Here is a 72089-nt window from a genome sequence, read left to right as displayed (position 1 = left end):
CTTCTCTATCTCCCTATCTCAGCCACTAAATATACACACACTCTCTCTATATCTATCTATCTCTCTCTCACTCCCTCACTTTCTCCTCCCCTTCTCTCTCTCTCTAACATTTTTCTCTCCATATATATATCTCTTCTTCCCTCCTTGTATTTGCCTCTATCTTCTTCCCTATCCCCCCCATCTATATCTTTATCTCCCTTGTCTCTCCTTCTCACCCCCAAAACACGCACACACTCTCTTACATGTAAGCACATAAAAAATATTCAACCATAAATACAATACTTGAATTTTCATCCTAAATAAAATGTTTCCTTACCCCAAAATGTTTGCTTCTTGAAACAATAAACTATTTATAATTGGGTACATTCTTATTATTCCCATTTTCCATCATTCAACATTATTAATTACTTTCTATTTATAATTGGCTACATTCTTATTATTTCCATTTTCCATCATTCAACATTGTTAATTACTTTGCATTCAAATGCAGTAATAGAAAATAACTACCATTGAAAATTATTTGGGGTTTTAACACTACATAAGTCACAATGATTGACTTTGGAGAAAAATACTATTAATATTGGAGAGCAATAGAGACAAGGTATGTTGTTTACTACAGTGGCTCGAGTTAAATATTTGAATGGTCTATGATTCCAACTACTCTCTATTTTAAGTTTCAAGTTGTTTTAATTAGGGGGAGTTTGCCTCATTCTCTATACTATTACATTCCTTAAACTTAATTATTTAACTTATTAAACTTTTATTATATATATATATATATATATATATATATATATATATAATTCCATATCATATCAATGATTTAAGTTTTTATTTATATGGTTTTAATAGTAAATAGGTCTATTAATAGGTTAGTGATCTTGGTAGTTAATACTTACATTGCTCTTTACAATAATAAATATAACAAGAAACTAATTTACATACTAACTAACTAACTAACTATATATATATATATATATATATATATATATATATATATATGATTTAAGTTTTTAATTTTTGCCCTAAGAGATGCTCTAAAACCCAATATATGAGGGAGATGTTGTCAGTTAATGTTACATTAAAAATATTAAAAAGGATATATATGTGTCGGCTAATATATATTGTATATGTTGAAGATATGTGTAACCTTACTTTAAAAACATTAACTAAATAAGAAAATATGTGGCTAATATTAACAAACCCAATTTTGAAAATGATATACATACAATTTAAAAAGAGATTGATTAGCTTATTCATCGAATAACAAAGAAAATAACAAAGAAAATTAGGTAAAGGAAGCACATGATCCAATTGGGCATATCCTGTAATAATAACTAGGTAAATTTCATGGGTTAGGTTTTATGTTGTGTGATTTTTGTAATAATAATAACTTGGTAAATTTCAAGTTTTCTATTGTAGGAAGGTAAACTCAATATAATGGAAGATGCTCAATAAAATTAGGAGTGAGGGGAAAAATTGAGTCGAATGTAATATTTAGGGTGGGGTGTGACCTGAAATATTAGTATAAATATTGGGTAACATATAATATGGTAATATTATATTTTATGTAATCAATATATTGGTAACAATTAATATAGATGTGTCCATCTATAAATTTAATTAATAAGTGGATAAAAACTTAATATTTACAATATGACAAGAGTATTAATCATGAATATTTACCATGGATATTATTAACTTCTATGTAGGTTTCTTTACAATACCATGGGCCCATACCCACAAGAGAAAGCTAGAGAGGGAGAGGAGGGAAGAAAATTATAATACCATGGGGTACTACCATGGTTTATGGATCTATGCTTTTAATTGTTACAATACATGGGTCAATACCATGTCTTATCAATACCACATCCCCAAAAACAATAAATTATTTAAAAATAAAAATATTTTATTTTAATTTAATTTTATAGCATTTTTTAATTAAATCTAAGAGAAAAAAGATTATAATTATTTTTTAGGTATATCTAAACCCTCCATCATCACGACTACTAACAATATTTTCATAGGGATTAAATGGAGGTTTTAATAAATTAAAAAGTGAGAAGACTTTTATATATGCATATGTGAAATTTATATAATATAAATAATATTACAATGAACTAGGATAGATGCATGTTAACCAAGGATCAAAGCCAAGTGAGAAAGCAAAGTGATTAACTATGTTAGAGGAAAGACACTGGGTGATTCTTTTAATTTTTTTATTGTTGGATTTTCTTTAACATGATTGATCCAAAATATAGGTTTAATATTTTACAACCAATTATGTTTTTTTATTAATTTAGATACTTTCTTAAATACAATACAATGGGATCATATTTAAGAAAGAGAGTGAGATGGAAGGGGGAATAGCATGTGGGAGAGAGACACAGTGAGAGAGAGAAAGGAAGAGAGAGAGGAGGGGGAGAGAGGTAGGGGGAGAGAGGAAAGAAGAGAAAGATAGAGAAGGCTAGGGAGAGGAAGATAGAGAAGGAGAGGGGGAGGTAGATAGACACAGAATGGAAGGTAGAGAGAGAGGGAAGAAGAAAGAGTCTCATAGAAACAAATATAGACATACAAGTTAGATCTAGAAAGTCATGAATATTTTAGATTTTCACTAAAATAGATGTGTTGATTTCTAATTCTATTTGATCACATGCACTATATGCATTGATTTCAATGTAGATGTCAATTTATAATTCTATTTAATACTTTACACTAGATGCATTGATTTCAATGTCAATGTTGATTTCTACTCCTATTTGATTGCTTACACATGATGCATTGGTTTTAGTGTAGATATTGATTTCTAACCCTATTTGATTGCTTGCACTAGATGCTTTTATTTCAGTGTAGATGTCGATTTCTAATCATATTTAATACCTTACACTACATGCATTGATTTCAGCGTAGATGTTGATTTCTACTCATATTTGATTGCTTGCATTAGATGCATTGGTTTCAATGTAGATATTGATTTCTACTCCTATTTGATTTCTTGCACATGATGCATTGGTTTCAGTGTAGATATTGATTTCTAATCCTATTTAATCGCTTGCACTAAATGCATTGATTTTAGTGTAGATGTTGATTTATATTCATATTTAATACCTTACATTAGATGCATTAATTTCAATGTAGATGTTGATTTCTACTCATATTTGATTGCTTGCATTAGATGCATTGATTTCAATATAGCTGTTGATATTTGATTGTTTGCACTAGATGGATTGATTTTAGTGTAGATGTTGATTTCTAATTTGATGCAACAAGATGTATGATGTAAATTAATTTCAAAGTAATTAGAATAATAGTGTGCATTGATTTCAGTGTAAGCACATCTCTACCTCCTCCATCTATATCTCTATCTCCCATTGTCTCTTCTTCTCTATCTCTCTATCTTAGCCCCTAAACATACACACTCTCTGTATATATCTATCTATCTCTGCCTCCCTGCCTCTCTTTCCCTTCCCTCTCTCTTCTTCCCTCTCCCCCCCCTTATATATCTCTATCTCCCCTTGTCTCTCCTTTTCACCCCAAAAACACACACACTCTCTCTGAATGTAACCACATAAAAATAATTCAACCATAAATACAATACTTGAATTTTAATCCTAAATAAAATGTTTTCTTACCCAAATGTTTGCTTCTTGAAACTATAAACTATTTATAATTGGGTACATTCTTATTATTCCCATTTTCCATCATTCAACATTGTTAATTACTTTGCATTCAAATGAAGTAATAGAAAATAACTACCATTGAAAATTATTTGGGGTTTAACACTCCATAAGTCACAATGATTGATTTTGGAGAAAACTACTATTAATATTGGAATGAAACAGAGACAATATGTTGTTTACTACAGTAGCTCGAGTTAAATATTTAATGGTCTATGATTCCATATGATCGATATGAGAAAATGGAAAAACTAATAAGAGTGACAATAAGAATAGTAGAAGAAAATAGTTTTAGATTGATTGTAATGAAGATTGTTTGTAATTGGAAAATAGTTTCAGATTGATTGCAATGAATATTTGTTTGTAATTGACTATATTCTTAGTATTCACATTTTCTATCTATCAAAATTGTTACATTGACACTTTGCACTCAAAATTTGCATTTCATCATTTTTCATCATTCGAGTTTTTAAGAGTCTCTCTCATCTCATCTCAACAAACTGAAGTAACTAAGAAAATTTTAAATTAAATTGACCAAATCAATGTTAGACATATTTAGCATATTTAAAATGATCAAAATAATTAGATGTTCAGCAAATTTTGTATGACCGCACATGAGTGAAACCAACCTAGATCCATTTTAACACCGAATCTATTAAGCGCTGAGAGGGATCAAATCTCTCGAGGTGCAAACCTTTCCTCAAGTTTTGCACTCAAAAAATAGGTTTTCACCTCGAGAGATTTGATCCTCGGTGCTTAATACATCCGGTGTTAAGATGGATCTAGGTTGGTATATATATATATATATATATATATATATATATATATATATATATATATATATATATAATTCCATATTATGATTTAAGTTTTTATTTAGATGGTTTTAATTATCAAATATTTTTTATATAGTTTTTATATTTAATTCATATTAGATTAATGATTAATTTTTTTATTTAGTGATCTTGGTAGTTATTTCAAACAATTATTTTTTGGTAATAAATTTAACAAAAACTAACTTACATAATAATTAACTAACCATTTATTTATATAATCATAATTAGAGAAAATGCCTATTAATAGCTAATTGATTCATACTCTTGATTATTAAATACAATCTTTACCTATATTTAAATTTTGGTAATAAATATAACAAAAATAACTTTTCCTGTCCCTTTCCCTCAGTCCAGTCAGGTTGGCCAGTCAAATTTAATCAATTCTCAGTCAAATATAATCGTTGGTCCAGCCTAATTGCCCAATGTAATATAGTCGTTTCATAGTCAAATATAGCCGATCCAGTGTAGTTGCACAGTCTAATATAGTCGTTTCATAGTCAAATATAGTCGTTGGAAGATTTGCTCTCCCTATTTAACATGCAACCATGATCTGATTTTTCAACTTGTCCTGATGATGAACCACACTCGTTGGTTCGAAACGCGTTGACAAAAGTATTATAATGTGATTTCTGCCGAAAAATCTTCTCAAAAACTACTCTTTTCATATGATCAATATGAGAAAATGGAAAAACTAATATGTGTGACAATAAGAATAGTAGAAGAAAATAGTTTCAGATTAATTGCAATGAAGATTGTTTGTAATTGACTATATTCTTAGTATTCACATTTTCTATCTATCAAAATTATTACATTTACACTTTGCAGTGAAGATTGTTTGTAATTGACTATATTCTTATTATTCACATTTTCTATTTATCAAAATTGTTACATTGACACTTTGCACTCAAAATTTGTATTTCATCATTTTTCATCAATCGATTACTAATAGTCTCTCTCATCTCAACAATCTAAAATAACTAAGCAAATTTTAAATTAAATTGACCAAATTAATCTTAGACATATTTAGCATATTTAAAATGATCAAAATAATTAGATGTTCAACAAATTTTGTATGACCGCACATGACTGAAACCAGTCTAGATCCATAGATCCATTTTAACAGTGAATCTATCACGCGTTGAGAGGGATCAAATATCTTGAGGTGCATACCTTTCCTCAAGTTTTGCACTCAAAAAATAAGTTTACACCATGAGAGATTTGATCCCTCTCGACGCTTGATAGATCCAGTGTTAAGATAGATCTAAACTGGTAACTATTACAAAACTTCAAATTAATAATTATTAATAATAAAATTTAAATTTAAAAAATATTTTCAAAATTAAAATAATATAGCCATTAATAATTAAATTAAAACTTCATGATGGGAACTATGTCTCGCGGTAATCGATTAATGGAATGATATCGAGCTTTTCATAGTTTTCATATATCTTTTTATACCACGGCATTTACCTCGGGCCTATGCCTATGCAGCTTAGACTTTATGGGTTTAGCATTACATAGACTTTATGGGTTTAGCATTAAATTTGAGTGGCAGGCTTTAAAAAACTTATTTAAAAATAAAAATACTTAACAACCATAATATATAATTATGGAAATTCCATTTGATTCACAGCCAAATCTACAAAACATACCTACTTTATCTCTCTACTTTTGAACCTTTGACCATTAAACTCACTTAAACTATATACACTAAGAAAATTGTAAACACATCTCTATACATAACTATTAGAAAAAAAAGTTGACGAGATGAAATTGTAAACACATCTCTATACATAACTATTAAAAGAAAGTTGACGAAAGGAAAAAGTTGATGACAGAAGAACCTGACGTACTCTTCTTAAGCTGTTAACGACAAATGTACAAAACATTTTGCCAGTACCATTTATTTTATTGTTTTATTAGTACACACTTTAACTAGATATTTCATTATTTATCAGGCCGGGCTAGCATTGCATTTGAAAAACCCACGAACAACTTACAATGTTCATAAAGCAATGGTAAGGGTGATTAAGGCTGTTAAAGCCCAGTATGGCCTTGTATAAGGAAAATGGAATAATTTTGACCTGCATCTACCTAGGATCTTTAACTCCAGACAGTCGCCATCTAGAACATTGGTGGAGTTGGTGTGCCATAAAAGTCCAGACCACCATCATTGCATGCAATTTTCCAAGGGAGCACTCCATTGCTTTGCTCCACCTTTTTCTTCTACCTTCCTACGGCCTTCAACTTATTCTTTGATGATTTGTCGTCGCCAGGCCTTGGACTGGAGGACGTCTTCTTAAAGCATTGGAGGATAACTGTAACCTCATACTGGACATTGATTTTTGTACATACGAGTGGCCTCCACCAGGGCTCGGCCCTCCCGGAAGATTATGAAATATTGAAATGTATAGTTGTGGGGATCCAAAGGGCAAGTCTCGCAGCAGTTGAGTCTTAGTTCTTAGTGAATGAATACACATAATTCATTTAATGTCTGCAGTGACCGCAACATTTGACCTAGAAGGGTTAAAATGGCCGTCGTAGTTGAGTCTTAGTTTTCAGTCAACAAACAACCGCACTGGTTGAGTCTTAGTTGTCAGTCAAATAACGGATGTAATTCATTTAATGTTTGTAGTCACCGCAACATTGGAGCGGGAAGGGAAAAATAATGGATGTAATTCATTTAATGTCTATGGTGACCGCAACATTGGAGCGGGAAGGGTTAATGGCATTACATAAAAACTCATTTTAAATCACAAAATTCTAGATTTTTTTGGTTCTGAAAATTATGAAAATTCTAACAAAATTATTTTGGTAAGGATTTTTGTAAATCTAGGTTACAATTTTCAAACTTCAAGATTTTGAGTGTTTGGAAGTTTTTGACGGTCTTGAACGCATTTCTACTATCACAAATATGATTCAAATAGGGTTTTGAAGGTCCTGAACACGTTTCCACTATCAAAAACATGATTTAAACGTTGGTACTGAAAATTTTCTTTTTTTTTTACCCAAATTCCAACCATTTTGACCATCTAAACAATTCATCTATGTCAATTAAAAACCTCAATTTTATCACAGAAACCAAAAAAATAAACACAGTGGTTAAAATAGTGAAATAATCATTCGAATTTGAGATAAACAACGCTATTAAAATATGGAAATAATCATTTGATTTGATTTGAATTTTTTATTTTTAACTGAATGCAACAACTATCAGCTGAAAAGTTGCATGGTATCAGTGGTAATATTTAATTTTGTAAAGTCTACTCTGGCGGCTTTATACTTTTTTTCAAATGGATATATAAACTGCATTACAGGCGTTGACCCCTCGTCTTACCACCAATCTCTAATGTGCCAAATTGTCCTAAATAGAAGCCGAATGTTTGTAGTTGAGTGTTTTTGATTTATTAAGATTAAATATATATATATATATATATATATATATATATATATATATATATATATTGGTTCGATCAAATTGTGAAGGGCCAAAACGCTAAATATACTCAAAAGAATATTTTGAAATAAAATAGAAAGGTCACGTTATAGTGAGGCTTTCTATTATACATATATAAATAAAGTCACACTATATTATATATTTCTTTTCAATCTCATAGAAACAACTAGCTTGAACTCAATTTGATTGGGAGGAAGGAGTTCTGAAGATGGCAATTGCGTCAGTGCTGATGAAAGCCATTGCTCTTTGTTGACTAGATGTTGCAAGCTGTGTAGGTGATTGTCAAGTGTTCCTGTTGAACGAAACCCTCATTCAATTGCCCTCTATATCATATAGAATATCGATGATCATGCTGCAAAGGAGCCAAGGGTCTGAGAAGATTGGTATACTTCTTTCCTATTTTGCCTTGCATTCTAAAACTACGCAGCTGTGTTATCCCAGGGCCTCATCCCAGTAGCAATCACTGCCCCCTGAAACTGCACAGATGTGTCTCTTAGTGATCACAAGAAGGATGATATGCTATAGGACTCTCAAGGAGCTGAGGAAGAATATAAGCAAACTGAAGAACCCAAGGCATGATAGAAGATCGAGAATGCATGAAGACTCCATCTGATGCACAACCCTTTGGAGGGCTGGTATGGCAAATGAAGCACATATTTTGAAATACCCCTCTTAGTATATCTTGAAGGACTGATTATCATTATCATATCATTCTGTCTTCAATGACATGCATGGTTGTAAGCACTAAAATTCATTCCATGTGTTTCCTCTATGTGTCTTTCCCCCTTTCACCTATTGGATCAATTGTCGTCTTTTGACATGTTAGGTTGTTATGTCATTCTTGCGAACCATTCTGGTGACCATGAAGGTTGGTATTTGTGTATACAAGTCGTCCTAACCATGTGAACACCTATTACACTCATACACAAATTTCTAAGGACTGTTACATAAGTGTCATCAAGGTCATCTAAAGGTTTATCCCAAGTGTCGCACATATTGCTGTCAGCACTAGATGGTCCCACAGAGGGTCATTCTTTGCTATTTTGTCCCGATGGTCAGTGTTGTCATGTTGCCGAAGTATGCTAAGTATATGATCACAATGTTGAGTCCTCACAATTACACTTGCTCCCGCACTTAGCCATTTTCCTGAAAATCCTTCCAATAGGACACCCCCCTTTTCACTAGACCATGACTGAGCTGCACTCTGCATTCTCATCCCTCAGTGGTGTTTCTCTTCTTTCTGGAACTGTACAGTGCTAGAGGTTGTCCTTTGGGTCAGTTGCACTATGCAATCCCAGAGGTGAGTAGTTTGTCTTCCTATCCAGAACTACACAGAAACTACCTCAAAGCCCGACCTGAACTATGCACTTCGTAAGATCAGTTATCAAGCCTCCTTCCTTCCTGTTGGAACCTTGCATCCCGCAAATACCTGAGCTTGCACTGCTCCTAGAAAATGCGTAGAGGAGTCCTCCTAGTGACCTCCCTCAGGCAGGACTCGTTGCTTTTAAAGACTACACAGAACTGTCCTCTGGTCCCTCTATTATTCGACCTTGTCTTCGCTCTGGAAACAGCGAAGAGGTGTCCCTCACGGTCCCAACTTTCAAGCTGCCATTGGTGTCCTCAAGTGTGCAATCCTTCCTCCCAGCGGCCTTTGCAGAGTTTACCTGATAGTGAAGACTGTGCCTCGGAGTTCCTAGCCAACCCTGAGTTGCTCTCTATGCAGTCTCAATAACCATTCCACTGCCATGTCACCTGGAACTGTGCATTGCGGAGTTGATGGGCCCTCTTCCTAACCTATCATATGTCCCAGCCCCGGAACACGGAAAACAATGGACGCATCTTAGAATAGGAGATTTTGGATTTGATGTCATCCCATCATGAGTGAATTTTAGGAATAGGTACTGTTATAGACATTTTTGTGCCTTACCGCTATAAGCATGAAATGTCCATAATCTAAGGGATCCAAAGTCCCTAAACATGTTGTTCCTACCCCTAGAGGAACAAGGCTAACAAACCACAGCAATTCACAGAAGTTCTCCACCAGAAACTGCTCAAAAACAAGTCAATTCAGGATCAATTCAGTGGCTCCACTAGCTGTCTGCGCTGAATGTCAAAGCCAACACTGGCTACCTGCACTGCAACACAGGTAGAAGCACTACCAGGGTGTGCTGAGCGAGAGTTGAAAAATGGCAAGTTCATTCCAAGAGGTGTCAAGACCCAGGAAGCTTCCAGAATCTTCCTCAATGACACTTGCCTCAGTGAATTCGAGTGGTGATGAGTAAGAGGTTCCTAATCTCCAAGTGGAAGCAAGAACCTCCAAGTGGAATCAAGAACTGACAAAGGGAGAGGACACTAGTCAGATCTCAAGCTGACTCATCCTCTCTCCAAACATCTATATATAGATCTCTCCTCCATGAGATCTAGAGGCTGGAATTTTGTTATTGCAAAGAATTGTTGTTGGTTTGAGATTGGAATCATTGGGTGCTTAATGCTTTGAAGGGGTGAAGATAGGAATTCCATTTGCTGGGAAGGAGATGCTGGATTGGAGCCCTCTGGGTTGTATCTCTTCCTGAACCTTGTTATTCATCAATAAAGCTATCTTGGTTTCTCCTATATACTGATGTATCTTTGATGTATGATTGCATTAGTATGTTTAGTTTATTTCTAATCCTGAACTAGTTATGAATATGAATCCATGTCTTGTGTAGCGTTCTCTTCTTGTGATCTTGCAGAAACCTCTTGAAGCTGGGCGAGCGAGAAGGCAAATAGCTGGGAACTCTCAAAGAGAAGAGAAACCAGATCGAGGGACAAACGGAAGACACCGGTTAGTCCATCCATCTCTCTTCATTCTTAATTCATAAAGGAAGAATACTAGAATAGTTGTCTCTGTTTGTTGCTAAGGCACTGTCACACCTTAGGTGGATAGGATCGTCCTGCATAGGCATTTTTCCCCACAACAAATTGGCGACTCTGCTGGGGAGATCTGTTTAGTCATTTTATTTGTGTTTCCATCATTGTTTGTTTCATAGAATCAACAGCAACAATCGAACTGCATCTGCTATTCTCAGATGCAAAGTAGACAGCTGCTGCTTTGATCCAATCACTGGATTTGTCTATGATCTGAACAATGGACTCACAAATGATTTGATGATCCTTTGTGATAGATCTTAGCCCTTCCTCAAAGCATCCCTTTGATTGTACCTTGCTTGTTGCTTTGATTTGGCTTGAAACTGTAGATTAAATAGCAAACTGTGACCCAGAACCCAGTGAGAAACTCTCGTTTCTCCTTCAGCGCAGACCCTGTGAAGAGGTTCTGCATTTCAACGCAGGTCCCGTGAAGGCTACCTGCGCTGAATGTCAAAACCTCTGTGTTGAGGTTGCGCTGATCCAGTTAGGCCTTGTGCAGCTGGGGTTCTCTGCTCTATTTTGCCCTATTTTGATCTCTGATTTTTTGCAGCCTGTAACCAGCATAGGTACCAGTCTGATAACTCCTTTTCTCTGCTTAAATTCCGCCTCCTTTTGTACAAAAAGACTGCGAGTGTTTTTATGTGTTTGTGGTGTCATTTACAGTTTTCCTTTGCAAGAGTGAAATAGTCATCCTGTAGCCCTTGATTCAGATCTGTTGATTATGATCTTAGGAGAGAGTTCATTGGCTGTTTACAGTTGATTATACATTTACTTTTGCTTTTGGTTTGAGTTTGTCTCTTTTAAGTGTCGAAACAAGTATTCATTTCGGAAATCGTTAAGTGTTGTAATCTATTCTACCCTCTCTGATTTCGAAAAAGTAAACTTGTTTGTATTTGTCATTTAAAAGAAAATTCAAAGTTGTACAAAAAGCTTTCTTTGTAGGCATCAATACTAAGAAAGCGGAAAACAAACACCTGCATTGTGCATTTGCATCTTGATAGTTTGCATGTTTGATTTAGGAAAAGTGCATTAGAGTGTGCTGATTGCTCTTTGAGAAAAGATGGTGTCTTTCTTTTCCCTTTGTAGCTAGGATTTTCATAAGTTGAAAAGATATAAAGCTTGCTTATCATCTTTAGACTGCATTTAGGAATTGTATCATACATCTCGTGGTGATCCTCAAAAGGCAAACTTCTAAAAAAGATCAACCTAAAATAAATTGAATGAACTTAACAACGCTTTGCAACATAACGCACAACATAGAGGTCTAGGCTAGAGACGTGTTCCGGCGTTGTAAAGCCTGGTAACTGTCGATCTCGTTGATGGTGGGTGATTCCTCCTGAGGGACGATAGCGCCAGTACGGATTGTGCTCCCACGTACCGTCGCGTATATACTGGGAGACCCCTATAGGCATAAAACCTTTATCCTTAGGAAGTTGTGTCGGCCGCCCTACTGATCGCAATGCACTTAACACAACATTCAAGAAGATTGACCGCCCGTACCTTAAAAAGTATTCTGCGGTTTTGCGAAAAGTTTGGCACACCCTCTACCTAGAACTCTAGAGCAGTTCCTTTTGGCCTTTTTCAGACTCTATAACGAAAAAAGTCCATCCGAGCATTTGTCACTTCGGGCTCGTTAAAACATCGAAGGAGACTAGAGTCATCTTTAGCTTTTTCTCGACTCTTTAAAATTGAAAAAGCAAGTTGTGTCCAAGCGTCGTTAAAATTTATTTTAAACGGAATAATCATAACCATTCCCTCGTTGATCTTCGAAGTTAGTCTCTTTTCATCGTAAGTTCTTGTAGAATCGCTAGAAAATCTTTTGGATAGACTAAATATGTCCGAACAACTGTCGACATCCAGGACTGTGTCATCCGATGCAGCAGCGGCAGAGCCTCCTGCTGCTACTCTAACGATGTTCGCTGGTATACCATCTGTCCCGGCAAATTGTCAACAACAAGCTGGAGTCCAACCAGAGACTGTTTCGACGACATGGTTAGTTCCTATTTCTTCATCTGGATTATCATCTGGTATTTCTTATGTTGAAACTCAACAAATTGATCCAATGTGTCTTCAAAGGCCAATCTACCCTTTAAGTACTGGATTTCCACCATATGGAGGGCAGTATGCCTTTTCATTGTTCCCTCCCGGAGAACAACCATATGGGAGTTTACAACAAAGTTCAGGTCAAACTGGAATTACATCCAGCAGTTGGGTACCAATACTACCTCAGCAACCAAGGGTTGTATATTCAATGCAACCAGTCCACCCTGTGTCGGATATTCCCACTATACCTGCTATGGTGACTGCGTCGCAAGTACAAGCGCTACCTGTTGTATGTCAACCCCAACAACCTCAAGTTGCAATACAACAGCTTCTTGTCTCAACGACTCAATCACAACCTCAGGTTAGTGCCTCCTTATCTAGAGCGACTCAGGATCAAACAAGTACTGTGACTCCTCATCTTGGTCAATCATCCAGTATTGGTCAACATCAAATGGTTAAACAACCAGAGCGGGTTCAAACTCAACAACCCCCATTCCAGCAATCATATCAAGGACATGAGCAACAAGTCTTTGTAAGTAATGGGCAATCGCATTTCCAAAGCGGTTATCAACAACCATACTATAATGGTTATGCCCATCAACCTTGTCAAAGTTGCCAGCATCAAATACATTATGCTGGTATGCAAAGACCCACTGCTCAGGCGATTCCATCTTATCCTGGGTATGCTTCGCCTAACCTGAATCAACAGTTGCCCTTTGTAGCAACTCTAGAATTACCAGATCTAAACCGGCTGACGAATGATCCAATTGCTTATGCCCCTTGGTGGCCAGCGATTCCGCATAAACTTCCGTCAGATATTCCTAAATTTAATGGAAATCCGGGCGAAGATCTGTCGAATCATGTGATGACATTTCATCTGTGGTGTTCATCAAACACCCTGAATGATGATTCGATAAGACTTCGCCTTTTTGAGAGGACGTTAACGGGTCCAGCGGCAAAATGGTATATTGAATTGCCTAGAGCTTCGTTCGACAATTTCAGTACCTTAGCCACGACTTTCTTAACCCATTTTCAATTACCGATAAGGTATGAAATGGGAACGAAACTCTTAACCAATTTCAAACAAACAAAGGCCACTCACATATCTGATCATATACATGAGTGGCGACGTCGTCGTAGGATGGTAAGAACGTACGTTCCCGATCAGCTATTAGCTGAATGGTTTATCAAGTCTTTACTTCCTACCATCACGGAAGATGTGGCAAATGGGGGAGTCGTAACGGAAGAGCAAGTTATCGCTTGTGCGCAATATCTGGACTTGGTCTATACTCAGTCTGGCACGCTCTACGACAAAATACCTGACGCCCCTAGACCGGAATTCTCAATTCCTCCTCCTCCTAAATCGAACCATGACTCTCATGCCATCGATGGCGTGATTGGCGTGACAGACACGAAATCGAAAAAGGCTACATCTAAAAAGGCCCATAAGATTTCCAGTCAAAATGCAAATGAGGAGCTTCTTGCCGCGGAAGTAAATACCATGTCGACCGACAAGGGCAAAAAACCGAAGCAACCAGAGAGCAAGAAGAAAAATAAAGGGAGGAAAAAGAAGCAAGATGAGTCATCTCCTGAAAAAGCTTCTACAAACCCTTCTAGGCAAAGGAAACCCCCTTTCGGGTGTCAAATATGCGATGAGGATCATTGGACGAATGAATGTCCATACAAATATGAGCTTAAAAGATTCTTTAAGAGTTCGAAAACCTTAGCAGTATTAACTGATCCGTTTCCAAACCCGGGAACCAAACTGGTTGCTAATCAAAATTCTTCTCGATCCCAAGTTCTTATGTTGTCTGTCTCAAAGCAGAAAAATGATGCTTTGACAAGGAATAAAGATTACGGGAATCCACAGCTGTCGAATAACAAGGCTAATGAACAAACTAGTAGTTCGACGACAACTTTGACCGAAGTTGTGCCACCCATCATTCCTGAACAAATGATAAAGTCGCCAAAGGGAATAGTACACAAATCGACATTTAATTCTCGTGCAAAAATAGCACAGAATTATAATATAATAGAGGACCTGGCCCAATCGTCATCCGCTATTTCGACACTTGAGGTACCGCAAAATTGGCCCAAGGGATTCCAATCTTGTGGCCTTTGATCATAAAGGATATGACCCTCAGTTACCAGCTCAACTAGCTTTCCTTATTCAAGTGAAAGCCCTCAACCAAACTGTTCATCGAACAATTATTGATGAAGGGACATCTACGTGTATTATGTCGATGAGTTGCTGGAAGAATTTAGGCTCACCACCCTTGTCGAGATCGTCAACGACGTTGAAAGCATTTGATGGACGATCATACACTCCATACGGGATTTTAAGTAACTTGCAAGTTGAACTAGGGGGAAAAACAGTAGGAATTGATGTTGAAGTAATTGATGGAAACCTCGATTACAACATCCTACTAGAAAGGCCCTGGATATATTCCATGGCCGTAGTTGTGTCGACCTACTTCAGGAAGATTGCATTTCCCTTTCAAGGATGAATTACAGTCGTCGACCAACAAACTTTCCTCCCCGACAGTTCACAAGTTACGGGAAGCATTCCAATGATCCATGGAAGCAATCATTCGCTTCAAAATATTGGAGTAGGTCTCCTAAAAGACCCTGCCTTAATGGGTACTTTTGCCCTACCGCCTGCAAGTAATCTGGCGGAAGTGGCCACAGTGGAAACCTACAATATGAAATCTTCTATATCCAATGGATTCCAAAGATTCCTGAACATTTTGTCAGCATGGATCATCGCCATTTTAGGAATAGCCCTTGATTCAGATCTGTTGATTGTGATCTTAGGAGAGAGTTCATTGGTTGTTTACAGTTGATTATACATTTACTCTTGCTTATTGGTTTGAGTTTGTCTCTTTTAAGTGTCGAAACAAGTGTTCATTTCGAAAATCGTTAAGTGTTGTAATCTCTTCTACCCTCTCTGATTTCGAAAAAGTAAACTTGTTTGTATTTGTCATTTAAAAGCAAATTCAAAGTTGTACAAAAATCTTTCTTTGTAGGCATCAATACTAAGAAAGCGGAAAACAAACACCTGCATTGTGCATTTGCATCTTGATAGTTTGCATGTTTGATTTAGGAAAAGTGCATTACAGTGTGCTGATTGCTCTTTGAGAAAAGATGGTGTCTTTCTTTTCCCTTTGTAGCTAGGATTTTCATAAGTTGGAAAGATATAAAGCTTGCTTATCATCTTTAGACTGCATTTTCTTGGCCTTGGGGGCAACCCCAAATCAACGCTCATCAAGCGTTTGGATAGATAGATCTAAAGAATATGGTACCCCTTCAGATCCTTGGTCGCAAGTGCATGTCACCGACGAAGGAATTGTCCAATCAATGGTAATTGACGGGGCACCATGGAATGATTCCCACCATCATTCCCTTCTCCCGGATTGTGGAGAAGATACTCAAGATGACCTCTATCATCCTTCAGTTTTCGATTTTCTATCAAATACTGTAAATACAGTGGGCTCCGAGGACAGTTCTTATCTTGTGTCAACCTCGTTAAAAAATGAAACAAGGAGTCATGAGGACAGTTCTTTTACTGTGTCAACCTCATTAAAAAATGAAACAATCCCCTTTCCAAATCTCAAAGGAAAACCTTCATTCCAACCACCAAGTTGAATGCAATGAAGCTTGGGGGAATGCACCTCGATTTGCGTTATTATGCTGGGGGCATGCAAACTTACCACGAGCAGTGTTACTGCAAGGTTCAAGCTCGTTAAAAAATAAACCCACCACGAGCAGTGTTACTGCAAGGTTCAAGCTCGTTAAAAAATAAACCCGCCACGAGCAATGTTACTGCAGGGTTCAAGCTCGTTAAAAAATAAACCCGCCTCGAGCAGTTTTAGCGTATAGTTCATGCTCGTTAAAAAATAAACATAAAATCGAGCAAATGTTTCCACCCGCGTTTAAGCTCGTTAAAAAATGAACTATCCCGGTAAATAACCACTGTGAATGTAATATCATCAGCCATTAAAGCCTTGGTCGTGTTTGCCCGTCACCTCCACTTTTCCATTGGCCGATCGTTCACCTCCATATTTTTGTTTACCCATTTTGAGGAATAGCTGCGAAGAGTGATTTCACTAGCCATCCTTGTGACACTGTCGTGATTGGAAAATTCCAACCCGTACCTGGAATCAGCTGCTAACCCGTTTTATCACTCGTTCCTCAAAAGACGAGTCTTCTTTAAGCTCTTTTCATCTGACTCGTAAAATATGAAAAGATTGCCGAGTCCTTGGCCTTCCAGCTCGTTAAAGGGACAGGAAATGCTATCCCTCCTCTAGATTTTAATCTTTTTGGACCTGAGGGATTATTGCACAAAATGATCGAGCGCTTGTTTTATTCGGCTCGTTAAAACTATCGAAAACTCATCCCTTCTGTATTGTTTTATACTTTTTCAGACCTAAGGGATTAGATGACAAAAAAGGACCTTTGGAGTTAACTTTATGTACCTTTTCAGACTCTCTAAAAATGAAAAGGACCGAGTTATCTTTGTCGTTAGACTCGTTAAAATCATTAAATAGCGACAAACTTGTCTTTAGACGAGAACGAGTTTCACTATCGCTAGGCTTGTTAAAACATAGCGATGGGCTTTCCCGAAGGGCAGGTTATAGAAAAAGCATATGTTATCCTCCTCAAGCTTGGCAAAAATAAAGAGGTACTGGTCAGCAATGACTGGGGAAAAATTGGGAGAAACTCAAGAAAACTTTGATGGTAGCAAGTCGCTCTTGAACATGACACTTTTCTTCCGTACCACAATCGGGTTGGGTTGTTTCATTCACCGGTCACATCCATGGTCTCGCCATACCATCCATATTTAGGGTAATGCTACCGATCCATCGCATCAGTGTCGCCATATGTTCAAGAGAAGTCGTTCAGAAAAGTCAACCGTGTCCCATCCACTACCGTACATTATCCTTCATCCTTTCATGACCGCCACCCTGAATCATATGTCACAGATCGTTTTCACCTCCATCAAAATCATTAGCTCCGTTCCGTGTCATTGATGTGGGATTCATTAAGGCCCTCCTTTGACGGATCGCTTCTTGTCGACATCAGCTCATTATCCAAGAAGTTGATCTAGGAACAACCCCTTCAGTACTTTCAAGCTTGCATGCCTCAATGGCAAGTTTCTCACTTCCGGCGACAGGTATACATCAATGACCTTCGACCGAAAGATTTTGCGTGGTGTTCGACGCCAAGTCCTTTATTCACACCACGTGAATTGTACTGCAGTACCTTGAGGGTCATTATCATTATCGGTGATTCCTCTCGCGCTTGTTAACGGTTTACCTCATTGACCGGTAATCAAGCGATGTCTTTCCATGTTCAACTTCAGAACATTTCTCACATGGATTGACTTGTACTTAGAGTGAAGATCAAACGAGTTTGAAGACCCCGGATCTAGTTTCATCCATTTGGGCTGCGATATATATTCAGGAAAGATAAAGACATTGACATGTACATCATTGCAGCAGATAATCATCCTACCCAAAGGATGATAATTTCATCAAAATTATCAGTCTACCATCAGACGATTGTCTGTTCTATGTACAGAAAAATGAATTTATAAAGCTGAGCATGGGAATGCCCGCCTCAGCTAGATCATGAAAGCAGTATGAAAAATAATGTATTGTATTGTATCTCATTACAGGTCTCCTCCCAGCATTGGATGAACTTCGGATCCTCCTGACAAAGCATTTCACCCGATAAACGGCCTCATACTTTAGGGGGAAACTGTTATAGACATTTTTGTGCCTTACCGCTATAAGCATGAAATGTCCATAATCTAAGAGATCCAAAGTCCCTAAACATGTTGTTCCTAACCCCTAGAGGAACAAGGCTAACAATTCACAGAAGTTCTCCACCAGAAACTGCTCAAAAACAAGTCAATTCAGGATCAATTCAGTGGCTCCACTAGCTGTCTGCGCTGAATGTCAAAGCCAACACTGGCTACCTGCACTGCAACGCAGGTAGAAGCACTACCAGGGTGCGCTGAGCGAGAGTTGACAAATGGCAAGTTCATTCCAAGAGGTGTCAAGACCCAGGAAGCTTCCAGAATCTTCCTCAATGACACTTGCCTCAGTGAATTCGACTGGTGATGAGTAAGAGGTTCCTAATCTCCAAGTGGAAGCAAGAACCTCCAAGTGGAATCAAGAACTGACAGAGGGAGAGGACACTAGTCAGATCTCAAGCTGACTCATCCTCTCTCCAAACATCTATATATAGATCTCTCCTCCATGAGATCTAGAGGCTGGAATTTTGTTATTGCAAAGAATTGCTGTTGGTTTGAGATTGGAATCATTGGGTGCTTAATGCTTTGAAGGGGGTGAAGATAGGAATTCCATTTGCTGGGAAGGAGATGCTGGATTGGAGCCCTCTGGGTTGTATATCTTCCTGAACCTTGTTATTCATCAATAAAGCTATCTTGGTTTCTCCTATATACTAATGTATCTTTGATGTATGATTGCATTAGTATGTTTAGTTTATTTCTAATCCTGAACTAGTTATGAATATGAATCCATGTCTTGTGTAGTGTTCTCTTCTTGTGATCTTGCAGAAACCTCTTGAATCTGGGCGAGCGAGAAGGCAAGTAGCTGGGAACTCTCAAAGAGAAGAGAAACCGGATCGAGGGACAAACGGAAGACACCGGTTAGTCCATCCATATCTCTTCATTCTTAATTCATAAAGGAAGAATACTAGAATAGTTGTCTCTGTTTGTTGCTAAGGCACTGTCACACCTTAGGTGGATAGGATCGTCCTGCATAGGCATTTTTCCCCACAACAGGTACAATGATGGATCATGGCGAGAGGACGAACGGGATGATGAAGGAGCGCACATGCTAGAAGAATTCCTTGCAGATCAAGGGACAAGGGAAGAACATCCAAGAGAAAGCAAAAGGAACACATCCATACAATTTTCTTGCAAGATCAAGACCATTAATGACCCCGCAGCATCAAGCCATGCAGAGGAGAAGACAAGGCACACCCAAGAGTACATCCATCACTTAGTAGCACAACAACTTGACATGGACACCATAGCCAGTCAGTACATGTCAGTAGTGTCATGTCAAGTTGTGTCATGAGTTGTCATGGCCACATCACTACTATGGGCTATATCTATTGTAATTGAATGTAATGTAAAGTGGATGTCTAATGGACACACACATGAAGATGAAGAGTCCTGTCAGTTGAAAATTCATAGGAAGTTGAACAGTCATGAGGGTAGTCCAAGAGTCACAAGGGTCAAGAATCACCCTTAGCTATATATACCCCTCCCATAGTATGATCAAGGACTTTTCACCTTAGCTCCTCCCACATAGTCTTGAGAATAGACAGTCAGTTCTTTGAGGAGCGAGGAGTGGCTCCAACATCCCACTACTGGGACTAGTGATGTATGGTGTACATATGTGTCTTGAGACTTTTCCTTAATTCATAAGCATGTTAAGGCCAACACATTTTCATGCATGTTTTGTAGATGTTTGTAAGTCTATTCTTTCGGAATTTGTAATGCATGTTTGTTTCACCTGTACTAAGATATTTGAACTACTTCAGTTGTTTTAGTACTTACATTGTTGGGAATGTATTTTACTGGTTATCACCATTGTATCCTCCATGTGGACTACTCCACGGGATACCAGGTAGACCACCTTTGTGTATTGGTTATCATCACTATCACATCCTTGTGGACTACTTTGTGGGATACTCGATAGACCATCTTTGTTTTTTGGTTATAACGATCGTAACATCTCCGTGGACTACTCCGCTGGGTGGTGTGTGTGTCATCCCATTGACTTCGGTTTTAATGAATGTTGCATCTACTGTGGACTATTTCGCTAGATGTCGGACAAACCTTTCTAGTTTGCATGTGTCTCTTCCTGGTTGGTACTATTACCTCTCACTTAAAGGCTCACTTTACTCTCCCCCTTTGCAGTAAGAGAACTGATACACAAGTTACATTACGCACTCACCAGGAACATGTACCTTGTTGTTTGAAGATACCAGCGCAACACTCTCATGTGCTGAAAGCTAGATCCAAGGAAGATATCTAAGTATATGGAAACCAGGCCATTATACCAGATGGGACTCCTACACCAAATAGTGTGAGGTCTAGTTGGGACTTCATATCAGAGAGATCCCCTTAGTTGATGGATTTCAAACACCGTGAACACACTGTCATCCTGAGGGATGATAGGTACACCTGATAGTTGTGAGGTATATATGTGTATCCCACAAATATGCCCAACTCTATTGTCGACTCTAACTTTTTCCTTGCTTCATTGGAAACATGACAATAAACTGACGAGCCAAAGATCCTCAACTGTGACACACATGGTTTCTTCCCTCAAAAAGCTTCCTCTGATGTGCTCATGCCAAGAATCTTGTGAGGACTCTTGTTCTACAAATATACCGATGTGTTATATGCTTCAGTCCACAAGTGTAGAGATATGATTTGGTTATACAACATCACTCATACTGCTCCCACAATGGTTTTGTTCTTCCTCTCAGCCACCCCATTGTGTTGTGGGTTATGAGGTGCTTTCAACTCCCTTCGAATTCCTTCCTTTGCACATAAATTTTTAAACTCATTCGACACGTACTCAAAACTGTTATCGCTCTTGAGAGCCTTCACTTTCCTGCCAATCTCTTTATCAACAAGTGCTTGAAAATCAACAAATTTGGAGAATGTATGGTATTTCTTCTACATGAAGTATTTCCAACACTTTAGTTAGAAACCATCTACAAATATAACATAATACTTGTGCTTGGTAGTGGAGGCTCTCAAGAAAGGTCCACATACATTAGAGTAGATCCTTTCAAGGATTGCATGCACCCTGTTGTCTTGATAATTGAAGGTGGATTTTGTGTACTTCCCCAATGTACACCTTTTGCATGTATCTCACTGCTCTAGTGCTCCATTGGGAAGGCCTATAGAAATTTGTTACATGATCTTAAAAGCACCATGATGCAAATGGCCAAGTCTTCTATGCCATAATTCACAGACATCTCAGCTCTACACCTTATCTACTTTTGTGCTCAATGTTGCATAATATTCCACATCTAATTTGTAGAGTTTCTTCACTCGAAACCCAATCTGATTCACCTGTCCCATGGTGATGTGTCTCAAGAATGCCTTCCTTTTTCTGAATATCACATCGCAGCCATGGTCTTACAACACCTCAATGGAAACAAGATTCTTCTTCAGACATAATACATACGTTACATATTTGATCTTGAGTGGGGAGCCAGACTCCCTATGAAAAGTAATTGAATCAATGTCGGTTGCGCTATACCTTCCATCATCTCCCATCTCAATGTGCATCTAGAGATTCTTCTCCTCCAAGACATTGAAAAATTATTTGTTGCTCGTCATGTTGAATGAGGCATCATTGTCGAGATACAACACAATACCCATCATTGTGCTATCCATGCATGTAACGATGGTAACATCAACTTAAAAAGGTGAAGCCAAGGCTTCACTCTCTATTCCTCATGTGGTCTTCTTTCTTGCCTTCTTGTGTGGAAATTTCATGGGATAGTGTCCCAGTTCATGACAGTGAAAGAACTTGATTTTTGACAAGTCTTTTTTCTTGCCCCCTTGACTCGAATCTACTTTGGATTGGGATTTCTTCCCTTTCCCTTTCTTTTCATTTCCAGCTAGGGCACAACTCTCCTTATCCTCACCCTTGGATGAGGTCCCATATCTGGTGCTCCGCCTAATCTCCTCTTACACAACAATCATTCCCAATGGGACAACTTCTCCCTCCCATTTACTGAATCTTGGTAGTTGTACCATCTCTTGAAAATTCCTAGAAGTACTAGGCTTACCAGATCATCCTCTTCATAGTAACACCAACTTGACTAAGTTCATCACGACACTATGTGAACCTTCTTAGGTATTGTGTCATGCTGCTACATCCTGATATTATGAAGCTTGTCCTTCAGTGCAAGCTTCTTATGGTCATTACTATTCTGGAACAAATCTGTTAAGGCATGCCACATTGCATATAGGGTCTCTTTCCCATGGATATTTGAGACAATATGGTCTTGAATTCCATCCAATATGATCCTCCTTGTCTTTTCTACACACTTCTTCCATTTTGATAGATCTTGAGCATCAGATGTTGGAGGCTTCAGGATATCATTATCTACGAATTCCATTAAACCATTATCTTCCAATAGTACCTCCATCCTTTCCTTCCAAGTAACATAATTCGAGCTACCCTCAAGGGCATAGTCGAGTCTCAGTCCATGGAAATCCATCATACTAGATCTGAGGAATTGATCTTGCAAATTCGATCCACCTGCAAAGACAAATTCGAATTCTCTTCTTTGCTATGATTCCTACTCTAATACCATGTATAAATTTAATGTGTAGATTCAAAACTGCTCATGAAATTTACTATCACAAGACTTGAAGCTACTCTACTCATCTGCGGCAAATCATGATTGAGAACAAAAATCATTAACATGAATCGAGATTCAACACACATACAAAAAGATTCATCTGGGGGAAAGAAACTGCTCAAAATCCCTTACTATATGTTTTGCATTAATCAAAGAATAGAGAAGGAATACAATGTTTTCTCAAGCCTGAGCAACCCCTGCACTAGTATAATATATCTCATTGCCTCACAGACTGACTCAAGCCAATACTTAACCAATTTCTCATCCTGCCAAGCTCCTATTTCATTGTGTTGTTTGATGAAGAATTAACCCCCTATTAATTAGGGAAATTACTCATTGAGAATTGCACAATTCCTTTAGGCCCTTCTTTGACTGCATTCATAACATGTACAACTTGGAAAATTCTACAACTGATAGTACACTACCCTTGAACTCCAAACTCAACTAGGTTACTTGAATTCTATGCATGCATGACTTAATTTAGGTTGATTGATCACTTAACTGGATGATTACTCAGTGTGAAAAAAGTTACACACCCTTGACTGAACCTCCACTAATTCTACTAATAGTGAGAACTAGTTACATTGACAATAACTCAAATTAACTAAAATAGATTGCTACAAATTAGAAATCAATCATGTAGAACTGAAGTCAAGTGTTTCCAACTTGAATTAAATGAGTTAACTGAGTGAAAAGAGCCATGTCACCTCAGTTAACTACCTCCAATTATTCTGTTGAAATTGAAATTCGAATTTCTCCTAATTTAATGAAGGAAAAATTAAATTATGATTTTCTTGCTGCATTTTCTATAAGACCTGTGAGACTTGCAATAGAAAAGACATACATCAACAACAAAAATCATTCAAAAGGTAATATTCCTAATTAAAATTATTTTCTAGAATTATATGTATATATTACTAAAAACCATTTATTTATTAATATCAATTTTGTTTTATTAAATTTTCATATATCAATATTAAAATAGTTTATTACTTTTTTCAGGAAGATTACGAAATCCCAAAGGATCAATGAGTTGATATGTGAAACATGCTATTAAGAATGTCCAAAAAAGTGTTCAAGGAGATGGTCAAAGAAATTGACATAATTGCATCACAAGAGAAACCATCTCAACAACATCGTGCTTCAAATGAATGTAATCATGATTGACTTTGTATATATAAAAAAATAAATTAGCAATAAATATTAATTTTCAAGTGTTTTCTTTCAAAAAAGAAAATAAAATGGAACTCATTCAGCACATAAAATATGACGAGAAGAAATAAAAGGGTTGATATCAAAGTTTGTGAGTAATTGTTAATATTTTCTTATAGCATCTCAAGGTTTCATTTTTGGATATTTTAATTTGTTTTACAACAACCATGTTTGAATGTCTTCAAATACGTGCTAACATACAAACAAGAGTCATTGGAAGAATTGATTGACATTGGATTAAATATGGGTTGTGAGTATATGTTAGCATATCAAAAATTAATTGTGGAATTTGTAAGTATCTATGTTGTTTTACTTCTTTGAGTTTATAACTAATAGAACGAAAAAATCATTTATATTAAATCTATGATTAATAATAGGGTATAAAACATGTAGGAAACAAAGTATGGAACCATGCCAGCAGAAGACTTGTTGCAACAAGGCATGAGACTTGGTTTTGAAACCATGTGTATAGTTCATGAGTCACTTCTTGTTATGGTACATTTTTATTTGATTTACATTGATGTATATTATTTATTTCAATTTTCATTATTCTCACCAATGTAGATACATTCGTTATACTTTATTTTTATGTTTGCAGATGGGACAAGATCAAGAAGATGAAAACAATTGATGTAATCAACAAAACATTTGTCAAAATAACCCAAGTCATGGAAGTATCTCAAGCATTAGTAGCAGTTCCAGCAAAGAATGATGATCTATTTGGATATCAATGCAACTTGTTGTATTTTTTGAAATAATTATCTGTGAAAATTAGACATTTTGTTTAATGTAATGGACATAATGTCCCAATTGAAAGACAATGGGTTACCAATAACAATCCCATTTTGTATGACAAAGAGTATCTTATTGATGTATAATAAAATACATTTTAATTTATTCTATTGCGTTATCCAATGTAGTGAAATGTTACAAAACTAATTAAATATTATAGTGAAGTGATGAAAAATCTGATAATATAACCAATTCATCCAAATATCATATATAAATGCACTAATCAAATTTTAATTTATATTAATATTGTTATAAGATATATGTTGTATTTTTGATGAATAACAGATTTTAAAAATCACAATAATTGCACTGTCATAGGTCAATGTTTCCAAAAAAGAGAAAATATCAGACAAAAAACTGGTGCGTCCATGACATAAACACGCACTGGTGCATTACGTTATATAAAAGCATTGTTACGACATCTTTTTTGCATGACCAGTGCCTTTTCGGAAAATGATAACACAAAAGCATTTAATTCTTCAAGCGCCGGTATTATTTCCAATTAACACCTTAGTGCATTGTAATTCTTAAAGCATGAGTTCTTTCATAAAACTAACACCCTGGTGCTACAAAATTGTATTTCCAACCCCGATGCATTATTAAAATTAACAACACCGATTATTTTATATCCATAGCACATTGGTGAATTTATACAAATCATATGCATTGGCATTGCGAGTTTAAATAAAAGCACTTGGTCTACAATACTTTTTTTTCCTGCTTCAATGTCCTTCCTGAAAAGAACATCTTGGGGCTTTTTTTGATATGTATGCAATGGGGTAGTATACATTTCAAGCACTGTTGTTCTTTGCATTCAATGCTTAGGTGCTTTTAGTTATGTATGCATTCCTGATGCTTTTATATATGTAGCGCTCCGGTGGTGTTTTTCCATGAAGCGCACTGCTTAAAAAACATCTGCTAAAACCTCCAGTTGCCTAGATTTTTCAGTTGTGATGAAGTTTCATTATAATGTTCACTAAAATATCTGCTACCACAAACATATGTTTTAGCGGATGTTCTTTTTACATTTTTTGCCAACTGTATACCACCAAAAAACTTCGTAGAAGATATTTTCCTTGTAGTGGAGGTTAATAGAGAGGAAGAGTGAGAGATAGAGAGAGTGATGAAGGGGAGATGGAGGGAAGAATAATAAAGGAGGATGGAGTGATGGATATTAAGATAGAAGGAGAGAGGTACATACAAAGCTAGAGGATATATATATAGAGATCTAGAAAGATATCCCTCTATCTCCAACCACTCTCCCTCTCTCTCAATCACATGCTCAATTGCTCTCTTCCTCTCTCTCTCTCTTTATCCCTCTCCCTTTATCCCCCCCTCCTCTGTCTCTCGAATTCCTCCCTTCTCTCCTCTATCTATCATTTTATTTCCCCTTTAATTTATTATATTTCCCCTTTAATCTCTCTCTCCTCTCCCCCTCCCCCCACACAGACACACCCACCCACCCCTCCCCCCCGCCCACACACACATGCATCTCTATAGTTTTCCCCCCTTGACTCCCTATCTCCCATCTCTCTCACTCTGTTTTTCCTACTACCTCTTTTTCTCTTCCCCACCTTACTCCCCCTCCCTCTCCCTTCCTTTCTTTCTACATTCCTCCCTCCCTCCCTTAGTTCGTCCATTACAAAAAACCCCCAAAGTTCTATCTCTCTCCCCCTCCCTCCTTCCCTCTCTTTCTAAACATTCCTCCGCCTCTCTCTTTAAGGGATTGTGGAGAAACAATGAGGTTGCAATATATTTACAGAATCGTGGTGAAAGATTGAGATGATTCAAAAGAAATTTATAACTTACAACCTCAAGATTAAAGGAATTTCTCCCTACCCTATTCTCTTGATTGAAGCTAGCCTCTCACCCATTGAAATCATGGCTATGTTTAGGTATTTTATGTACAAGAAGAAGTTGTACAACATGGAAGCCAAGAGGAGATAAAGGAGGAGATCATCTTAGAGAATAAGGATGATATCAAAAACACTATTACTTCCAAATTTAAGAATAAGTTGTGGCATAATAAGGACTTATATGGAAAAAAGAAGCTAAGATATTATAAGGAGGCTATCAACCTCACCCTTTCTAAGCAAAATTATCTTTTCATCTTGACCAATGCTAAGAAGAAAATGAACATTGCAAAGATAAAAAATAATTCTCATGAGGTTCGAAGTGAAACAAAGCATTGGTCTATTCTTAAAACACTTTGGGACAAAAGAATTTTCCCCCGTTGTGATACTAAGAGAGTTGATGATGAAAAACACTTTCACTTGGATTTCTTATCCCTTACTCACATTTTTTTTCCTTTTCAAAACATTTGTCACACTACCAACCTTCTTGACTTGTTAAGTTAGCAAAACTATAGTGATCTGAGAATGCTTATCTCCCTTATTTTTTTATCATAGAAATAAACTATTAAAGAGCCCCAATTAATCACTTACGATTCTTAAGATATGATATACCATATTAATCACTATTTATGAATATTAACCATCATCATCAATAATACACTATCAAATACAAATACATTTTAAATATACATACTTAACATGGAGTGATTCTTCTAATTTTATTTTAGTACATCATAATATCATATTAAAATATTTATCTTCAAAATTACAAAGATGGCATATCGTTTATAAAGCTCCATTTTAATTATTTAAACATAATTATTAAATATAAATTATTATAAATATATGTTAAAAAAAACTTACAGAAAAAAAATATTAAAAAAAATACATTAAAAATATAATATTTTAAAATGCAATTCGAAATTATTACCCATTTTGATAAAATATTAAACATTATAAATTTAAAATAGTAATTATAACAATTTTTTTTTATATGTATGTTTTTAAAAGTTTAATATATACTTAATAATTTTATTTACCCAATCATATTTATATACTTTATATTTGAAATTAACATTCATTTTAAAAAATAGTAATTTATAAAAAAAAAATATTTTTATTTCCAAAACGTGTGAACTTTTATCCTTATTTATTTATTTTTAAAGACGTATGGACTTTAGTCCTAAAGCGTACCCTACATGATGTTGGAAGTATATCTAAGTTGAGAGATTAGAAACATTGCAAGGGATGACAATGAACGTCTCATGAATTATAATTTTTGCGAGAGTAATGTTGGCTCTTTGCTTGTCTAATATTAGAATCCAATCATTCATCAATGAAATCCCCCAAAGAAAAATTGGGGTGTTGATGAATGACCTTTGAGCATGATCTTTATGTTCTTTTATTTAATAGAATAACGTGATGTGAAAAAATTACAAGCCCCGACATGAAATTTGGTTGGTTGATAATGTTTCAATGTTTTTTCCTGGGTTTGCTTCTATGAGTTTTCAAAGAGGTGTGGACTGACTCCGACCCAAATATTGTAACTGGGTTTGGTATTACAATGCTGAAAGAGGGAAAATTAGAAAGAAAGTTGATGGTAGGAGAGTTTGACATTCTGTTCTTAGTCCGTTAATGCACAAAACATCTTGCCAGTACACATTGTAACCTGTTATTTGATTGTTTATCACAACGGATGAGCATTGATTTTAAAATATCCATAAACAGCTTATAACATTCACGAAGCAATCAATGGTAGGGTCAATAAAGAATTTAAAGAATGTCGAGCTGGTAAAGCCCAGTATGGCCTTCTACAAGAAAAATGGAATAATTTCGATTTAGAAAATCCATAAGCAGATAAAAATTTTCATGAAGCAATGGTCCATCCTTAACTCCCAGCGGTCGCGATCCTGAACATTGACGGCGTTGGCATGCCATAAGAGTCTAGACCACCACCATCGCATAATATTCCAATCGGGCAATCCACCGATTTGCTCCATCTTTTTCTTCTCCCTTTGTGCGGCCTTTCACTTATTCTTTGATGAATTGCGGTCGCCATGGCTAGGACTGGAGGAGGTCCTCCTTAGAGCGTTAGAGGCTAACTGCGTCCTCGTTGTCGACGCTAATTTTTGCACATACGAGTGCCCTCCGCCCGAGCTCGGCCGTCCCAGAAGATTTTCAAATATTGGAGTATCATCACTGTCCTTTCTATCCTCCGATGCTCTCTCTAATTTCTCCGGTTGATGAGCGTTGGTGTAAGAGTGGCCTGCTCCCGAACTTGAACCCGACGACAGTCTGTTAAATGTTTTTATGCTCATTCCTTCCTCGTCTTTTTCTTTACTCATCTTTTCCATCGCATTCCGGCCGTTGGTAGCCGAATTTCCTACTCCTGGACTTGGCCCAGACGAAAGTATATTCATCATCATTGCGCTTTGCTTCTTCGATTGCGAATCTTGAGTGAGTTCAGCTTTCTTCATCGATTCTGACTTAATACTGATCTTCTCCATGATATTTCGCCCGTTGGTAGCTGAATGGCCTACTCCTGGACTTGGCCCAGAGGGCAGTATATTCATCATCATTGCGCTTTTCTTTGACTCCGATTCTTGGGGCATCTCTGTATAGCCATTGGTGACCTTGTGCCCCACTCCCGGGCTTGGCCCTGAAGGCAGTTTGCTAAATGTTCCCAACTCTGATTGAGTGCCGGCAATACCACTTGTATGGCCATTCCCAACTCCTGGGCTCGGACCGGAAGACAACACATTATTGGGTGTTGTTCTTGCCGGAGATGTGGCCGAATATGTAGTTGTAGATTTCTCCCAGTGCCCCACGCCAGGGCTTTGTCCTGAGGACAAAATATTTCCTTCGATCCCATTATTGACGCTCACGTGCCCAACTCCAGGGCTGCTGTGTGAATTCAGCATCTCGTGATGGATGCCGGCGTTGCCTTCGATTGGTGCGACTTCTTTAATAACTGCTGGCGCCTTGGAGCTACTGCCATCTCCTGGCGCGGCTTCTTTCCGTGAAAGCACTGCTGCTATGATCGTATTATTGGCCACGTGGGTCGAAATCTGAGAGTTGCTCCCTGGATTCGACTCAGAGTTGTTTGCCGCATGTACTCCCGAACAGCTGTAGTTTTGTCTGGAGGAAGCCACGGCCACGGCGTCGATGTCGGAATCGAAGATAACTGTAGAATTCTGATGCAAGAGGGCTGCCTTGTCAAAATGATGCTCCAAAACCCTAGCGTCCGCAAATTGTAGAGCAGACAATGTGGTGAATAATAGAACGAGGAAACAGTTAAAAATAATTAATATTATTTTTTATTAATGGAGAAAATGGTTACATTGTTGTAACGTTCTCTCTAGTTTAGGATTAGTTCCTAAAGTTTAGAGGTTTGGGTGCAGCTTCCTAATTCCTAGTATTGTATTTAATGATGTAATCTTTCATTGTTGAATAAATAGAGTGTACGAGAGTGATCTCTCTGTTGTTGGTAAGTGTAGTCTCTAGGTGCAGGCCACACTTGAGAGCTACATCTCTTTCTTTTCAATTCTGTTCACATTTTATCTTGGTATCAGAGCTCAGATTGGGTGAGCCTGATTTTTTGTCACCTTGTGGCTGAAGTGCCTTTTTTGTAGCTAGCTTGCCTGTGTGGCTTGAAGTGCCTTTGTGGCCGTGTGCACACAAGAGCTCTGTGCTCAATTGAGCAGGTGGACTGCAGAATACCTCGCTCGGACTCAGATATTTTTTTTTTCTGAGAGAAGAGGATATTGGCGCGCTTTTTGTGCTGACAGAAGCGCCAGAAAAGGGAATTAGTGCAGATTATGTGGGATTAATCGCGCCAGAGCAGAAATTAGCGCGGAATTTAATAAGAAAATCGTGCCAGAGCTCCAGAATGCCCAATTGGCGCGGATTTTTCGCTCGGGATTGCGCCAACACTAAGAGGTTTTTTCGCACGCTGATTGAGGACGCGCCAATCTTCCTTCAAGGGGATCTGCGGGAAGCCTCAACTTCGTTTGGCGGTTTGCAAGGGGTGCAGATCGGCGAAGTTGCAGATCTATCCGGGAGAGGCAGATCGGATCAAATTTTTGATCAAATCAGATCTTCGGTTGTATTGAAGACGCCGAATTTGCTCATTGGAGCGGGATTCCCAGACACTGCAGATCGGACCCAGAGGTGACAGATCGATCTGACAGGTATTGTTTTTTTTGTTGTTGGGTAGATTCAAAATGAGTAATACGATGAAATCTTACCTTAACGAGTCTGGTACACTTAATGGATCTAACTTCACAAACTGGAAGTTTAAGATCCAGACCTTGCTCGAGGGTGCGAATGCTTGGTCCATAGTTATAGGCGATGAGCAGAAGCCGAATGGAGAGCCACAGGAGCAAGATTGGGAAAAACGAGAGAACAAGGCCAAAGTCTTGTTGAAGATGTCTGTGAAAGACAATGTTATTGCGCACATCAGAGACTGTAAAACGTCCGCGAACATCTGGACGAAAATCAAAAGTCTGTATGAGACCCATAATACGAGCAGAGTCTTGGCACTTAAAAGCAAGCTATTTTCAATGAGGATGGACGAGAGGGAGACTGCTACTGCATTTGTTGCAAGAATTAAAGATGTGAAAGACGGATTGGTGGCCATCGGAGTGGCGGTGTCTGATGAAGATCTTGTTGCAATCACAATGAATGGGATGCGTGATGATTTTCAAACATTCATCACTGGAGTATCGGCAAGGGAGAAGATGCCTTCATTTGATGATCTTACTGGGATCTTGCAGCAAGAGGAGGAGCGGCGACAGAACTTGAACCCCCAGAGTGATGATCTTGCGCTGATGGCGAAACGACGATCATTGAAAGGAAAGCAGTCACAACAGCGATCAAAGCAGAAAGGAGGAATATCACAGAAGAATCTGCATTCGCATAAAGGTATGCTTGCAAATCATTCTAAAAAGAAGTGTTATTATTGTGGAAAGACATGTCATATACAGAGAGAATGTTATAAGAAGCAGGATGATGATGCAAAGAGGAGGAAGGCAAATGCAAAGCACAGAGGATACATTGCTGAAGAAGAAGACTTGAGTCATGAATTTCCACTGTTCACAGTCGACTGTGCCCTTTCAGCATCTAATGAAGATGACATTTGGTATGTCGATTCTGGAGCATCCTCTCACATGACAGGTAAAAAGGAATTCTTTGATAATCTTGAAGAAAGTATAAATGGATAAAAAATATATCTAGGAGATGATAGTGGATACGAGATTAAAGGTCATGGGGTGATTTCAGTTAAGTTACCAAATGGAAAAATTAGTCACCTTACAAATGTTTTATATGTACCTGGAATTAAGAAAAATCTGATATCTGTATCCATGATGGCTGATCAAGATATGCAAGTTGAGTTCTTCAAGACTCACTGTGTGATAAAGGATTGCAGGAATGAAATAGTGGCAACAGGCATGCGAGTTGGAAGCCTATACAAACTGGATGCAAAAAGCATACCAAAGCAAGCCATGGTTGCAGGAGGATCGACAGCCGAACAACTTTGGCATCAGAGGTTCGGTCATTTGAATTTGCAGGACCTCATGTTATTGCAGAAGAAAGGCATGGTCAAGGGACTCCCTATCTTTTGTAATGTTCAGTTAAATTGTGATGGTTGTGCCTTAGGAAAAATGCATAGAGAACAGTTTCCTGTGCATGATAGGAGGAAGGAAACAGATATTTTAGAACTAGTGCACACTGATGTATGCGGACCTATGCAGACAAGGTCGCTAGGGGGAGCATATTATTTTTTGTTATTTACTGATGACTGCACTAGATATTCATGGGTTTATTTTTTGAACAAGAAAAGTCAGACTTTCCAGTGCTTTATAGAATTTAAAACCTTGGTGGAAAAGCAGTTTGGTAAGAGTATAAAAATTCTCCGATCTGATCAAGGGGGAGAATACAAGCTAAAGGAATTCATGAAATTTTGCAAATCTCACGGGATTGTTCAGCAGTATACAGTTCCACACACACTACAACAGAATGGAGTAGCAGAGCACAAGAACAGAACCTTGGTGGAGTGCGCAAGGAGCATGTTACAAAGTAAGGGTCTGTCTAATAGCTTTTGGGCAGAGGCTATTAATATCGCTGTATATTTGAAGAACATAAGTCCTACCAGGTATCTTGGTTTCAAAACCCCTTTTGAAGCTCTATATGGATTTAAACCAGCAGTAAACCATCTAAGAGTATTTGGGTCAAAAGCATTTGCCCATATACCCAAAGTTGATAGGAAGAAATTAGATCCTAAAGCTGTGAAATGCATTTTTGTTGGTTATGGCACAGAATTTAAAGCATATAAATTATACAATCCTGAGTCTCGTAAGACATTTGCAAGCAGGGATGTAGTGTTTCATGAACAGGTACATGAAGGGAAAGATGACGTTGGAGATGATTGGCACATTCCATTGTTGTTGGAGGAAAGCAGCGAGGATGAAAGAGAGCAGGAGCAGAAAGAAGAGCAAAAAGAAGAACAGCAAGAAGGTGATAATGCAAGCCCAGTTATAGCAGAAGAAAACAAATTTGAGGTAAGTCCCCTACCAAGGAGGTCAGGTAGGAAGACTCAATTACCATTAAAATTGAGAAACTATGCTTTGATGTCAAAAGTTTTGAACATTGTAGAACCCTCTAATTATAAAGAAGCCAGTCAATTTAAGGAATGGAGAGCTGCAATGAATGAAGAAATGGAATCAATTCTTAGAAATCATACTTGGGATTTAGTTGAACTGCCTAAGAATAAAACACCCATAGGATGCAAGTGGTTGTTTAAACCAAAAATAAATGCAGACGGAAGTATAGTTAAGTTTAAAGCTAGGCTGGTTGCAAAAGGATATTCACAGCAGAAGGCATAGATTTTGATGATACTTTTGCACCTGTAGCAAAGCTAAATACAATCATAATGCTTATTGCTTTAGCTACTAAATGTAATTGGGAATTACACCAGCTTGATGTTAAATCTGCATTTTTAAATGGTGATTTAAAAGAGGAAATTTACTTAGTACAGCCAGAAGGATATGTAAAGCAGGGGCAGGAACATCTTGTTTGCAGATTGAAAAAGGCTTTGTATGGTTTAAAGCAAGCACCCAGGTCTTGGTACGAAAAGGTTGATTCTTTATTTGTAGAGTATGGTTTCCATAGAAGTTTAAATGACCCAAATTTGTATACCAAGTACAATAATCAGAGGCAGATTATTTTGATTTCTTTGTATGTGGATGACATGATTATAACAGGAAATGCAGATGATTTAATCAAAGGAATCAAAAGGCTTATGGCACAAGTTTTCGAGATGAAGGATCTCGGAAGCCTTCACTACTGTCTGGGATTAGAAGTATTTAGAGACATTGGGCAGACTTTTCTTACCCAAGGGAAGTATGCCAGAAATCTGTTGGAAAAGTTTGGCATGGATTGGTGTAGAGCAACAACGACACCTTTGCAGCAGAATCTGAAATTGAACAGTGATGATGGCACTAAGGAGGTTGATGCCACAATGTACAGACAGCTGGTTGGCAGCCTGATATATCTTACAACAACCAGACCTGACTTGGCATACTTTGTTAGTGTGTTGAGACAATTTATGTCGAAACCGCTTGAAAGTCACTGGATAGCAGCAAAGAGCATGTTAAGGTATCTTTGTGGTACTGTTAATTGTGGTATTTTATACACTGATGTATCTGATGTTATTCTAGCAGGTTTTTCAGACTCAGAATGGGCAGGTAACCCGGATGATCGGAGGTCCATCACAGGTTATGCATTCAACATAGGTTCCGGGGTCATAGCTTGGAGCAACAAGAAGCGGAGTACTGTAGCCTTGTTTTCATGTGAAGCTGAGTATCAGGCATTGTGTGCAGGAACTTGTGAAACAATCTGGTTGAGGAGGCTTCTTAAAGATGCAGGAAAAGAACAGAAGAATCCCACTTCCATCAAAAGTGACAACCATAGCACCATTAAATTAGCATACAATCCAATGTTTCACAAAAACACCAAATATATAGACACTCAGTTCCATTTTGTTAGAGAGAAAATACAGTCTAAAGAAATTGCTGTTGTATATTGTAAAACTTGTGACAATGTGACTGATATTTTCACAAAACCTCTTGCACGAGTGAAATTTGAATTGTTTAGAAAGTTGCTAAGAGTCCAGGAGAACCCTTTCTCCATTAAGGGGGGGAGTTAAAAATAATTCACATTATTTTTTATTAATGGAGAAAATGGTTACATTGTTGTAACGTTCTCCCTAGTTTAGGATTAGTTCCTAAAGTTTAGGGGTTTGGGTGCAACTTCCTAATTCCTAGTATTGTATTTAATGATGTAATCTTTCATTGTTGAATAAATAGAGTGTACGAGAGTGATCTCTCTGTTGTTGGTGAGTGTAGTCTCCAGGTGCAGGCCACACCTGAGAGCTACATCTCTTTCTTTTCTTTTCAATTCTGTTCACATTTTATCTGAAACCCATTATGCAGAGGTGATCCATAAAATGAATTGCAGAGGATGTGATGAAATGGCAATATCTAGTATAGCAAAGGCTGCTTGAAATTTGAGGCTTTCGTGACAATAAATTCCCCTAATGCTCTCAGAAAGCCAATCTTCCTCGGACAGACAAATGGACCTTACCAAAGGTTATGGTTGGTAATGCCAGAGAGTTGCAGAGAATACCCACCCGAGATCCCTGTGGTGAGCTCGTTTGATGGAGAGTGAAGTAAGTTGGCATGAATATATAGCTGTGCGGTTCCAAGTTGGGGAAGCAGCTTCAACAATGTGAAACAAAGGGGAAGTCTCAGAGCGGTTTGAGTCTTAATTCTCAGTCAACCAACGGATCTAATTTATATTATGTCTGCTGTGACTGGAGCATTTGACTTGAATGGAAGGCAATATTCAAATGAATTGAATTGAATGTTTAGGTAATGTGTAATTGTTCAAGTAAAGTTTGAATTCGTGAAGTCACCTCTGGCGGCTTTGCAAATAACGCATGCAATTGCAATTTCAAATGGCACATACATCATTTCGTGGTTTTGCCTTTTCATTAATTGATGTAAACTCCTCTTTCAGACCAATACAGTGCACACACAAATATTGTTGTATGTGTTTCCTTAAATCTTGTACTTTGTAGGCTTAGGGTAGGTCGAGGAATATCACCAACTCAAAGATTTACCGGGAGACTGTTAGAGGGGTGTTAAGAGTCCCTTTAATTGACTTGAATTTCGATGAGCATTACTCAAAATACAACGGTGGTCATCCCCCAAAGCTGCTCGGGATTCAGAAGGGGCGTGCTCCGTAATTTAGGCAGTCTCTTTGATTGACTCTACAGTGAAATTGCATCAGCTTTCTTTTTTTCTTTAAATTAAAGAGAAGCACTTTTAACCGTTCTGACTATTATCTTTTTACCGAAAATCTATCCAGATGGTCAACGAGTCTATATATATATTATAAATTTGATTTCACTATATATATTTACATTCTTCAAAAATGGTTCTTCTTTTTGGCGTAATCATTAACCAATTGTAAATTTGTCTTATTAAAAAAATGGTGATATATATATATATATATATATATATAAAAGTTATAAAAATTACTTAATTTCTCAATTTAATGGATCAATAATCTCACATGTATATATTTTCAATTTAAATTAAATAATAGTTACTACATAATATTTAGCTGTAAATAAATTTTCAAAATAATGTTATATACTTGTGCAAATAAGTGAATCTTAAAAATTATATATAAGATTTATATATATACTATTTAAGTTATAAAAATTACTTAATTTCTCAATCTAATGGATCAATAATCTCACATGTATATATTTTCAATTTAAATTAAATAAAAGTTACCTACATAATATTTAGGTGTAAATAAATTTTAAAAATAATGTTATATACTTGTACAAATAAGTGAATCTTAAAAATTATATATATTTATTATCTTTTAATGTTAATTTATATTATTATTATAAATAGCATATTTTTGGAAAGAAAAAATCTTAATTTTATTTTAATTTACAATTTTTTTTTTAAAATGTTAATGGTGTTTATTAAGAGCAATCTTTTGACTTATGTGCTTAAGAAAAAATAAAAATATAAAAGTAAATATCAGAAATTAAGTGTTAAGTGTTGTAATAATTATTTTTCTCTTTCTCTTTTTCCTTCTAACTTTCTACCACCCCCTTATTTTGGGTCACTTCGAAGTTGTCTCTCGTGGGGTTCTTTGTCTTAATCAAAAATTTTCAAAGCATGAACTCTCTTTGTACCCACCATCCCATCCTCTTTTTGTGCCACATTTTTCTATTGATGTGATTCATAGATCACTTTTGATTCTATACCATTCTATTTGTGTGTTGTATTTCAAACATGTTTATGAGTACTCTCTTCTTCTTGGTTCGATGGGTTCTCTGTGATTTCCCCTTCTTCCTCCTTTGTGATGAAGGGTTCAAAAGGTTGTCATCCTTTTGTTTTGCGTTCCTACCGCTTTTTCTTTTTTGGATGCTTTTTTGCTTGGGGGCATGTGTCCTACAAATATCATGTTTAGTAGCTTGAGAAATAGCTAAATGTCATATTTTCATAATCCAAAAGATGGATCCACTAAAAGGTTTTATGTTTCATCGAAATGCACTCAGGTAGAGTTTTACTTGAATCCATTTCCACACATATTATGGCGAAAGTAAATAAATATTTATCCATTCTTTTAGAGTCCATCTCTCTAAATGACCCCAATATGTTTCCAATATCCTCAAGAACCTTGTGATGCCAAAAGCGAAGGGGAAGATTTGATAACCTCACCCATACTAGAATTATTGAGACCACTATTGTTATGGAATCAAAATTTGGGAACTAATGGTTGATGAAAAGACCTCATCCTGGGTATTGAACTAAACAATGAAAAAACCTTCTGAGCATAGCTATATGTCACAATGCCTTGTCCAGGTTGAAAAAACCCATTGGTGCAAAACATCAGACTTGGGCCAAAGCCTATTAAATCTACAAATCACTACTCTGGATTGATGAATAGAAAAAAGTTTATTTACTTCTATTAGGTTTACCTCCATGGTGGGCACTTGTTGTTGTTGTTATAAAATGTATGGTCTAGGAGGGTATTCTGGTAGATCTAATTGATTAGAACCCTTACCTCATTTTTCATCCTTGTAGGAGACTGAACCTCCTAGGTTCCTGGATCTCAAAGAACCACCTTGTAGCCTTAAATTCAATGCAATGGTGGAACTTCTTGAAATGCTGTAATCTGTAACTGAAATAGAGCTTGAAGTTGCTTCCCTTCATGAAGAAGACTTTATATGTCTATGATTATGATGTGGTGGACAATCAGCAGAGGAACTTCAAGACTGGTGAATGGAACAATGAGAGCTCTCGGACGAGCACAGTCATGTCTCAGGGAAAGGGGAAGAATATGAATTATAATGTTGCTTTCTGTGTCCTTTGTCGGAATCCCAAGAAACACAAAAATAATTGTCAAACAGAGGAACCATACATGGCGTTAGGTGACCAACATCAACAATAGTAGCAACACAAATTTGTTGTTGCGAAGAAGAAAAATTCCATATTTTGGGCGAAGAAATCTAGAGCCTGCACTAAATGTTGGAAGGATCTCTCATCCTAGAAGGCCTTGTTTGGGCACATGAGATTCCATCCGGAGTGGCAGTGGAGGGGCATCCTACCCCGACAAGGTGTTTGCCAAGAAAGAGAGACCTTGATGATGATGTCAAATGGATCATCCTCCTTTGTTCCATGGCCCATCCAACAAGTCACAACAGATACATAATTAATTACAGGTGCAAAATTCACTCATTAAAACATAACAAGTCACTCATTAAAACAAAACATTTAAAGTTATGGGCTAATGCTAACTTAAAACTTAGCATTAGTTTGATGTATTGGAGAAAAGCCAAGCCCCCATAATTTTAACCAAACTTTATATGCATCACAGAGAAAGTAATTTTGGTTATCTTACTTTGAATACATTGAAAAATGAGAAACCCACAATGAAGCTTCAAATCTGGTTATCCAATCAAATTAAAATTAAATAATTTTAAATATATTTTTTTAACAAATAATTTGGTTAACTCTGCTAAATAAGATATATTTTCAATAGTGAACTCAAATTAACAGAGAATCAATGCTCTTGCGAACGCTATAGTCAATCAGAAAAAGACTAATAAAGAACTCTTCCTCTTCCCGTAAACTAATTTTGAATCTGACCTATTTGGTTTGGATGACATTAAACATGACATTGGAGTATTCTTGTATTCAAAATTTCACAATGTTTATGGATACGAATTTACTATGATCCAACGTTATGGTAGCTCTATGAATCTGACCTGGCTTTATTGCCACTAACTCAGACTTTTACCCTGAGAGCATTGAAGGGTGAAGCACAACCACTTAAGTTGAATTGAATTTTGATGGAGGTTAGATAGAAAACAATGACAACCAAACCCCACTAACTCAGGCTTTTACCAGGAGATCATTGAAGGGATGAGCATAGTCACTTAAAGTTGAATTGAGTTTTGATGGCAGTTAGATAGAACACAATGGCAACCAAACTCCAAAGCTGCTTGGGATTCAAAAGGGGCGTGCTCGGGGGCCATAGACGCAGAGTTGCAGACTCTAATTGCCATAATCTCCCCGCTTTTTGTAGGACGCTTTAAAAAACCTACTTTTATCACATTGAACTACTTATGTTTTTTTTGTTGTTTTGCTGGTGTTTTTTGTTTGATTTTTCTAAAAGATGACAGGAATTTATTGAAATCAAAAGTTCTATGGGTCCCTACACAATCAAAGTGCGCTGAGGGATTTTTAGGATGCTAAATCTATATATAGTCAAAAAAACAGTTTAACTAACAAAATCAAGATTTCACCATATTTTTTCCTCTGGCACTTGAAAGTGCAAAAATTCACACTAAAGACAACTCCTCTTTCTTTTTTTTCTTTTTTCTTAAAAAGTGTCATATTTGACTTTGTTGACTTCAGTTTTATAAGAATCAAAAGTGAAAAAATTGCCCAATGAATTTACAAATTATATAAAATTTCTTTACTCTTTTTTTAAAATACATAAACAAAAAAATTCAACTAAGAATATTCTACTTCATCTTCATTCATTTATTTTTCTATTCTACTTCCATCTTCATTCATCTATATCTCTTATTTATTATTTTAGTTCAACATAAATTTGCTATTTTCAGGTTAATAGATATATTTATTTAGAAATGAGTTTTTAAATTTTGATTTAATTATTAATAATGATTATATAAATTGTAGAAATTTAACTTCCACAACATATTTTTATTAATTATTATAAATGGAAGTTTTGAATTTATCTAAAAAATAGTTGTCTTTTTTTCTCTTTCAATTAATTTGATTAATTAAAAATATGTCATATGAACATGTGTCATGTGAAATGAGTTATGTTTTTTTGGACATGTGGTATCAATAAACTATAGTATTGTAACAAAGCTTATTTACAAACTAATAATTCCCATACCAAACTAAATATGAATTTTCATGACTAAAAATTTTATTACATAATTTTTTTTTAAATATATATGTTTAATTTAATATATTAATTCTTTTTAATAATAGTAATAATATAATTTAGATAAATTTTTATGTTATTTTAATTTTGACGATATAAAATAAATCATAAACTAAATATTTTAATATCTATTATTAAATGTATAAATTTAATTCATATTAAAATTTAACATTAATAAAAAATTTAAATACAATTTATATTCGCTTAGAAAATTAACTTTCTTACTCTTCGTTTCTTCTCTCAAAAAAGAATTTGGATCAAGAGGGGAAATTCCTCTTTATCCATAGATGAAATAGTCATTTAAGTTTTGTTACTTCACAGGCTAATTCATAATCCACTTTCTGGGAGATATAAGATACACATTTTTGCTTCAATAATTGAAGAGGAAAATTGTAATATGCTTAATGAATTAGTTTTAGGATTTAAGATTAATTTAAAGTTTGTATTTATATGGATAGCCATTATACTCTTTGGTTTGGTCTTTCTCAGATTTTGGTGAAAAGATGAGGAGATAATTTAATAAGTTTAAGGTAAAATGGAGATTGTGTATTTTTATCTTTGTTTTAATGGAAATGGTGTATTTTTATCTTTAGGAAAACAAAGATAGATCAATCAATAGATAATAAGCTCAAAGTAATATAGAGATTGTGTAGTTTTATCTTTACGAAAATAAATATAAAGTAATAAGTAAGTAGCAACTTTGAAATTTTGGATATTTTTAAAATACTTGTTTTAAACTTATTAATTTACATTTTATATTAATTTATGGTATGAAATGACCTCAACCCATTTATAATAGAAAAATAAACTATTTTTATTTAAAAAAATAATTAATTAGAAACCATTAAATGTCATGCATGCCCTCTTGCCTACAAAATCACTTTGCAATGATTTGAGGCGCCCGTCCAATTTCAACTTAGAAATTACAATGAATAGAGAATGCCTATTTGCAACAAAATTACAAAAAGCTATTAATCTACATTTTATTTATGAAATGATCACAACCCAAAAGATAAACTACTTTTATTTAAAAAAAAAATATTAATTGAAAATCATATGTCATGGATGCCCTCTTGCCTACAAAATCACTTTGCAATGATTTGAGGCTCCCCATCCAATTCCAGCTTAGAAATTACAATGAATAGAGAATGCCTATGTGCATCAGAATTTACTAAAAAAGCCCCTAGATGGATTTATGAGAACCATTATATTTACATAAAGAAATTGGAAAATTTATGATGAATGATTTATTCAAACTAATAAAGTTTGGGATTTTTTTTGAATTTTTTTTAAACAACCAAATAATAATGCATATCAATGAGATTTTATGTATGAACATAGAACATTTAATAACATGGATATTGTACATTTAGATATGTATAATTATTAAATACATGTCTTTTTAAGAAGGAAAAAAAATCAAACTAAATTTTATTAGAAAACTAAAAACCAATTACATATTATGTCTGTTATTAATATAATATTATTTTTAATTGTTCAACAATAGCCATCATATTTTGTAATTCTTATTATGTTGATTTTCATTATAATATTTTCAAAAGATTCACATCCTTCCTTTTATTCAAATGCTGTTTTTTAATTTATTGTATTAACTTTTTCTTTTTGCAAAGCTCTTACAACGAAACAAAAATATGATCCCCATGTGTATAGTGATATTTTGAAATTCATGTTTAGAATGATTAAATAGACCGTTGTTTAGATTATTTTTTAAAATTTCAATTGCATCATAGAGAGCCATGACACCTTTCTCAAAAGATATTAAGAAATTTATTTTCTAAATGATATACTTGCATTAATAAAATATCTTTTCAAATAATTTTATTGAAGAATATATCTTAATAAATTTCTAAATTAATAGAAAATGAAGTATTATCTTGTTATTATTAAATCCAAAATACATTTCTTTAGAGAATAAAATTTAAATGGAGAAAAAATTAAACTTACTAAATACCACTTAGCTAATATCTCTTAACAAAATTTATCTTTAAAATTATAAAAAATAAAATAAAATATATCATTCGTTCAAAACTATTTTGTTATTTTATTTATTATTATAAAAATTATTACAAATTTTTATTAAACAAAATAAAAATAAAATAAAAGAAAAAGTTAGTTATTTAAATAAAGAAAATCATTTGAAAAAAAAAATCACTGTATTTTTAACAACCTATATCTACTAAGAATATTCTAAAAAAATCTGTACAGGTTAGATCCCTACCATTCACCTCATAACTAGCATAATCATATATATACATTTTAAAAAATATGTAACAATATTTTTAACCATGGAGATTTATCTCCATCTTAACATGGAGATTATTAACTTGTAAATAGGCTTTATTTCAATACCATGGCTTATCAACACCACATGTTTAAAAACTAATAACTCATTTCATATGACATTTGTGCATGTGACATTTTGTATTTAATTAATCAATATAATTAAAAATATTGAAAAGATATAGCTACTTCTGAGATAAATCTAAATATTTAATTTATAATTATACCTTTAATTTATAACTACTACAAAGGATAAACCTAATAATTATTAATAATAAAATTAAAATTCTAAAAATTATTTTTCAAAATAGAAAAATATAATTATTGATAATTAAATTAAAATTAAAAAAAAAAACCATTTCAAATAAAAATACTTAACAACCATAATACATATAACAAATAATACATATACTACATAATTATGGAAATTCCTTACAATAAAAAATAAAATAGAAACATCTACAAACATAAATATGAGTACTCCAATAAAAGTGGAAAATTGTAAATACATCTCTCTACATAACTATGAAAAAGAAAGCTGACGAGAGGAGAAAGTTGACAAGAAGAGAACCCGACATACTCTTCTTAAGGCTCTTCTTAAGGCATTGACGACAAATGTACAAAACATTTTACTAGTACCAGTTATTTCAGCATTGCATTTGAAAAAACAATAAGAAATTTGAGGAGAAAATATAGTGCACATAAATTCCACACAAAAAATACTTGTATATTACTAATAAAGGCCAAAATACAAGCCACATAAATAGTTCTCATGAGATTCAACAATTTCTAAAGTGAGAGATTATTATTAAGAAAATATCTTAACAAGACTCAATAACTAACAAACTAATCTTACCTATATACATTATTCCAAGTCCCCCATTTAATGCTTACATTACATCGTTACAAATGTTATTACAAGATTCATAAATGACATATAGTCATGTATGCTTGACTAGTCTTCATCAACACTCATATCCACTCTCGGATCTTGCAAAAATTGCTCTTTTTTCACCACCTCATCTTCGAGTTCTCACTTGAACTCCATTTAAAACACAAATTCCTTTGACCATATTTGACGAACTTGCATGATCAACAATGTTTACAAACTCATCTCATCGAGGCTTTCGCAATAAGAGTTGTCAAGTAATGAACCATCCTATGGAATAACCATCATTTGTCGAATATTTCACTTTCAGCTATCCGTTAGTTGCTAGGATGGAGGTCTGGATAATGAATGTGTTCAAAAATTGATAAAACAAATTTACCTTATAAACACAAAAGGATCTCATATTATAACCTGTAGTCCTTTTTCATGGGTTCCAAGTGCCAAGAACAACAAATCGTAACAATATAAACACAATCAAACTAGTGATGTGTTTGAGGGTATCTAAGCACCAAGAACCACTAATATAATTTTGTTGGAACTATGAAGGCTCACAAAGTGAGCTTGTTTATTTCATTAGCCATTGCCATTATTTATACATCCATGAGCTGGAGAATCAACAGTGATCTCCACTGACTCCTACCGACTATTGATTACCTCGTCATCCTATGAACATGGCTTGCCATCACATGAACAGTCACGGACGATGTCGGGATTAATACTCTAACACCTCCCCTTTATCACGACGACCTAAACTTTAATGTGCCTGTTGGTCTCAGTCTCAGCTAAGGCTTACAACAGTACATAAAAAAAATTGATAACAGGGCTTTCATTTTTTGTCGTTGGTTTCACATAGCTTCATTTACGACTCCCCAAAGCAATCCATTTCCACGCTTACATTGGCAGCCTTTTTGGATGCAATTACACCATTCAACACTCCAATAGTCGGTTTCTCTTTTCCAAAACACAAATCAAGTGCCACCACATCTTTCACGTCGGGTTCATCAATTTTAACCCATTCTCAACACAAGCAGATCTATGATTTAGTCTCACAATTCTGAATGATACCTCTGCCGTTTAATAGATTGACTCCACAAAATAACCAAACCTCCAAATATTTTGAGGCTCCTCCACATGCGTGGCTCAAACGGGCTGGCAGCTTAGTGTCCTCCTCATCATTGCTCCACACTGCTACACACAGTGGTCGTGCCAAGCTCCACGCCCACCGCACAACATTACCAATCCACCAACTAAAGTCATAAGCAAATGTATTGACTAAGGTCTGTAAGATTTACATTGGCCCAATCTGCTTTGTAGGACTCCACGACCCAGATAGTGTCATCGTAAACCTTGCAAGGCACTTCTTGGCAACCGGGGTGGGTCCTTCTTGTTGCCGCCTCATAGAAAGCCCCCTTAGGCTCCTCCTCAATGAAAAATCTCAACACTCGTATTTTTAGCGGACACTTGGTTGTAGAAACTCTTATCTGCAAACACTCCACTAGAAACTCTTTATGATCTACCCGAAAAATTCATCATGGTTGGCATACCCTTCTTTAGAGGACACTCGATTGCAGGCACTCCTATCTACCAACACTCCCTAGAAACTCTCTACATCTACGCTACACAGGCATCACGGTCGGCACAACCCTCTTTAGTGGAAACTCAGTTGCAGACACTCTTATCTACCAAAACTCCACTGGAAACCCTCTATGATCTATGCCACATAGGCGTCACGGTCAGAACAACCTTCTTCAGCGAAAACTCGATTCTGCACACCAACGCTTAGTCATTGAGAATGTAATAGCAATCACTTGGATCTTACACAACATATGATCCAAAAGGGGGCAAAGCTCCAAGTGAATCTAGGTGCATTATTCCCAACAATTATCACACTATGCTGCTTTCCCACAATAGTAAGATCTCTTTCTCTCAAATCGAACTGAACGGATTGCACCATACTTCCACTGAGCAGGCTGCAGCTCCTCCTCTTGGTAGCTTGATCCTCACTCACACGACCCACAATCATACGACCAACAACATCCGTGCTTGGAAACCTACACATAGGATCTTATCTGATTTAAGGTGTGCGATCAACAGCTGGTGTACTTCCAAGGCCTCACACATAATTGCACTCAGCACAAGGCCTTACCACCACTGCCTCACGTCCTCAGTCTCCAACGCTCCATGTCATTCTTCCAACTCCTAGGTCTCCTTAGTACACCAAAAACTCTCTGGGATTGAACAACACATTGTTTCAATTTTTATACTCCATGTGGGCAATGGTTCCTCAAAAAACCTCAATACCCACCAAACGTAGTGAATTACTCCTTTGGAAAACAATTTCCCTGATCGAGAAGACAGCTCTCTGGTGCACAAGATATCAACCTCCTCTACGCCCCTTCTTAGCTCGCAACACAGTGCCCAACACTGACATCTCCTTCCAAACACAAGGCATGATCTTTCTAGATACACAGAGTGCAACTCTAACAACAATAGATGCAAATAAAGGTTTTTTCCTCCCCCACACAGTTTCCTCACATTGATTTTCATCCACCTGCTCCAACGATGACACTGAGAAACTCAAATCAGCGCCGAAAGGAGGTCCACAGTCTCTCTGGCCATTCCACAACGTGTATCAAATATTCCAATGAACGGCTTGATCTTCACCTCGACTTCAAGAAGCCTCGCAATCAACTAGTGCACTTCCACAATTGACTCTCCACTATCGAGAGCTCGATCCACGAATTTCTCAACTCATATGCTAACTCTTGGTCACGCTTATGCCCTCTTCCAGAGAACACTAGAACACACACAACTCCACAACACAAGTCGGCACTACACACCTCGTTCGACCCTCTACAGGTTATGCAGCTGCACCAAAACACCACAGTTGGATCTATGTCATGCAGACGCTCAATATGGCATGCTCACACTTTAGAACTATGAAGACTCACAAAGTGATCTTTTTTATTTCATTAGCCATCGCCATTATTTATACATCCATGAGCCGGAGAATCAACAATGATCTCCACCAACTCCTACGGACTATTGATTACCCCGTCGTCATATGAACAGGGTTTTTCACCGCATGAACAGTCATGGATGACATTAGGATTAATACTCTAAAAAAATTATCCAACATTTTTCAATAATTGGTTCTGCATTTTTACAAAAAGAATGAAAAACTACACAAATCTCACCGCAACAAAATCAATAACCATAAAACTATCCACTTCCATTAGAAGCATCATTGTATCATGACCATCCATCATCATCTCCATCTTTCTTCTATCACTAATACCCTAGCAATTATATATTCTTTATCAAGTTTGAGCAATCACATATTCTAACATCCAAAAGAAAATTTGCAATTAAGTCTCCAGATCATGACAACAATTTATGTCATCATCCAAGGTGAATATGCACAATCAAATTAATATTGTAAGCGTAGTCAAGTATAGCAGGAACACTAGCATCGAAGTAGGCGCAAAAGCAGTTGGGGAATTTACACGATTCTATTTTCTGCAATAAAGATAAATATAATCTCACACACCTACATATTTATAGGGAATCAATTATCACAGCCTCTCACATCTTCCTAGTAGCCCTCCTTGAGGGAGTGAAGCCAAAATTGGCTTTGCTACCAAAGAAGAAATTTGAGGACAACACACAGTGCACATAAATTCCACAAAAAAGCTATTTGTATATTTTCAATCAAAGCTAAAATACAAGCCACATAAATAATGTTCATGAGATCCTGCAATTTCTAAAGTATGAAATTATCGTTGAGAAAATATCTCAACAAAACTTAACAACCAACAAAGTAATCTTATCGATATACTATTGTAAGAATTATTCAAAATAAATCCACAAGAAGGAATGGTAAGGAAACACTTGTTGGTTGGCTGCTTGGAATTCATCAGAATGAAAGGTGCACAAATTAAGGAATGGATACAAAACAACTGGACTTCCCTCCTCAGTTATAGGCCAAAAGTCAGCGTGATGGTAAATGATTGGTTTGGTTTCCACTTTATAATGAAAGACGATGAAGCCAAATTTTCCACTTTGCCTTGGGTAAAAGGACATGGTGTCCTAGCATTAAAAAATTGGAAAGTAGGTTTTGACCCAGTGATGGAGGTCCCCTAGCATAAGATCACATGGGCTAAAGTTCCTCACCTTCCCATTGAGATTTGGATGAAGAGGGAAATTTGCGAAACTGCCAGCAAAATTGGGAAATTGTATTACGTGGATGAAGGTTGCATGGGCCTATTAGATAAAAAAGTGGCTTATTTCTTGGTGGAAGTTTTTCATTCGTAAACAAATCAAATACTGGGGAATCCCATTCACATGCCTAGTATGCCACAAAAGTAGACACTTGATGGCCAACTGTTCGAGTCGAAACTACGGAATCCACTTTAGGAAAAAGGAGTCTATATTTGTGACTGGACAACTTGTTAATATTGACAGCAAATTTTTTTTAGATTGGTCCCCTAAAGATATGTTGGACACCGCAAGAAAAGCCTCCCAAGCTGCTCCAATCTGTACAAATTCCTTGGCCGGTGGGGCTACTTCTCCTATAAGGGACGAAGTTCCCTTCAACAAATATTTATGTGCCCAGGAGAAGCGCATTAAACACTCACCAAGGAATCCCTCTAAAAGGAAAGGTAAAGATATCAAGTTGACTCCAAAGAAGTCGAGCAAATTTTCTTTGTTGTCCCCAATTCGTAACACTGAAAATGATGATGTTAATTGTCCCCCACATCGACAGATTCAAAAATAATTCTACTACCAGGTAATCCCCATTTTGGTATTGAAACTATATCAATAAAGAAACTTCTCAATATTTGGGATCCAAGTCCACAGGGGGACTGAAGAATTTTAACCCTAGCCAGGGGAAAAAAAAGAAGGAAAATAAGTATAAGAAACTCTCCCTCTGTGGCGATATTGTGGCTAAAATAAATTCCCATTTCTATGAAGATGTTGGGGAGACACTGTCTCCTTATCTTGATCCTGGACCAACGAACGAATCTCTTGAATGATCAGAGGAAGCTCCTTCCTGGGTTCTTAGAGCATCATATCCCGACACATTTGTTCCTTAATAAAGGTGATGTCTTTCAACATCAGAGGCTTGGGATCTACCAATACAATTTGATCCCTCAAACACCACATATCATAAAAAAACCCTTGATTGTCCTGCTCCAGGAAACCATGTTGTCAAAGGAACATGCCCTAGAGATTCTTCTCAAAATATGTCCATTATGGCATGGTTGTGCCACTAGCTCACAGGGTTTCTCTGGGGGTCTAGCTTCCATTTGAAACCCCACACACTTCTCCTTTAGGCATTCAAATTTCTTGTTGGTATTATACTTCTCAGTCACTGTAGGGTTTGGAATCACAGACTTCATATTATCAATGTTTATGCCCCATACAAAAATCTTAAATCTTTTTGGGACCTGATGGACTCTTTTGGCATTATGGACATTAATCATATGATCATGGTAGGGGATCTAAACTTTAAATTGGAGGTAGATGAGTGTTGGGGTCACATGTAAAAAATGGATGCACTTTCCCCTTTCCTCATTGACATTTTTTGCCAAAAAACCCTCAAAGATATCACCCCTGATCCCCTCTTCCCGACTTGGAGAAATGATCGATTGGGGCTTGAGCTCATTGTGAAAAGATTAGACAGGTTCTTTGTGGATTGTTCCTTGTTCCAAAGGTTGATCAACATCAAATATTGGACTCTGTTCTCTGAAATCTCAGACCATGATGCTATCTCTCTGGAGTAGTAGGATGAATTAACACATGGACATATACCCTTTAAATTCAATCATATATAGGTCAACAATCCTGAATTTCAAAACCTGGTCCATAATTCCCAGTCTGCATCGATTTCTCCACCATTGGATGATCCCATATATCGAATTACATACAAACTAAGGAGATTGAATACTGTTGTTAAATCATTGGTCCATTGCCAACAAGAAGCACTCAAGCAGGAGTTGTGCTTCATTGAACATGATATTTCCCTCCTTATTGATCTGATTTCTCCTGGTCTATTCTCTGCCCAAAGAACATGGAAATTCTAAATTTGATTCAAATGAAGGAGGAAACCCTCAAATATTGGAAGAGGAATGGAGGCAGAAAAGTCGCCTTGCTTGGATAAAGGGTGGAGATAAGAACACAATTTTTTTCCACTAGGCTACCTCCAAAAGAAAACAACAAAATATGATTTGGACTATCACAAATGTAGGTATTACCCTCTCCTCCCCTGTGGACATTAAGCTGGTAGCTTTCCAACACTTCAAAAAGAAATTCATGGATAGGGACGAAGCTCATATGGCATATAAAATGGACTTAAGAAATCATTTCCCTTGTCATGGTCAATGATGATGGTACATTACTCATGAATGCTCAAATATCAGAATTTGAACTGCTCCAGACTCTGAAGGAGATGGCCAAGGATAAGAGCCTAGGGCTCGATGGTTGGCTAGCTAAGTTCTTCCTCTACTTCTTTGAGCTGATGGGATGAGATCTAGTCAACTTGGCAGAGACTGTGAATCTTTCTGGGTTCATTCCAGGATCTATTAACTCCACCTTTCTTACTCTAATTCCTAAGATTCAAAAAATTCTTTCTTTCCTTGACTATAGGTCAATTTCCTTGTGCAATTCCATTTACAAAATGATGTCTAAACTCCTCGCTAACCATGTCAAGAAGATTATTTCTCCTCATGTATCTATGGAGAAATTTGGTTTCTTATCCTCCAGGAGGATACAAGATTCAATGGAAATTGCACAAGAATGTATACATTCGATCAAGACGAGGAAGCTAAAATCTCATCTCATGAAAATCAACCTTTCTCGGGCATTTGACTATGTGGACTGGGAATATCTCACCATGATCTTGTACAAAATTGGGTTTAATCATAGGCATGTTTCATGGATCAAGGCATGCATATCATCAACCTCAATGGATGTCCTCATCAATGGGGAGCCAACTCAGTTCTTCAAGATGCATAGGGGCCTCAGACAAGGTTGCACGAACTTTACTCTTCATCCCATTTATGGACTCCTTTAGTAGGGAAATATGTGCATTGAGAGAACTTGGCAGTATTTCTTTTTGTAGGATTTCCAACACCTGTAACATGTCCCGTATTCTATTTGTGGATGACATTCTTTGTGCTGGTACTACAAAAATTTCAGAATGGACATTCTTCCACAACATATTCTTGAAATTTGGAAACCCTAATGGGCTGCATATCAATAGCTCCAAATCAGAACTCATATCGGACGATGGGAATTTGATAGAGAAAATTGAAATCGCAAATTTATTTGGCATTTCCATCTTCCCGTTGTCTAATGGCTTTATATACCTAGGGTTCTTTTTAAAACCCTCAAAATACAAAGTTCTTGACTGGGACTAGATCGTTTGCAAATTCAAGAAGATGATCACTTGATGGGACCATAAATGGAAGTCACTAGGGGGCAGGGTCATCACGACCAAGGTGGTGTTGCATGTACTTCATTTTTTCTAGATACATCTCTTTTATATTCCTCAGACCATTATTCATAACATGAACTCCATTGTTGCTAACTTTATTCGGTCTAGTGTGTGCACACAGAGAAAAATTAACCTTGTGGCTCTTAGTACAGTCTCCATGATTGTTAAGTTAGGTATTTGGGGCATCCTGGATCTTAGAAGATTCAATATTGCCCTCTTGAACACGAATATGTGGTAGGCTTTCAGGGAAAGGGGCCTTTTGCATACCATTATATTCACTAAATATATCCACTTTTAGGGCCTGGAGGAATGGGTGCGGGCATGGGTGCCGTCGAATCCCATTGCATCATATATCTGGCATAGTTCTAGACATGCTATTCCATGGATCTGCAACAATATTCAGTGTTTGGTGGGTGATGAAAACAAATTCTTATTGGCAGGGATTCCATTAAAGGTATGCTGGGCTACCACATATTATCGGTCCCCTTGATTCACACTCTCATCCAGTTGGGGTTCCATAATTTGGCCAACCTCAGATCAAGCAATCCCTTCCCTTTCAATGCTTCGGTTTGGCCTCATGCTTAACAGTTAGGTATTCCAGATGCCTTGGCCACTGAATGGGAATCTTTCCATAATCGTGTCACTTAGGCTGGCATATCATTCAGTATGTGACCTGATCAACTCGTTTGGGGTGGATAGGTTCTAAATGGGTGGATCATTGCGAAGGATGTGCATGACTATATTTCCTCCAGCATCCCCCCTCTTCCTCTTGTGGGCTACACCTCCAAATTCTAGCTATGGGAAGTTCCTTTAAAAATTAAATAATTCTTCTTGTTGGCCTTATACAATCGCATCCTCACCTGGGATCAACTCTTAAAAAAAGGGTTTGTGGGGCCTGGTAGATGTTCTCTTTGCGAGTTGGATTCTGAGGACTGTCTCCTTCTAGTCATGCATTATCCCTTTATTTATGACATCTAGACAATGGTCCCTCTCCTCCTTGGTATCAATATCCATTATGGCTGCTCCTCCTTTCTTTCCTGTTTTGAGTCTTGGTCTCTTTAAGACATTGCTTATAGAGTTGCCCCTCTTTATGTCTTGTAGGGAATTTGGTTATCTAGAAATAAGCTAAGATTCGAAGGCATTCCCTCTGACACTATGTCTGCCTCCCTCTGGATCTTGACTCTTTTCATGGAAATCATCCCCTAGTACCCAAGAGCCCCATCCAAACCCATTTCATTCATTGACTTGGATGGAAGATTCATGATTTTCTTCCTTAATGGTGCTTCCTTGGACGACGACTGTGGTTGTCGTGTCTTACTCAAATTGGATCCTTCTATCGACTACAAATTCTATTGGTCCTCTAGCATTGGGGATAACTGTCAGGCTGAGCTGTTGGCATTGTGGGGTGCCTTACAATGCTCCAAATGGCTAGATTTAGACAATTTTCTGGTTGTTGGAGATTTTCTCTTGGTGATCAGATGGATTAAAAGTCGACATACTCTAGATGTCCCCTCACTTTGCAACTAGGCACAATTGATCTCGAAGTTGAGGTCTGCCTTCATGGAGGTCTCGTTCCAACATATTTATTGTGAGAAAAGCCCTTAAGCAGGCCTTCTTTCCAAACGTAGCCCATGCTTGCTGGGTATATGTTCTTTGAGGTCTTACAAAGTGGAGCGATCTGCGGACAGGGGTTGTTTGAGCTATAAGCTCTACCCCCTGCTATTTTATTCCATTTTATTTTTTCCATTAGGATCTTTCATGAGCTGAAGCCACTCCTCTGTTTCTTTGTCTCTATTCTTATGTTGTTGTTACTCTTTGCAATGTATGCCTTATTGAGAGGTAGGGTAATTTTTGTTGGCACAGAAGATCTTTGTTGCTTGCTCTGATAGAAATTAGTAAGAAGTGTTGTCTTCACTGGCTAAAGATCGATTGAAAATGTAAAACATTCCTATTAATATAAGAGTGTTCTGTTTATTTCTACTGAAAAAATGGTGATAAAAAATTTAAAGAATGTCGGGCTCATTAAAGCCTAGCATGGCCTCATATAAGAAAAATGGAAATATTTCAACTTGCATCTAGAATCCTTAACTCTAGACAGTTGTGATCCAAAACATTTCCAAAGTTGGTGTGCCGTAAGAGTCCAGACCACCACCATCACATGCAATCTTCCAATCGAGCACTCTAGTCATTTTCTCCACCTTTTTCTTCTGCCTTCGTGCATCCTTTAACTTATTCTTTGATGAATTGTCGTCACTCGGGCTTGGATTGGAGGACGTCTTCCTCAGAGCATTGGAGGATAACTGCATCCTCATTCTTGACGCAATTTTTTGTACATACGAGTGGCCTCCGCCCAGACTTAGGCCGCTCAGAAGCTTGTCAAATATTGGAATATGATCGTCGTATTTTATATCCTCTAATGTTGCTTGTAATTTCTCCCATTAATGAGCATTTGTGTAAGTGTCACCTGCTCCCAGGCTTGTACACAATGGGAGTTTGTTATATGTTTGAATATCCATTCCTTATTCATCTCCTTTACTCATCCTTTCCATCACATTGCACCCATTGGTAACTGAATTTCCTACTTCTATACTTGGCCAAGAGAGATAAAATTCAGTAATGCACACTGATTCTATATTCATATCAAATACTATTACATATAAATACATTTAGTGTTGTCTTAAGATATGTAGACTATCTTGGACACACATTCACTGGTTGAGAGAATATCTCAACCACACACCAATCTAGAAATCCAGATATAAACAACTCCTAAGGAATAGGAATAGTCTCCTTTACATAGAAAGAGTGACAACCGAGACAAGTAGGAATGAAATTTCCAAGTCACCCCCTTAATGACTACTTGTCTCAATCTCAATATGGAAAGTCTAGTTGTGGTCAAACATGACAAATAATATGTCAACATCCATATAAATGAACAACCATCTACCGGAATGCATGGGTTCCCAACCATTGCAATTTCTAGTCTATTAGGATGCCCTTTGCATACATGTTTATGTAAACCATTATAACTACATACATGTACTTGTACCTGCAAATCCCCCTCCATCATCATCATCATGGGTTTTCTTGGATTACCCATAACCATGCTCTGAGTTTTATTGGCTTACCCTCAACCATGCCCAGGGTTTTCTTGGCTCACCCTAAACCATGCCAAGGGTTTTGTCGGCTGACCCTAAACCATGCCTACAGGAATCCATGTCCACCTCACTCTCACACGTGGTTTCTGGCTTACCAGAAGCCTACACCACAAAGTGGTTTCTGACTTACCACAAACCTGAAATCACAAAGTGGTTTTAAGATCACCACGAACTTCATGGGGGTACACATGCCTCATCAGGCTTACATTACACACTCCAACTTTTGGAGTTACCAGGTACATACATTACAAATACCTCTATAAAAAATCCTGGACTTGCTTACTAATAAATGTATGTGACACTTAATACACCATGACTCTGTTCCAAAAACTCACACTAATTCACACAAACTTTCACTTTTTTGTCCATCATCCTTTAATATCTTATGCAACTCCTCTAATTCCATGTTTAGTATCATGTCTTCATCATGTCCTGCAAATTTGTGTATTTTTGGAATGACCAGTTCCAACACACACTCATAATTGTGACAATAGTAGGTCAGACCAATGTCACTTCAATAACAACAAAAAATACCATGACACGAGATACTTATTATTAAAATCAACCTTAAAATCATCAGCATTAGCCCAAAACCCCTGCATTTCAAATTTATCGCTGACACCTTTATGATTCAACCATCAATTTCCAGCTACCCATTTACATTCTGTGTAGCTAAAGAATTTTCAAGTTTTCTAAATCGAACAAATCACTGCAGTCCTCTACGCTCCCTAGCTCGGGAATGGGAAACAGTTGGTGACCTCCAGAACGCTTCCAATATCCAAACCCAAAAGTTGCATCGTGACAAGAGTAGTCAAACATTCTTTGCAATTCTTTATGATTTTCAATACGACCAATCCATCAATTTGAACCGATCTAAGTGGAGCGGCCACCTCTTCCGTGGTAGTGGCTTGTGTATCATGTTCACAAGAGTTGAGAAAATGAACTGCGTTGTGAGCTGAAGCTCACCCATTTTCTTGCCAATCTTGGCATCCTTGGAAGCGTTGCCATTACCACCATTAAAAAACTCCAATTGTGATTAGAGTGCACGGATAAAAAAAATCCCAAATTCATAAAAAAAATGCATACACCTACTTAAGCTCATTCAAATTACCTATATCGAAGGTAACATAATTAGAATTTGAATTCTGTGGGGAAAATCCCAAGATCTTCTCTATACATCTTGCCTCGGCATCCATTAGACGACAGTCTTTGGAAACATTATTGAGACTTCCATCCATTAGAAAATTGTCGGGGTTTATGCTTAGTAAACTGGTCACCATATTTAAACAAAAAAATTACAAACCCTAATCACAAGAACTAGTGGCGGGATTATATTTGAAGCACAATTAACTGCCTTTAGGTAAAGAAGGTCACAGAGGATGAAAATTGGAAGAAAGTAGTGGAAGAACTGATCGATAATCGTCGAATATAGAAAAACCTGAATAACATTCAAAGATTACACGTCGCTTGGTTGGATACCTAACTAGGGCCATGCAGATTCAAGATATTTCAATTACAAGAAAATATTTTCAAGAAACTCAGCGAATCCTCGTGCGGGATTGCTTCGAGAACCAAGCTATAAACACCTTGAGAGTTGCCTGGATACCATACTTTCCCTCGCCCATATGGATCTAGATTTGATCCCGGGACCTCGATCTTCTTTCCTTTCAAGAACACGACCTCCACTTGCTCTCATCTGATGAATCCGATAGCTCTACTCTTCACTCACACTAATTCGATGAATCCCAAACAGATCTGATAAATTCAATACTCGCACTGAACTTCGCGCCTGCAAATACCATCAAAGCCCCTTCATAGGAGTTCGATGAAAAAAAAGTAGTATTTATCAGTGCTAGCAATGAACTGTAGGTTCCTACAGGCTCACATACATGGCTCTCCACGTTTGCCTCATCCTGTTGAGCCCTCCAGCCCTCGGAAATACTTCAAGCAACATCATTCAACCAGCGTGCAGTACTCCATATCACCATCATGCAGTCTTTCACAGTAGGCTCCCTTGACTCTCATAACCTTTCTCACTGGACAAACTAAAAAAACTAAAAAAAAATATACTGTAATAGATCTAAGCTGCAAATATATGAAAACAGAAATATGCCCAAAAATAACAAGAGAGAAATATATAAACTTCAGATCCTTATTAATATCAAAACCCTTGAGGTAGGGTAACACCATACAATCACTCCTTAAGGAAGGAGAATACTCCACAAGACATATGTTTGTCAATACAATAATCGTTCACATCTCTCAATGGGGAGTCTCTAGCCTCTATATAGGCTTCATACATACAATACCTTGGATCATTACCATGGGTCCCTCAATACCATATATCTAATACAATGGGCTTATCACATTATTGCTAACTACTTGTGGTCCCTTACATGATGCATGTTAACCACTTTATTTATTAACTATGGCCCATCACATTATTACATTATTCCCTTTAGTACCTCCTTCTGTACCCCATAATATCCCCCTAGGTATAATACATTCCACCCCCCTTAAACATGTTTCATCCTTGAAACATAAGAACAAAAATAATAAGATCTACTCAAAAGAATAGTCCACTAGTACCATGCACGTGCATCTAGCCATCCCAGAGATAGGTGATTTTTTGATCTAGCCGGTGTCGTGCTCGCTTGAGATGGGAGTTGATCTTGGCGGTTCATGTGTGTTGATCTGTTGTGGGTGGATTGTCATACTATTTATATGTCATGAAGGGGTTGCTATCCTTGTTTCTAATTCGTTGCCATCTTGTTGGTTTTTTTCTTGCTGGGTGATGTGGGTGCTGATATGTTGAAGTTTTAACCAATGGTATATCTTTCTTTAATTCACCATCTAATGGAGCCTGATTGGTATCTGGTACATGTTGTGGTGCCTGCGATTGTTGCTTATCTTCCAGTATTACTTCAACCACAGATTCCTCATTTGGTGTGTTAGTACCTGCAACATTTTTTGCTTCAGCCTCCTTGGACTCTACCTGTTTATTGATGGAAATATCCTATAATGTAATTTTATTCCTTTTATACTAGAGCTTCAGGAATTTCTTCTGCACATTAATATTGATAGCACCAATTGATTCCATCCAAGGGTATCCCAAAACAATATCCACATTAGCCATATATGAAGCATAAAAATTAGAATGCAATACATACTTGTCCATAGAGATCTTCAAATCTTTATAAAATTGTACCTCCTCATTATTAACCTGTGTGTGCTCCATTTGTTTGGCTGGGACTTGCAATATTTTAGCCAAATGAACATTAATAAAATTATACTTGCAACTATGATTGATAGAGACAATGATCTTCTCCTTCAGAATACATCCATGAACCTGTAATAAGGAGATACCATCAGAAAATAGCCCCTTAGGAGTCTCATTCACCTATTTTCTAACATGAGACCATTTTTCTAAAAGGATTTCTTCTAATTTTTCATGACGAAGTCATCGCATTGAATTGTCAAGTGAGTGCCACCATTTAGCAGCCTCATCTTTTATATTAAATAGTAGGCAACTTGTCCAAAATTGTTTGGATTGAGACTTGTGATATTTTATAAATTCTTCAATAGTGGGACCATCATCACGTCTTGTAAAAATCATCTCAATAGAAGCCATGAAGTAGAACGAGGGTTTTCAAAAAAAATTACCCACTTTATGTGGCAAATTTAAAATGGCCACAACTCTGTCAATATGGCTCAGAATTCTTATTATAGTCTATTATTGGAATTGGAACAACCATTCTACATCTTCTTATGTGATATAAATCCCGATATGGGCACTCTGGAATTTTAGATTCGCGTTGCAATTGTATGACCGTCACAAATTATTCTGGAAAAAAAAATGTTGATCTTAAATCAACGATATCTCCCTCAGTCAGACTCCGATTCGATCAATTGTTTTTTTCAAACTGGGTAATTTGTCAAGAACATGTCAAATCAACAATTAGTTTCTCAAAATTTCCCAAAAAAACTGCAAAATTTGACCATAGCCTTCCAATTCACCAAAGATACAAACCATCTCATGACACATATGGAAAAAATACCCTAATAGGGATACATTATGGAGTATGCATTTGAGTTCTTATCACTAAAGAGTTGTGAAGGATGAACATTTTCAATGATATATCTAGGAATAATTTCTCAATTTTATTTATTGAAACCTTCTTCTCTTCGCCATCAACTTTGGATTCATTGTCACATTCCATTGCATCCACCTTTTTATTCTCTCCACCATCCTTGTTCTTTCCACCACCATCTTTATTATCCCCATGACACTACCTTCCTTCTTCTCCCCTCCTTTCTTTACATCATCCTTCTTTCTCCCTAACTTTTCTCCATTGTTTTTCTCTGGGATGACCACCATTTGTTTCCCTGTCTTTTCTTGGATATATTCCACCAAGTTATTGGGATCCATCACTCCTGGATAGTTTCCTTATCATTATTCACTTTATGTTATGCACATTGGATTCTTGTGTAATTTTATGCTAAGGTATTCATGTGTCACAGTGGAGTGATTGGAAGTGAGAGGTCCTATTTCCTTTCCACTCACAATCTAGTTATCTCAACATTTATGCTTGGGTGGACCAAGCGAAGAGCAAAGGAGGTGTTTTATCACCCAAAATTCTCTCATCTCCAACATTTAAATGATTTTAACTGGAAACATTAGAAAACATCATTCAAAAAACTTAATACACTTGAAAGCATGGTTCATATGCCAATTACATGCCACTCATGCTAGTGAAAGTTGTAGTTGCTTAAATCAAGATTCATGCGAGCTTTCTCATTGAAATTGTGTGATATTGTGGATTATCCTTTCATACAATTGCAAATCCTACAAATATGTGAAATTAAAAAATCTGTGTTCGATAAAAGCCCAAGAATGACTAAAAATAACTGGTTATTGAGTGTAGGTTTGGTTTAGATTTACATCTTGTAAATGTTTGGGCATTTGATCCTCTTTTTGGTCAAATCAAACACATAGGATCCCATGCAAAAGGCACAGGCATTTCAACTTGAAATATTTCTCCTACAATCTTAGCTTCAATGCACAAATAAGAGGCCATATCCATGTACAAAAGAACTTTAAATAAAAAATTATGTTGAAGAAAAAGAGCATCATTTCTTCTCTCACTTAATCTAATGTCTACTTGTGTGTCAATCGTTTTTCCTCCTTTAGAACAAAAGTGATTTTTATTCATTATCCAATATTAACAAAACTATTAAAAGTTTTAAAAACCCCTCCACATAAAAGATGAACATCACATGGTTCCTCTCACATGATGCATTTCATATTATATTGATCTTCGATTACATAATAAAAAACCCTAAATCTCTCCCTTTGACTTATTTGATTGTGACTGACATCCAACATGATATTGGAGAAGTCTTGCATTCAAAATTACACCATGTTTGTGTATATGAATTTTAATATGATCCAAGGTTATCGTAACTCTATGAGCCTGACCCGACTTTATTGCCACTAACTCAAGACTTTTAAAAGGGAGAGCCTTGGAGGAATGAGCATAGACTCTTTAGCTGAATTGACTTTTCACGGCGGTTAGAGAAAACACAATAACCACCAAACCCAAAGCTTCTCAGGATTCAGAAGAGGCTTGCTCGGGGACCATAGACTCAGAGTTGCAAAATTAAATTGTCGTAATTTTCCCTCTTTCTTTATGAAACTTAAAGAAAAAGACTTTTATCAATTTGGGATTATTATGTTTTTCCAAAAATTGATATATTGAACCTTGAAGAATTAAATAAAAAAACAACTATAGAAAAGTGTTATACTTGACTTGATGATTAAAAGAAAAATAGAAAAGACTCAGAGTTGCAAAATTAAATTGTCGTAATTTTCCCTCTTTCTTTATGAAACTTAAAGAAAAAGACTTTTATCAATTTGGGATTATTATGTTTTTCCAAAAATTGATATATTGAACATTGAAGAATTAAATAAAAAAACAACTATAGAAAAGTGTTATACTTGACTTGATGATTAAAAGAAAAATAGAAAAGATGCTCAATAAATTTACAATTTATATAACCAGAAATTCAGCTACCAACATATTTTACATCATCATGAATCATCATTAAAAGTATTAGAGATCTTCCTCATTATTAATATATGGCGTGAACATTATTAATTAGTTTTATTTTTTAAATTTATAAGATGCTATTTTTTAGTATCTTAATATTAGAAATAGATGGTTCTATTTTAAATTTATTATTTTTATTATATTATTTTTATTTATATTATAAAAATATTTCAATTTTTTTAATTTACAGGATAAATAAGTTTTCAGAATAATTTATTTTTATTTATAAATAAATGAATTATAAAAATTTAGTAAATGTAAGAAGTAGATTTTTCCATAAAAGCTACTATCCTATATCTTATTAACAAGTTATATAATTTTTTAAATGTCATTGAATGTACAAATTTAATTCACATTAAATTTTACCATTAATAAATCTTTTCATTATAATTTGTTTTAGGCACCTAAACCTTCAACTTCCTTGCTTTTTACTTCTTGGCTTGTTTGCAAGCATATTTATTCCTCTTGAACATGAATCCAACAAGGGAAAATCCCCTTTTGTCTATAGATGCAATAGACATTCAAGCTTAGATTTTGTGCTCAACAAGTTAATCCATAAGCCTACATCATTAAAGTTTGTGAAAATTTTCATTTTAACCCCTTCAATAATACTTTTTCCCCAAGCTCTTCCACTTAAAGCCTTATGTTTGGTTGATTGTGGTCTTATCGGTTATGTGACTTTGGCCTTCTCTAAGATAAATGGATACGTGGATGAAAAACAATGATACCTATGATTCAAGGTAATCTCTCATATTATGTTTGTCAATTTGGTATTAGAATGAACTGTTGCGAGGAAAAATTATTATCCTCCCCACTAGGGGTTCAAATCCTACAATGTGACATGTATACTCTTAGTGAGTTGATTCTTGATGATATAAAAATGATATATTAAAAATTTCATATCTTCCTCTCTTCCCATCAAATTTTCCTCTTTGTTAATCTAAGCTCTACTCCTAAGTAGTCCTAAGACTATCTTAATACATTTTTATCCTAAATGTGGTAACCTTAATTCACATTAGTGTTTATTCTCCTACATCTCAATCATAAAGGTCTTTGCAAGCACTTTGTATCACATTAGAACTCCTTTTTTTGTATCAAAAGAATCAATAGACCTTCTACCTATCACTAAGGAGGGTTAGGGTTGAGTTGGAGGGACTCCCCTATACTCTTGAGCTTAATGGAACAACCCACAAGCCACGCTAAGTAGTTAACCAAGTTTTTCACCTCAATAGGACCCCAATATTAGTCAGCAAACACTTTCGTGTGTGATACATCCACTATTTATCCTAGTTCAATGGGGTATTGAATTAGAAATCCTTGCTCTTTTTGTTTGTGTTTCCACATTAGGAGTATTAGAGAGTGACCACGCTTGTTTCCTGACTACAGAAGCCCTCATGCCTTTGTGTGTTATTTCCATTCTCTGATTTGGCTCTTCTCTCCAATCCATGTAATACCATATAACTATATTATTTCTCTGCATACCCTCTCTTTTCCACTCTAACCCTTCCACTGCCTCTTCATTCTTTTTCATGAGTTGTACAGTTAATCATCAAAATTCAGTCGTTTCTCAAACTCATTTCATCTCCACGACATATCTCAAACTTTATTGTGCATGGGTGCTTATTTTTTAATAGAATTTCATGACCAAGATACTTCGTTTATACCCTCCTTTGATAATACTTCAAACAATTGTGTTTACAGGGGTTTTTATCAAAGTGGAGTTCAATAACATAAACTCCAATCTAATTGGTCCCCTCTAAAGAAACATTACAACATATGCCTAAGGGAAAATTAAGAATAAGAGATGAGTTAATATTTGGTCCATCATCGAATATGTTCTCGTATTTAATTTTTTTATTATTTCCCTGCTCAATCGAAGTTTATTTTGAAGTCTTCATAATCCTCAAAAGTAATGGATGTGTATATTTCAAGATCTTTTTTCTTAGAAAATTATATTGAACTAAACTATTTTTGTTTTATTGTTTATAATGGAGTTAGACACCATCTTTTTTGTGTGAATGGATTAATATATAAACATGGACTAGACATTGAAAATATTAAAATCTAGCCTACATTATTGAAACCTTATTTAGAAGGAATAATATTTTTCATATTCCTATATCTAGTTGCAAAAAAATCCAATCTCTCATCTCCATTATTGGCATATTTCTCACTGTAAAATAGAACTAATTAGAGTGGTCCAAAAATATCAAACACACCCTCATATTCAATGATTTATGGGATGGCATCTATGAGGAGAAGCTATGACTAGTAAAGGTGAGGAGGAAAATGGACCTAACAAGCCTATATTAGACAAGGAGCTATCCATATGGAAGAACAAATACAAAAAAGTGTATTCCCTAATTGCTATGATAGTAAGTGAAGAGGTGATCCATCATATTATTTTCATTAAATATGCTTATGGTGCTTTAAATAAATTAAAGGACTTGTATGACTCACACTAAGAACTGAAATTTATACAACTACTAGTGAATACCTTCAACCTAGAGTTGAAGGATGATGATCCAATGGATTTTGCTTCTAATACTAATGTCATCATGCATGGTATATATGTCATTGAAGTGATGATAATCATTGAAGTGAAGATAAACCTTCCTCTCACAACCTTCATCAAGGCCGTCTATGTTACATATTCTCACTATCTTGAATCCGTGCAAGTTAATGGTCAATTAAAGTCCATCACATTTGAACCTTTGGTGAAGAAGGTTGTAGAATGTGAGAAATCCACTAGAAACAGGAAGAAAAGTCATAACATTGGAAATATTGTGTCCCTTTCTCTAAATGGGAAGAATCAATCATATGATTCTTTTAGAGAAAATGGTAGTAAAAGAGGACATGGAAGAAGGAATTCTAGAAGTGGGGGGTGGACACGTTCAATGTGAGAGATCTAATATACATTTTGTTCATTGAGGTAGAAATGGAAATGATGCAATGACATGTAGAATACCTTTTGGGAAGATCAAGGGCAAGCAAGATCATAAATAACATAAAGGTAATATCAAACCCTATGAAAGGTATACCACGTATATATACTCATTACATTGTTTCCCATTGCAATATTGGAGTAATCAAATATTTAGTTCATAATTCATTTGATTTTTTGAAAACAAATGCCCATCTCATGCTCTTGGAAAAAATACTCCATACGAAATGTGGCATGGCTATATTCTTTTGGTGAGGCATCTCAAGGTTTTTGGTTCACATATTATGCCTTGATTCCTAATTAGCAAAGAAACAAGATTGATGCAAGGAGTCTGAAGTGCATCTTATTGAGGAACTCAAATATAATGAAGGCACACCATCTTCATGATGAATCATATAATAAGTCCATTCTTTCCAACGATTAAATTTTTCTTGGATCTTCCAAAAATGTTAAAACTTTTGAGTAACATCGTGATCATCTAGATAGATTTGATGTAAAGACATATCATGAATTTGATAGTGAGATTCCACATACTGAAAGGGGTATCCCTTCCTTGGATCATTCTCTAAAATATCCTTTTGAAGCACTATCTACCCCCTCCCCAATGAAGTTTCAACCATTTCATTAGATCAAGAAGATCCATTGTATGATGTGATTGATAGGATTGAAAGGATAAACCTTGATGGAAATGTAAGAAATATCTTAATTTATGTAGAAATTTGGACTATCTAAAAGAGGTCCAAATTTGGACTATCTAAAAGATGAAGGAAACTAAGCCTTGGCATCCTTGATGATTTCCTTGTTGTTTGTAGTCAACAACACACCATCAAAATGAAAATCCACATAAATAAAATGATCACCAACATGGTTCGAATACACATAATAATTACACTTACTTCTTCAGAAAATAAGTCCCAATATGAATGTAGTAAACTTTTGATACCATATTCTTGGTTATTATTATAGTTTGTATAGGGACTTCTTCAACTTGCAAACCAACTCCTTCTTTCCCTTCATTGCAAAACATTTTGGTTATTTAGTTTTCTTCTTCAAGATCTTCAATAGGATACTATTATCAGATCCATTTGATCCAGTTTGATACCAAAAGGGATAGAAATAGGAAAAATAAATATAATAGAAGGTAGTTTTTCCATAGGACAAAATAATCTCACCAAACTCAATTCTCTCCACCTGGAAATATCCCTTTTCTACTAGGAAATATTTGTACATGTCCACCTTATCTTATCCATTCAACTTCATCTTAAAGACCCATTTTATACCAATAGGTTTTCTTCTAACTAAGAAATCAAATAGATCCCAAGTCACAATTCTAATCTAAAACATCCATTTGTTCAACCATCCCCTTCTTCTAGAGTCTACTATCCTATAAAACCACTACCTTCCTAATAGTTTTAGTATCATTGTTAGTAATGGAAATAAAGTTATAATGAAAAACAAGTGGGAGATACTTCTTTGGTTCCTTCTATCTCAAAATCAACCTTTTCAAGTTTGGAGTCTGAGATTCTTCCTCTTCTAGTATATCTTATTTTGTTGAGTTGGATTCTTCACCCTCCAACTCAAACTCTATTATCTCTAATTCTTCTTCTGATTTTGGATTTCCTACTTGGGAACAACTTTAACATCTCTAATTAATACATCTCAACTGTAAATAATATTGTTTATTATTGAGTTCCAAATTTTATAACCTTTTACAACATATTTATGAACCAATAAATATACTTTTTTTTTCTTTATTGTCCATCTTACTCCTATTTTCCATTTGAAAGAGCACATAAGAATTAGAAAAGAAAAATAAAAAAAACTTCGAGATGTTTAAGAGAGGGTTTTACTACTCCATGCCTCGTGCAATGTTTTATTTATGAGTGTTGATATTAATGACCAATTTACCAGGTAGCCTGCGACACCCAATGCCTCTACCCAAAATTCATGTGATAACCCTGCACCATTGAGCATATACTTGCCTTTTCCATCACAATCATGTTCATTATTTTTGTGTGTGTATGGAGTAGTGTTTTTCCCTGATATTCCATGATTTTTACAAAATCCATGAACTTATTCCACAAAAATTGCCACCATTTTTCCTCAACACATTTATTTTCTTCTTTTTATCGTTCTCTATGGAAGCCTAAAACTATTTATATTTACCAAATATCTAAAATTTATTTCAAAGGAAATAGACCCATGTGTTACTTGAGATATCATTTATGAATGAAATAGTACATAAACTTGGCATTGATTCTTCTAGTGAGGTTGGATATTACCAATACTAGTTTCTTATGTTCTTGGTCCTTTGGCCTATATTTTGTTTGAGTTTTTTGTATCTTGTCTATCCATCTTGAATTGGGAGAAGTATTTGTCCCAATCTATTGTTGTAGAAACAAGTACAAGAATTGGTAAATAATGGTAGGTCATGGAAACTTTTAACATTATGTCCAAATATAAGAATAATTTGCAAATACCTCACCAAAGATGTGAACATCATGTCACTAAAATCTAGAAAAGAAAATCTCCAACAATCGAATGTCCACTCAAATTGAAGATAATAGTTCAAGGGACTTAGAAATAACCAAGACCTTGGCTCATCAAAGAAAGAAAATTAAGAAGCTTACATGGATAGCACTCATACATCTTTATTGTGACTTTTAATGTGTTCATTGGTTCTATTTGAATTGTGGTGAAAAATGAGGAAGTTCAATAAGATCAAGGGAACATGGAGATGGGAACTGTAGATAGAAATCTCAATCTTGATTATGACATCAAAGAAGAATCCCTTAATGAGCATGACTTAAAAAAGGATCAAGTTTTTAATTTTTTTAAAAGTAGTATTTTTGTTAGCTCGATATGTTAGGAGATATTACAAGTGGTTGTAACTATTTATAATTAGGATAACAAGAACATATTAATTAATAAGTAGCAATTTTGAAATCTTGGATCTCTTTGAAGTACTAGTTTTTTAGCTATTAATCTATGCTTTGTATTAACTTGTTGTATGATATGAACACAACAAGATTTTAATACAAAAGAAAGTCATTTAAAAAAATAAAAAATTAACTCATTGAATGTTTGAATGGTCGTCATGAATATCGTTTGGCCTACAAAATCACTTTTCATTGATTTGAGGATTCTTATCAAGTTTCAGCTTAGCAAGTGCAATGAATAGAGAATGGATCTGCTTAAGAAACTTTCTTATATGAATCCCACAGATGGGTTTCTCAAAATTTACAAGCGTGTTTGTGATATGAAGGAGAAGAGAATGTGATAGATGATTCATTCAACTTATAGATTTTGTATTATTTTTTAGCTATATTTTAACAACAAAAATTTGAAAAACAAAATAAGAATGCATATTAACAATATTCCACATATCAACATAAACAACTTAAGACCATTTAAGAAGGACGCAATGCACTTGGATAAATATAGTTTCAAAACCCATCCTTATTTTGTTGATTTTAATTGCAATATCTTGGAACAATTCACATCTTTCCCTTTTATAAATTTTTCTTCTTAACCCATTTTATTTACTTTCTCTTTTTTGAAAAGCTATTGCAATTGAAATAAAAATATGATCCCTATTTTGATAATGATACTATGAAATTCATGTGTAGGGAAATCACAGAAAGAGTTCATTTATTCACATTTTTTAACTCTCAATGACATCAAATATAATGTATATCATATGTGGGAAGCTATGGAACCAAAAATATTAAGAAATTTATTTTAAATTCAAATGTTGGATGTGCTTGTAACAATAAGATCTTAAACCTTACATGATTTGACATTAAATTTTTCTACATCAAAATCAACATATCTTAACAAAATTAGAAATTAAAAGAAATGGGTCCATTTATTTACAAATGTTTTCTATCTTGTTACAGGAAAACAAAAATGTCCAAAATGCATAGATGGGAACTTATGCTAATGTGTACCATTCGAAAGCTATCAATAAAGTTTTTTTTAAACGTTTCATGTAAGAGGACACTCTCAGTTGATTTGTGGTATCATGGGCAAAAAGATTACATTAAAGACAATGAAAGTTACAATTCCATTAATAGTGTTGCTCTAGATTATCCATGATTTTAACCCTCCTGCTTTACAAATATATTTTATTAATTTATTTTAATTCATCTTAATGTCACATTATTAAGTTCATCTTCATAATTATATAGAGAAATATGAACATATTATTTGTTAAGTTCAATTTCTAATATTTGAAATAATTATAATATAGACTATAATGGAATTGTACGTTAGACTAAATCATATATATCTATATATCTATATCTATATATATATATATATATATATATATATATATATATATATATATATATATATATATATATATATATATATATATATATATATATCTATATATATATATAGAGAGAGAGAGAGAGAGAGAGAGAGAGAGAGAGAGAGAGAGAGAGTAGTCTAGCATATTTAAAGAAGATTTCATATTGTTGTGCTTAGTAAATTCATAATAGTCTCTTTAATGAATTTAAGGATTGCATATTGATTGAATTGTATTTAACTAAATTAATCAGATAAATTATGATGATTGAACTCATGAACTCCTCAAACTTATTTTTAGTTAGTTGATAGATTTAATATTCATATTGTTTATGAACATGATGAATTACTTTCCAAATCACCCAAGCATAACTTAAAGAACTAAAAGATCCTCAATGCCCGTACAGAAATTACCTGCATATGAATTCTAAAACACAGAAAATAAACAATGCGAGGGCATAACACATAAAAAACAGATATACACAGAGATTTCCCCTAGATCCAAAAACCGGGACTACTAGCTTGATTTTTCATTATGTTCCTTTCAATGTTATAATACATATTTATACATACCGAAGCGTCCAATACCATGGACCGAAAACCATTGCATCCAAAAACATGTGCGAAAATCATGCACAAAACCATAGGTGGGTCTGCCCATCCTAACATAGGGTCCAAAACCAAAAAATTTTGGGGCGCTGCCCTGGACCCCATAAAGTGGGGTTACAGGTACACCTTAAACCCCCTGTGACACCCCCCCCCCCCCCCCACTACACAATCGGCGAAACGAAGGGGGCCTCTAACCCCCCGGTTAACTACGTGGGCTAGTCATGGAAATAATATAACACAACCCAACATAGTGGATGTGACACATATTTTTGCCTACAGGCAAGACCTTCCTTCCCATATGCAAGTTTTTCAATTTTTTGGGTTTTCTGTTGCACACCACTTTTTATCTATTTTACTCGTTCATATCTTTGTGGATGCAGGTCAGGAGTGACTACGGTGGCTTCACTAGAAATTTCATTTGACGTAACCTCGACCGTTTAGTTGTTAGGATAGGAGTAGGATTGGATGCATCTCATTTTTCCCTTCCTTGCACTCATCTTGCACTCATAGTCTGTCATGGTTTTCTTATTCTGGTCTTACATCCTGTTTGCTTTGGCCATTTTGCTTTCTTGTCTTCTAGGTTTTTCTGCTTGTCGTGTACTCCTTTCCTCTCATCTTTTTGTTCCCTTTTCGTGCTCAGTTTTCCTTTTGTTTCATTATACACATGAGTGTTGTGCCTTCCTGTGTCCTGGATTCTGAATGTGTATGTGGTTGAAGTTCAAAGAGTCTTGTGACACTACAGCCCTTGGCTAGTTTGATATCCGTCTTCCTTTTGTTTGTTTGTAACTTTTGGCCGATGAAGTCTTGACAGAAAATATGATCCGTCCGTAAGGAGATCTTTGGTCCAACCATGAGCCTATTTCTAGTTTGGGAACCTCATGCCTATACTCAGTTCTCTGTTGTGGTGTGTTCAATCTTATCCAACTAGTAGAAATGGAGAAGGGGAAAAATATAAATGAGAAAACCTAAATCAGAGGTCTTTACATGCTTATCTGAAGGAAAAAACTCTCTTGCTCTTAATAATTCAAGATCCCTCTTCCACCCCAAAATAAATAAGTTCCTATGCACAATTATCTTTCAGAAATAACAAATGTGAAAGAAGAGAAAGGCTTCTTGCACACAGAGGTGAAGCAAGAAAATCCACCGAGGCACTGTCCAGGCTCACTAGAAGTGGATAAATGCTTGTGTTCCTATGTGACTCTGTCGGGGTAATGATCAGGCATGTTGGAAATGGAGCAACACCAGAGATGAAAAAATATACTCTGAAAATCTTAAACTCACTAGCCAAACTACCCTTCCCAATTTGAAAAATTGTGATCTGGCTGAATCTTGTGTTGTGTTCAATTGAGTTGGTACAAGGTGAACCATGTTTGTCCATGGGGTAAGTGGGGAAGTCAAAGTAATATTCATGATGAATCAATACTCCCTGATGGACCAAGACCCTGCAATGAATGAACCAATACAGAGAAGCTGGAATTCAACTAGTGTGTTTCCAAGTGTTGTAGCGGCTGCAACACCCTCCAAAATTTTGGCCTGTATGCGATTTTTGGAGCCTACTATGGATCATGTGATCGATCATTCCTTAGTAACTTATTTGGTAAGATGATGATCTCTAGCTTCCCTCTTCAGTCTTAAGAGTCATCCACGCTTTTATCTTTATATAGTATGTGTCATCTTTGGGCATGGGATTATCGCTTGTCATGCAAAGGGAAGTTTGTCTTGCTTCAAGGGGGAAGCTTTGTGACAATAGGTTTTCCTCACCAAATAAACATGTTTCTCACTCATTTCATGCACTTTTTCACAAGTGTCACCTTTATCCTCTCAAACTCTCTCATCGAAGTCACACTTGTCGTAAGTTTCCACAAAGGTTGTTGCATTAAGTGAAGTATGTGTTATATGTTATGGATGGTATATGTTGTATCACTAAGTGCTCAAGTGTGTGATCATATTCAAGTATGATCACTATTCACATCAGTTCCATTGATCCCACATTTAGCCAAATTCTGGAGTTTCCTAGCAACCTAGCCTCATCTAGCTTTCCTGAACTGCGCACTTCGCATCTGAAACCGTCAAGTTGTTCCTTTTCTTGTTGGAACTGTACAATGCGCAAGAAGCACAACCTCCCTCAACATTCAAAACTGCACAGTGGTTTCCTCCAGTGTCCTTCCCTCAGTCAGAACCCATTGTCTCTAGAAACTCTGCAGTTTTGTACCTTAGATGTCATGTTCGCGTTGCATCCTGAAACTGCACAGAGGTGTCCTCCCAGGACCTCATCTCGCAACAGTGTCTTGCATCCTGAAATTGCACAGTGTTGTCCCTCAGCTGCCTAGGCTGCCTTGCATTCTAAAACTATGTAGATGTGTTCTCCCAGGGCCTCATCCCAACAGTAGTCACTGCCCCCTGAAACTGCACAGATGTGTCTCTTAGTGATCACAAGAAGGATGATATGCTATAAGACTCTCAAGGAGATGAGGAAGAATATAAACATACGAAGGAACCCAAGGCATGATAGAAGATCGAGAATGCATGAAGACTCCATATGATGCACAACCCTTTGGAGGGCTGGTATGGAAAACAAAGCACATATTTTGAAATACCCCTCTTAGTATAGCTTGAAGGATTGCTTATCATTTTCATATCATTATGTCTTCAATGAAATGCATGGCTGTAAGCACTGAAATTCATTCCATGTGTTTCCTCTACGTGTCTTTCCCACTTTTGCCTATTGGATCAATTGTTGTCTTTTGACATGTTTGGTTGTTATGTCATGCTTGCGAACTATTCTGGTGACCATGAAGGTTGGTATTTGTGTCTACAAGTCGTCCTAACCATGTGAACACCTATTACACTCATAAACAAAGTTGTAAGCACTGTTGCGTAAGTGTCATCATGGTTGTCTAAAGGTTTATCCCAAGTGTCGCACTTGTCGTTGTCAACACTAGATGGTCCCATAGAGGGTAATTCTTTGCTATTTTGTCCTGGTGATCAGTGTTGTCATGTTGCCGAAATATGCTAAGTATATGATCACAATGTTGAGTCCCAACAGATACACTTGCTCCTGCACTTAGCCATTTTCCTTAAAATCCTTCTGACAGGACAACCCCCTTTTCACTGGACCATGACTAAGATGCACTGTGCAATCTAATCCCCCAGTGGTGCTGCCTTGCTTTTTAGAACTACACAGTGCTAGAGGTTGTCCTCCGGGTTAGTTGCACTGTGTAATCCCAGAGGTGAGTAGTTTGTCTTCTTACCCAGGACTACATAGAAACTACCTCAAAGCCCGACCTAAACTATGCACTTCGCGAGATCAGTTATCAAGACTCCTTCCCGCTTGCTAGAACCCTGCATCTTGCAAATAACTGAGCCTACACTGCTCCCAGAAAATGCATAGAGGAGTCCTCCCAGTGACCTCCCTCAGGCGGGACTTTTTTCTTTCAAAAACTACACAACACTGTCCTCTAGTCCCTCTGTTATTCGACCTTGACT

Source organism: Pinus tabuliformis, chromosome 8, assembly GCF_031772625.1.
Source record: "Pinus tabuliformis cultivar Carrire ecotype Pingquan chromosome 8, CPIR1, whole genome shotgun sequence".
NCBI lineage: Eukaryota > Viridiplantae > Streptophyta > Pinopsida > Pinales > Pinaceae > Pinus > Pinus tabuliformis.
The sequence above is the reverse complement of the archived record's forward strand: the minus strand, read 5'-3'. Positions refer to the sequence as shown.